A 72,089-nucleotide genomic window follows, 5' to 3' on the forward strand; every position below is an offset into this window, starting at 1 on the left:
CCCGATACGAGGAGAGTGGGCAGTGTGTAGGGGTGTGTTCATATCCCACCTGCGTCCACCTGCGCCCACAGTAAGGATGAGTACTGTAGAGTAGTGGCAGGTGGGGGAACTATGGGTATGCGATTATGGGGCTAAGGCGTGCAGGTGTTGGCTGGCAGACACATATTAGGACCACCCTGTGGGTGTATGTAATATTCTGATGTGGGTATAGCAGATGCCCATACCTCCCAAACTATAAGAGCACATCTACTGGACAGTTCGTAAACCATTGGGGGAATACATAGGGACCATATCATTGAACTGTCCCCGATTACCAGGGACGTCTGTGATTACGAATCAGAATCTTAACACAGTCTCAACTAAACCATCCTAGAACTAGTGATATTAGGAGGAAAGGTGGCGGAATACACATAATGAATAATAACAGCATGTAAGAGTCATAAACTGCATGCACCTCAGACAATGTGTATGAATACATATGTGCTCTGTATCCGTCAATGTGTCTGGTTAATAGCACCAACCTTCTAAATGTGTCCCTGAGGTCGTAATGTAGTGTCCTTGATTCAGTGTTTATTCTTCCCCATTCGTATGAGAGGTCTGATAGTGAGAGAAAGCGCATGTTTCGCCGACTACCTTAGAAGATTGATAGAATACAAGGTTTGGGGTTACCACCTGTCCACCTTTGTGAGGGACACTCCCCTGTGGGCAGTTGTGTCCTGCATAATAACTGTAATTAAGGCAAATGTCCTGTGATTTAGGGCAAAGACTACCTATATTGTCTGTAGTAGTAGCATAAAACAATTATGTTCCTCTGAAACACCTAAATGTTATAGGTAACAGTATACGCAACTATTATTCTATAAGATTAACCTTTTATTTATGCAAAACAGTGAAGTACACCCCTTTCTACTGGCTGTGGGTAGTCTGATGTCTGTACATACAGGTCCTATAGGGTTGCCATCTTTCCAAATGGCCAGAGTGGGACATATTCTGTAGAAATGTCAGACATTCCAGGACTAAACATACATACAGCCGTGCATAGTACAGGATTACACTTATTTGCCCAAATAAAAGCTTAATCTAGTTGTATTTGAATTGCTTATGCTACTTCACATAACATATAGAAGTGTCATATATAAAATAACTGGTTGTATGCAATTATTAATGAAATGTAGAATATAATAATGTCCTGTAATCTGGACATGTACTATGTCTTGATTATTTTCGCACTGTCCCTCGCAAAGTCAGACAGGTGGTAACCCTAAAGTCCTACCTTGGCTAATTGAGAAGGTGGCAAACCTATTATAGGTATGCGGTAGCATGACCCATCCAATGGATGTGGCTACCACAACCCAACTACTCGTTTGTAATGCAGGGTCTTGGTTCCCATGTATCAGCCAGATGGGAGCAGAGTGTATGCGGAACACACAAATATGATTAATTTACTGGACAGGCCACTGATTCCGTACAGTCAAACGCCATGTCGTCGCCTAATGGGCAGCCATTCCCAATACTGTAGTCGTGTAGTCCGATGTGATAGGCATTACAAGGTGGGAGCAGATTGTAAGAGGAACACACAATTATGAATGATTCACCAGACAGGCCACTGATTCCATACATTCGAATGCCATGCGGTCACCTAATGGGCAGCCATTCCCGATACTGTAGTCAGGAGTGGCCTTAGGTCAACTGGTGCCCTAGGCAGATGGCACAATGGCACCCCCCACCACACCACCCAGTACCCCCATCCTGGTCTACCTACACCAAATAAATACTGGTAAAGTGCACCCACTAAAGTGGTGCCCTAGGCGGACGCTTAGTTGGCCTATGCCTAAGGCCGGCTATGACTGTAGTCATGTAGTCCGATGTGATAGGCATCACAAGGTATGCCTAAGAGGAACACATGAATATGAATGATTTTCTGGACAGGCTGCTGATTCCGTACAGACGAACGTCATGCCGTCGCCTAATAGGCAGCTGTTTCTGATACTGTATTCATGTATTCTGATATAATAGGCATCACAAGGTGGGAGCACATTATATGAGGTACACACAAATATGATTGTGTCACTGGACAGGCCACAGATTCCATACAGCCGAACGTGATGCTGTCGCTTAATGGGTGGCCAGTCCCAATACTGGAGTCATATAGTATGATATAATAGGCATCACAAGGTAATATTGTGGTTCTCGCTTACACCCAGAGGTGTGAGTGACAGATACAAGCACCAATGCCGGTGCATTAGCAAGTGCGGGAACGAGCAGGTGTAAGCGTGTTTGGCTACCAGTATGCGAGTATTGCATTGGTTAAGCAATGTAGAGGCTAATCGAGCATAAGAGGCTGTAACCAGAGGATATCATACAGTGCGGTCATTCAACAGTATAGGAATGTATCCCATCATGTAGAAGTACATGTGAGTGTTTATGTCCAGCATATAGGTACATACATATATAGAAACAATAAAACGTAAAAGGCAGCTGTTGCAAGACAAAAGCAACGCTTGGTGGATAGTAATTTCTTTATAAGCAGAAAATTCCAAATCCAATAGTAATACAAACAATATTCATCCAAAATGAAGCAATACACAACAGTATTAAATACTGTTGTGTATTGCTTCATTTTGGATGAATATTGTTTGTATTACTATTGGATTTGGAGTTTTCTGCTTATAAAGGAATTACTATCCACCAAGCTTCACTTTTGTCTTGCAACAGCTGCCTTTTACCTTTTATTGTTTGTAAGATTTTATTTGTACATACATATATATAGAGATGTGTCAGGGACATGCCATGTGGCAACAAAGCATTACAAACAAATGAAACGGGAAACACCAGCGACGCCTGTATTATGTAGTGGTGTTGCTCTATGTGATCCCAAGACTCCCTCAGACAGACAATAGTTGTACATTGGCCGTATACATCACTCTGTGCATGTAATGTACATTAACACAACAGTACCTGTCCAATCATTATGTGTGAACAGCACTCCTGCAATGTGCTCTGTGCAACATCATCATCATGATAAAGGTAAATGAGGTAACCACAGAGGGACCGGTAGTGTTGTGTACAATGGAGTCGTCCTCCTCACATGTACCTGAACCGTGTAGGAGTGATATGCATACCAGGACCATGCACCTGAGGGTCAGTGGTGAGGATAACAGTAGTATGTTATGATGCATATTACAAGGGTTTCATGTGTCCAGTGGGCACATGTGTATAATGGACAGCTATGTATAGGGCAGATGGTGTCCTAGGAGCCAAACGACCTTATGTGTCTGTAGGTGAGGATCAGATGTTGGGGAAGGAGTGTAGGCATGGCCATGGAGGATAGGTAGGAGCACAGAAATGACAGCATACAGGGTTGGTATATGACACATGTGGGGGGGTGCACCCTAGATGGGGATGGGTCTTCAGCATTCAAAAGCCCATGGGAACAGTGGGATGGAGGTCTCCAGCCATGGGCAACTGCCACTGCACCTACACAGCTACAAAGGAGGCAGTGCTGGGGGCTGTCCAGGAGAGGCAGCATCACCCTGTAAATGTGACACTCCACCCTTAAACTGGCAGATCTGGCTTCATAACCTCTTAGGGAACCACCTACGAAACATGTTCGGGACCGCATGACAGCAGATATGTACCTGTCTGGTCCCACTCCCAAGGGGGACATACTCCATCCTCAGTGGTGGTACCACCAGAAGGTGGTGCAGAGCCAACAGAGGTTGATGTTAATGGCTGGGCCCCAGATGTGCTAGTGCCCGGTGCCATGGTCAGCTGAAGTGGGACAGGAGGATCTGCCGGGACATACCAACCCATTCGGCTTATGGTGTTGCATTTTAAACCCACATATGGCTTAGTGATAGACAACAGCATACAGGATTACCTATGACAGTATGCATATATATCACCAGAAACCCAGCAGATTGTATACATCTGCAGAGGGAGCACAACACATGCATATATACCACATGGCAACTGTACAATGTGTAGTAGACGTGTGACCGCAGCTATGAACAGTTGCCCATCATTGGCTTGTCACTGGGAATCCCACACAGTGTCAGTCATACCACTGTCTCATGTGACACATGTCCAGTCAGGGATGCAATGGCAGTAACACATCTCTATCATCATAGGTTCATAGGTTCATAGGTTTATACTAGGCTATCTGCCCTAAGGCATTTATAAGCCTAGCCCAAAGTTTTGTGGCTTACGCCACCCCTTATGTTAAAAAATATTGTGCCCATTAGTTTGTTGTGCCTCTGTCCAGCAGTGACACAGAGATGATTCCCGGGGTAAACCTATGATCTCCCATCCACCAGTCAAGATTTCTCTTGAACAGAGCCAGCGAGGTGCTCTGCCTCACATGGACCGGGATTTTATTCCACAGCATAGGGAGTCTCTGAGTGACAAATCTATCCCTCCAGCATGTCCTATTTATATCCGTGCTAAGGTTTAAGTCACTTGCTCTAGTGGATCTGGTTGATTTGGATTTTTTGAGGTGGAGCATGTCCATTAATTCCGGGTTGGACATGGCCTTGTATGTCAGGCACAGGTCACCTCTGAGCAGACGGTATGCGACTGAATAGAGCTGGAGTTTCTTCAGTCTGGCAGCATATGACAGATTTTGGAATCCCTTTATCCTTTTGGTGAGGAACTTTTGGGGTCTCTCCAATTGCTGCAGGTGTCGGGTGAGATACATCCCGAATGGGGCATTGTACTCGATCATTGGTCTGATAAGTGAAGAGTACAGGGGAACAATGACCTCACTTGATCTGGATGTGAACCCTTCATGATCAGGTGGGCAATGTAGAAGGTCTTTCTAACCACTTTAGCAATGTGAGTGTCAAAAGAAAGGCCACTGTCAACCTGGGTCCCCAGGTCCCTAATAACCTCTTCTGTGCTTAGTGGATTGCCACCTATATGGTAGCTTGGGGTTACCTTGTTTTTCCCGAAGGGTATGACTATACATTTTTTGGCATTTAACTTCAGGCCATGGCTCTGGCACCAGCTATCAGTTTCCGTGAGACCCCTCTGAAGGATATCTGTGTCCGATGTACTTTCCACTATGGCGCCCAATTTGCAGTCACCTGCAAACTTTGTCAGCCATAGTCCTCCTATGTTTGCCTGTACTTCTGAGAAGTAGATGCCGAACAACAAGGGGCCAAGGACTGAGCCCTGTGGGACACCACTTGTGACCGGCTTGGAGTCTGACATGGAGCCAGCAACTCTAACCCTGTGGGTTCTGTCCTTTAGCCAGTTTGCAACCCATCTTGTGACATATGGGTTTACATTTAAGCTGGTAAGTTTCTCTATAATACCCGAGTAGGGTATTGTGTCGAAAGCTTTTGCAAGGTCAAGGTAGGCTGTATGGACTGCCTTTCCCTCATCAATGGCCTTGGTGACTGTTTCAAGAAGTCAACCAAGTTCAAAAGGCATGATCTGCCCTGACAAAGCCAAACTGGGTCGGGTCCAATGTCTGCAAGTCCCCTATGTCTTTGTTTATGAGTTCCATTATGATCCTCTCCATAGCTTTGCAGACCAGGCTTGTTAAGCTTATGGGGCGGTAATTACCAGGGTCTGTAGAGGGACCGCTTTGTGGAGTGGGACCACAGTTGCCGTGACGCCACCCTTGGGCACGATCCTGTGGTAAGGCTAAGATTAAACAGCTGCCTTATGTGCGGTTTAGTTCCTCATTGAGTTCGTAGCACACAGCCGGGACACCATCCGTCCCATTGATGCTGTGTTTTTAGCTTTAGAGAGAGCAGCTTTCACCTGCGCATTTGAGATGTCTGGGAGGCTACACTCCGCTGGGATAGTTATCTCTCCTTCTGGGGAGAGGGTGAGTTTACACTGATCCTGTCTGCCAGTATGTTGGCAAGGTCTGTAGGTTCAGTGATTTTTGTATCATTTTGGACTAATTCTGAGCATATCTGGGAGATTCCACCCAGGTTTCTAACATAGCTGAAGAAGGCCTTATGATTGTCTTTTGAATCGATGGCAATTTTTCTCTCAAAGTTGGCCTTGGATGATTTTATGAGTGCGCGTATTTTTTTTACTAATAATGATCAAGGGTGTCTTCTCTTTTATGGATTTTGCTCTATCATGTAACAGCTTTCTCCTCTTATTGTAAAGTTTGTTTATGGCTGGGGTCCACCAGACTGGACGTTTGCCCTTGGTGGAAAGAGTCTTGGTTTTATTAGGGATTGCCTGATCCATGCAGTCCTGGAGGTGTTCGTAGAAGGCATTTGTAAGGGCTTCTGCAGCTTGGGCTGTGGTTTCCACTGGCTCGGGGGCCTTGAAGGATACCACACCAGTCTTGAGTAGTGTGAAGTTTGCTTTAGAGAAGTTCTTCACTGTGGTCTTTTTTGTTTGGGGTGGGAGCGGGATGTGGATTTCCAGTGAGCAATCCCCACACCATGCTTCTGCTGTGCACAGAAGTGTGTTCAGTGTGTAACACAGGAAACAAATGGTTCTACACACTGACCTGTTCACAGATTGCCCTATAGATGGGGTTCCCTCATGAACAGAGTACTGTCATGTCTGTATTTTAACATGAAGAATAGCCATTGCCACACACATGTTAAACAGGCAGTAGTCTCAATGCAGCATAGCTACACTTACATGCTGTAGTTGTGTGGCACATCACCCTCCTGTCATTAGGCTATTTCCCAGTGTTGAAAATGATTGAGGTACATCCAGATATCATCTGCGATGCCGTGTCAGAACAACACATCCAGGTACCACTCACAGTGACTGTCATGGCCAGATAATAACATGTTTCTCTAGATAGTGTAATGTGTTTATCATGTGGATGGCTATGGGAGCACCATCACAGCTGTACCACATGCAATCAGCTAAAGGAGGACTGCAATAGGTGCAGAGGCCATCACCTGACCATTTCCATCTGTTACAATACACATGCTGCTGCTGTGCAGTTGTACACCTTTACATCCACCAGAGTGTGTGTGTGCAGGACAGGCAATGTGCACCAGAGAAGGGCCTGTAGACTTCACCATAATCTGCCACATGCTGAATAGTACAGGGTCAAACCCCTGACTACTCATTACTATTACATGTGCATGACGTTACTACATGTGCCATAGAGGCGGCATGTTGCAGTGCTGTAAGAACATGTGTGTGTAGGTGAGTGAGTGCCATCTGCAATAGATATAGTAGACATACATTAGGTGTGGCACACATGTCAGTCCACGTGAATGGATGCCATTGTCACCACAACCACACTCTAATGGACACGCATTGACACCTTTTCCAGGGTGGCAAATACACAATGTAATTACTTAGTTTGCCACACCGCAGTAATACACAGCACCACATGCACCACAGGGGATATCTGGAGGTTCAATGGACTAGGCCATGTGAAAGTGCTTGACAACTGTTGGTATGCCAATGAGGTTTATACTGGGAGTGACTGTGGTTGGGAGCATCACAACCCGTATGCAGATACAGGGTGCCAGTACTGTCATGCAGGTATGCATTGCTCCATGGGTGTGTAGTGTTTGGCTGTGCAAGATGGCTGTACATGGCTGGGTGAGGGGTAATCCTTGCCATTGGCTCACCTGACAATGGTGTACAGTGCAGGGGTGTAGTGTCTGCAATGTCCCACACAGATGGGTACTGCAATATCTGGCCTGACATCTTGGTTACCAATGTGTAGGGTCATAGCTTTGCAATGCATGCCATGTCTGTGTTTGATAGTCTTTCACATGGACATTGCCTGGGATGTGCATGTCCCACAATACTGTACAGTGACATGTACAGGTGTACCTGGTTTGGCAGACACATGTAATGTACACAGCCTGTTATACCCTGATATGCCAATACTGGCCTGGTGTGGCAAAACCTGCTTACAGTGAGCAGGTCAGCCCTGCACCTGCATGTATAGAATGGACAGGTATTCTGTGGTGTCAGTGGCATGGGTCCATACAGGGCACATGTGTACAGCATTGTCTGGCCTTAGTGGGTCACATATGATGGCACCACATATGTTGCAGCCATTCAGTGTGGAGCATAGTGAAGGCACAATGTCCACATATATGTGCCTATTGTACCATTCTACAGGGTGCCATGTCCACTGCAGGCCACTGCAGTCACACCATGTGTACTATCTGTCCTCATTGTTCATGTTACTAGCAACATAGTGGGATATCCTAGGCAAGGTTGCATGTGCATGGTACATGGGTGCGGGACATATACCGGGTACTAGTAGGGCTGCATACTTAGTTCACCAGCCCTTTTGCCAGATGTATGAGTATGGCTTGCCAACACAGTGCCATGGCTGACTGACAGTTGTACTCCTCCTGAGGTGGCCAGTGTGTCATAAGATGGCTACTATATAGGAAAACTACAAAACCCACTCCCAAACATGTCCAATGATAAGACAATCACGGCCACCTCTACACAGGCTATGACAGAAAAACACACACTTGCCATGTCCTGTATACAACCCCCTACCGTATCACACTGCAGCAACACACATTTAGGGCACGCGCTACAGAGAATACTACAAAGCACTGTACTTGTCTCATGCAGGCAGACACACACACACACACAGGAAGTGTGGGACCAGAACACCGATCTAACTACTTTAGTACATTACAGCATTACGCAGTTACAGAACGCGCTACCAAGATTACTGGAACACAGCACTCCCAGAGATGTATTTGTAGATGGGTGACATCATCAGTCTTGCTAACGGTGGGTATAAGAAATATATGGAGTGTGAGCAGTATAAAGATATTACTCAGTCAAACGGGGAGACAAACACACACACACACACAGCAAGTGTGGGACTTGAACACCGAACTAACTACTTTATTACACTACAGCATTACGCAGCTACAGAACTCACTACCAAGCTTACTGGGACACAGCACTCCCAGAGGTGTATTTGTAGATGGGTGACATCATCGGCCTTGCTAGCGGTGGGTATAAGAAATGTATGGAGTGTGAGCAGTATAAAGGTATTATTCAGTCCTCAGGCAAACTGGTAGACACATACACACGGCAAGTGTGGGACTAGAACACCACCCTAACTATTTAATTACACTACAGCATTACGCAGTTACAGAACGTGCTACTGAGATTACTGGAACACAGCACTCCCAGAGGTGTATTTGTTGATGGGTGACATCATCGGCCTTGCTATCGGTGGGTATAAGAAATGTATGGAGTGTGAGAAGTATAAAGGTATTACTCAGTCCTCAGGCAAATGGGAAGACACACACACACACACACACACACACACACACACACACACACACACACACACACACACACACACACTATAACACCGTCCTAACTACTTTATTACACTACAGCATTACTCGGTTCCAGAACACGCTACCGAGATTACTGGGACACAACACTTCCAGAGGTGTATTTGAAGATGGGTGACATCATCGGCCTTCCTAATGGTGGGTATAAGAAATGTATGGAGTGTGAGCAGTATAAAGGTATTATTCAGTCCTCAAGCAAACAGGGAGACACACACACAGCAAGTGTGGGAGTAGAACACCGACCTAACTACTTTATTACACTACAGCATTACGCAGTTACAGAACGCGCTACCGAGATTACTGGGACATAGCCCTCTCAGAGGTGTATTTGTAGATGGTTGATATCATCGGCCTTGCTAACAGTGGGTATAATAAATGTATGGAGTGTGGCCAGTCTAAAAGCAATTTAGAGTCCACCGGCAAATGGGGACAGACATACACACACATGTCAGTGTCGGGTATGGAACACCTGCCTATTTACAGATTACTATTACAATACTACATATATACGAATTGCACCACACAGACTACACATGTCAAGGCTGTCATTATGACCATCTGGGAATGTGGACATCAACAGGGATGCTGGCAGTTAAGATGTACATACCTGTGAACCTGTGTGTTTAAAGTATGAATCCATCCTGATCTGGAGTATGCCCATCTGTGGAATGGATGACTACTACCACTATACAGGGTTACAATGGCCATGTCCATACACAGAGGCACATAACCAACACAAGGTGTCACTGGGCATGCTCACACACTTAGTAGCATAGGGCTGTTTGGAATGCACTATGTGTCCATCTACACAAGGATATACTAAGCATGCTCATACACTTAGTAGCACAGGGCTGTTCGGAATGCACTATGTGTCCATCTACACAAGGATATACTGGGCATGCTCATACACTTAGTATCACAGGGGGCATGCTCACACACTTAGTAGCACAGGGCTGGTTGGAATGCACTACTATGTGTCCATCTACACAAGGATATACTGGGCATTCTCATACTCCTAGTAGCACAGGGCTGACTGGGATGCACTCTGATGCTAAACACGGAGGGCCACAGTAGCCATGCTATTACAGGTAGACATAAAGAACATATTGTAATGGGCTCTGGTGTTAGTAGTTGTCATTGTTAGCGGGAATGCTGCTCTACATATATTTGACACTGGTCTTTTACAAATCAGCTGTCATTCTGGGATGACATGGCTGACAGTAGGCAGGCCTTTCTTACATATCACATGCATCCATGATACAAGGGAGTGTGGATATTACCCAAGTCGCATCCGCCCACGCAGTGCCATTCCAAGGCAAATGTCCTAAACACAGGTTAACTCCAATACACCTACAGGACAACTGCATTGTTTTCTTATGCTAACCAGTACTTGATGTGTAGTGTCCATATTCACAGCTGGCCATTGTAGATCCAACAATGGGGAGTACTGATATCTGTGCAGTGAGGAACACCTGGCTGATGTCTCTGTAGTGCACAATAGCACTACCACCATATATCTCAGAACCTAGCACTACCACCATATACCTCAGAACCAGAAATGTGGGCCATAACACAGGTATGGACTGCTCCAGGTGATGTACCCACATACATAAAGGCCACTCACATGTACTGACTGGTCCACCCATGAAAGGCATCACAGATGAGCCATGTGCAGGACACAGTGTCACATGCTGCATTCTAGGATGTAAACTGCAGACACCACCATGCCCTTGGACTACCACCACGCAGCCATACATGTTGTATGACAGACAAGTACACCACCATGTGACCCTTGACCTGTGTACTGTACTAAGCTCTACATCAACTGTAGACGGTGCACATGTACTGACACAGTTGCATCATGCATTATGCAATGCAATGATACCACTGTCTGTGACCAGGTCAGCTGTACACATACCAAGGGCCCTCAGTACTGTCCACCATTAGCAGATGTCTGTTGCTGTACACCAGTACATACCCTCATGTATGGATATGACATACATGTACCTGCCCTGGGTATGTACATGCCACACACACAATATACCTGTAAATAGCATAGCTGTTGTAGTCCTTTGTGCAAACAGGTGGCTAAAGCCATTACACACATGCACATGGAATGTAGGTCCATGGCTGCTGAATGCTAACAGTACATAAGGTGTGATATCAATGTTGACAGAGGCAACATCCCCTATGTACGGGTCACCCATCATATCATACAACAGTCCATGTGTCATGTATGTTATTACACATATCCACCAATTACAATGCCTACAAACATGACCAAATGTCAGGATTGTAGGACCTACACACCTGTACATATACTGTTGTGTGTTCAGATAACATGCATGTGCAGTTGCTGATGTATGCAGGTGGCGTGTATCCTAGTACATCATGCAGCTGCAATGCAGCCTCAACATAGCCAACTGTATATGGTGATATGCTGAATGTACAGAAAGATGTACCACAGGTATGGACAGATGTGTTGAAATAACTAAGTGGTGGGGCATCTTTGCAGATGGATGTTTGCTGTGGACAGCTCACAGGTATGTCACAAGCAGTTCTACAATACCCTGTGTAACCGGTAAGCAATGGTTTTGTTAATTGAAGGACATAACACACAACTTAGACAGCTATCAGGGTGACAGCGAAGGTAAATCACTTGACACCTGTTAATAGATATGACGTCCCTAGTTCATATATCAGCACTGTTGGCACAGGAAGTATCAGTACAGTTTGTAACGCATGCAATACTGCTGTATGTCTGACATACATAACATGAGCTTGGCAGGTCTGAGATTCACAGTACTGGCATGTGTGGTTGCATGTGTGTCCATACTTGTCACGTATTGTGGGGAATACATCTTAATTGTTACTCACTCTCCTGTACACTAGTGTACACATCTGTACAGACTGCAATGTAGAAAGCAGGACATAGGCAGGGGTGTGTATCTCACACATGTGAGGTATCTGTATGTGCATGACATAGGTGTATTAATTACTGAATGCCACAGTGTGTGTACGTAGGGCTGACTGGCCCCTGGGATGAGGATGTATGTTACTATACTGAACTGATAGAACCCCTCCCACCATCCAGGCGATGCATTCAACTATCCATGTTGATGTCCCAGATCTTAGGCCATACTGACTACCTGTACATGTGTATTCTCTGTGGCGCGTCATGTAGGTGCACAGTACTGTAATGATAATTTGCACATAGGCAGGGGTCCTCATCCCTCCAGTAGCAACTGTGTGCAAGTGTGTGTTAAAGAGTCGGTGACGCTGTGAGATTGTGTCTGTGTGTGTGTGTGTGTGTGTGTGTGTGTGTGTGTGTGTGTGTGTGTGTGTGTGTGTGTGTGTGTGTGTGTTACAGTGTCACTGAATACATGTGTGTCAATACCTGAGTGTGTGGGTGCAGTTGTGTGTTAGCATCCTGTCATGGGAACGTGTATTACTGATTCCCATTGAGGCATCACACTTCCCACTGGCCTCTACCCTTGTAATCAGCTAGACCACTCTCTTACCTCACCACTCCATGTAACTGTACCTGTGATGTCACCCTTTATGGATGTCACGTCTGTGGCCACAGTAGCTTAATACACAGCTATCATGCTCTTGGAATGGTAGACGTGTTTGTAATGTGGGGCATTCTCACTGGTATGTGGCAGCTACACGGTGCATGCTGGTATATTCATACATACCTGTGAGTAGTCCACATTGACATATGGGACACTTAACTGCAAACACTGACATCCACCGGCATGTGCAATTAGACCTGAGGAAGGACAGCAGAACATCATGACCAACATGCATTTTCTGTTGTTACACAAGACACATAGTGTTAACAGTATTGTACATCTGTACTACATAGTATATCTGCTGACTGTCAACAGTCCTCAACATTAGTAAACTACACATATCATCCTAGTCTGTTCACCCTGTGCATCAGACCATATGAGCATGTCCCTGTACCGATGGTGTGGATGTCAGGGATGTGGTACAGGCATCATCGTATGCACAGGGTGTTAATGTTTGCCAGAGGCCTAGGCTGCACCATTGGATGACATCATGTGTGTGGGTTTGGGCCTTTGATCTAATTGGGCGTGTGTGCATGTTATGCATGTGTGTGTTGCAGTGCCCTACATATGTGTCCAGTGTGTGCGTGTATGTCTGCACACAGTTCTCCCATGTGTCTAGCCTACACAGGTGTATTATTGACAGCTGCAGACTGTACAGGTGAAGTTTTACAGTTTACAGTGTCCAGCCACGGACATGTGACCTGTGCCTGCCAGGGGTTGCACGGGCACTACCAGACAGAGGTGCAGATTGGGTACTGTCTGATGTCACTAGTCCACTGGAACCGTGTCCCTGTTGGGACCATCCCAGGCCATATGCAAGTGGCCTGCTATGTCATGATGTGAACAGCACGGCACCAGATGCACTGCTGCTGCTACTGCCACTAGAGGAGCGGGCAAGTGAGGTAGCTCATACACGTAGACCTGACACAGGTGATGTAGCAGGCCTACGTCCACATGCCTGATGCCTCACTCCTACCAGATGTTCCAACACAGACAGCTCACGCTCACGGATTGTCAGGCCATGGTCAAGGACTCCAATCATGTTACCCAACCATCTATCCAAAGCATCAGCAATCTGCTGTTGAGCATTTATAATTGCCTGGATGCTGCTGTTTAAAGAATGGACAGCAGCCCTCTGTAGCCTCTGATCTTCTCTGTTGCACCATTCAGCACATGCATGTGCCTCCATTACAGCCTGAAACATGTGTCTGGTGACACCAGCTACTGTGCTCTGTCGTGCAGGAGCATGTTGGCTAGAGGTCCTCCTATGAGCAGCACTGGCCACATGCCTGTGTGGGGCACCACCAGTAGTTTGGCTGACACCATGGTGTACAGGCACCCCTTCCATAGCCCCCTCACTTTCCTGTTCCAAGCTACCACGCACCAACTGTCCTTCCTCTATGGCCACTGGTGATGGGGTATGTGCAGGTATGGGATCTGTGTGCGGGGATGAGGTGGATATAGATGGAATGGCAACCAATGGCACAGTTTCAGCCCCTGACAACTCTACCTGTGACCCAATCATACGTTCATCATCACTGCTAGAGTCTGTGGGGACACTAACATCTGATGTACCGCAGGAGGGCAATGCATCTACATCACCTGTGAGGGCAGACAAGAACTGTACATTACAATCTATACAATAGACACACACACACACACACACACACACACACACACACACACACACACACACATGTGATATGACAGAAGGCATGCAACATGCATGTGATACGGCAGATGGCATGCAGCGCAGACAATAATAGTGGTAGTTATCTTACATCCCTAGGTTGCACACAACAGCATGTATGTGTGATAGCAGACAGCATGCAAATTACACAGTCATAGTAGTGGTTAGCACACATCCCTGTGTTACACCATGTGGAACAGCACAGGTTAACAGTACACCTGCCTGATGTGTGGCATATGACCTTGATAATCACATGTAGCATGACATGTGATCTGCTGACGTGTGCAATGACATGCATACATGTTTAACACAATGGTGTCCTGTTGAATATACAGTGGGGCAATGATGTACCAATTCAGTGTTGTCTGTCCACCCTACAGATATACTGCAAATTTAGCTGATGTGCATGGCCATTGCAGGGAATCATGAGGCATCTATAGTGCTATATAATGTGAGTTACAGACAGGGTTCATAGCCATGACCGTGTTCAGATACAATACATATACACTGTGGAATGTAACCCACATCACTGAGGTGTATACACACTAAACCATGATGTGGAAGTTGTGACACAGGTCACTGATGGGTATACTGATGACACCCCTGCACATCTGCAACCATATTGCTGCAGCCTGGCAACTATGGGCAGACATGGCGAACACGTCTGTACACCATGTCCCACATGACATCTGTGTACCACACATGTACACACACACACACACACACACACACACACACACACACACACACACACACACACACACACACACACACACACACACACACACACACACACACACACACGAGGCACATGGCATTTATGTCCATCACCAGCAATAGGAATGTACTGTATCTGTGGCCTGATGTAGATACTGTACAGGTGACTGCTGTCATGTTGCAACACCCTTAAGATGTTCAACACATCTTATGTGGTGGATTAATGTTACACCTACACAAGATGTGCACAGGCCTGTAGGATGTCTAGTGTTCCACATCTACATTATGACCATTATACAAAGGCCATGGTCAAACCATGTGTAGCCATTGTATGATAGGGTGTACACACAAGCACAACACGTCTACTGTGTGTGTTGCACCATGTCTCTGGCCATCCTCCATGGCCATGTGTGTACATGTGTTATCCAAATTATTGTGATGGGCATCTATTTCACATGTCTGTGTTGTCCCATATGACATATATGCTCCACTGACAACAGGGTTATGCAGATAAAGGGTGGTATGTGGGATATGTTTTCAGGTTAGGTAGGCAGTATAGCAGCCAGGCCAATAGATGTCATGGACATGTCAAGATAGCACATCACATTGTGTGACATTCATAGCAGGGCTATGATCCACACCGGTGAAACCTTTGTGCTGGCCATACTCCAGCCCACTGTGTAGTACTGTTTGTATTCACCACATGTGTAGATCAGATCTGTTGTATGTTCCTAAAGTGAACAGCACCTCCACCATTGTATGCACAGCTGTCAACACATCTGGCAATAAAGTTTGTGAGGATTCATGTCGGTGAGAGGATTCACATAGTTTGCAAGTGTGGCACATGGATAGTCATTGTGAGGCATTGCAGGTCCGACCTGTATATTGTGACAGGACCATACATTATGTGTACATGTTGTAAATGGCCACATGGCAGATAGATTTGTGCATTACGGTTCCTGATAAATAATAACACTCTCACTTGCAACAGGCTGCTGTCGCAGCGGAACGCCAGAGGTACCTAAATAGAAGTAACACAGCAGCATGAGCATAATCCACTCCTTTATAAAGGCTACAGGGAGCAATGTGCATAACACATACACCAGTATATTAGACTATACTATGGTGTATGCACATGTGTGCATACACAGAGTAGCATACTATGGTATGCAGCATGTGTGTATACATGCCTTGCATATGATGTTACTTTACATATTGTACAGTGACACATGCAGCTATATGGAATATAATTGTTATAGGTGCAGTACTGACTTACCAGGCAACTCCAGGCTCAGTGGTTGAGAGACACCCACCTCCACAATATCGACTAAGGCTTGTGGATGTGGTTCTGCAGTTGTCCCCAGGTTGGCCAGTAGCTCCTCGGTGCATGTGAGTGGGGGCTAGGTTGGTGGTCCACCACCTGTTGCACCTTGTTCCCTGGCAATTGCATTTGCATGCTGTTTCACCCATCTAATGAGGTCTGTACAGTGTCTGTGCACCTGCTGGTATGTGAGGTTGTGGCCACCCACATCATTAACCCTCCTGCGAAATTCCATCCACAGGGCATCCCGCTACTGTGCATCCTGTGGCACATGGCTGAACAGAATGTCGTGATTATCGAGTAGGTATGGGATGAGGGCCTCATCCTCCAAGCGTGTAAAAGGAGGAAGCCTTGCACACGGCATACCTGGAAGACATAATGATGGAGACAGGTCACAGTACCTCAGAGACATACAGAGCTACAGCTGAACATACATGCGTATCGCATTAATTCAGTTTAAATAGTTGTATTTGCAAACCTACATGACACTGACGTGTTTGTGTCACACACATGTGACACTCAATGTTGAGTGGATATTATCACCATATATGTGGTGTGTTTCACCTGATTACATTGCTCATACTCCATGTGGTTGCTGTCTTGATGTGGGCATGTCTGTTTGCCTGTACTGGTGTTCCAATCTATCAGCACATGGCTGGATGTATCCACATTAATGCAGTCGACCTTGATGCAGTGTATATGTCACATATAAGGACTTACACTGCCTTAACAAACATGACCTGTGACCCTGCAGACATGCTCACATAAGGTTTTACATGTATGTGTTCTGCCATATACATCTACATGGCACTGTACAGTGATTCAACATACTGCCATGTATCACCTGTGTTGCACATGTGATACACATAGGACACTGGCTAGCCAGATGGTATTTGCAGGGATGGATATCAACTATGGCATGTACAGTCAAAGCCAACTAGTGGGCTATATGCCATGGGGCATGTATGCATCTAGGATGAAAGGTTACCTTACAGTAGCCGACAGGTGGGTCTGTGGGGCCAGGTGGAGCAGTGCCACATTACTGATCCACAGGGTTAATGATACATATACCATGCGTTACCATGTGGTCATCACACCATGTTTGAGAGGGGAGTGATGTGCAGCTTTGATGGACAGGAATTCATAGTATGGCAGGACTATGTCATGTGTATGGGATAAGGATCTGTCCAGCATGTGGTTGGTGGATGTCCATGAAGTATATGTTCGAGATCAGGATAAGTACGTGTAGCATGTCCAATATCACTGGGTTGGACATGGATTTATTCAGGGTATGCATCATGCTACATAGTGGAGATGGGGAATGGGAAGGCTGGTGTAGGCCATCTGCACATGGCCAATACCCCTTAAAGGAAATATGTGATCTGATGTGGGTCACTTGATTATTCTGTATGGCTGGACAATGATCTCTGTATTCATGAATGGCACCCTATTATTATTAGGGTTGACACATATGACTCCCTGACAGGTGTGGTGACATAGCTATCACAGGAAAGACAACTGCCCAGCTGCATTCCTCACACACAAGTGTCCATTATGATGACTGCTGCCTAGGTGGTAGTTCATGGGTACAGGGTAATTAACATAGGGGTGACAATGCGAGTCAGCTATTGCTTTTAAGTCATAATCATTTGCATACTTCAATAGGCAGATACCTTCTGTTTATCTGTGAGGTATGGACTACAATGAGGGGGAATAGAATTCATTAACCCTGACATACTGTAGCTGCCACTGGTGTGATGATCACGTATTATTCAGACACTTTCTGTAGTGTTGTTTCTGCCAGCAGTCCTGTTGCAAAACACTCCTGTGACATAGGAATGTACATCTGGTATACCGAGTGTAGGTGGTACACAGTATGGTTGATGATGTCCTATGACCTGGCAAGGTTATGATATGCAGTGTGACATCAACCATGCTTTCATCTACATCTGTACTGCTGACATCACTTAAGTAATCAAGGTTCATGGCCTTCCAGACCAGACTCAGCAGGGTAGTAGTGCAGTACTTCCCATTATCAGTGGTGTCTCCCCCTTTGTGGGTTGTGATACCTGTTGGTGTGCACCATTCAGTGTGTACACAACCTGACATGGAGCTATGTTTTACATGATGTGTACGTGGAGAGCATCTTGTTTTGCCATGTGTGTATGATACAACCTGTGATGTGGGCAGGTCCCATGCAGACTGAGTGCAGCTTGTACCTGCATAATTGTGGGTACAGGGGCCCTGTGGTGTACATGGATATATGTTTGTGTACCTGCTGGGGGGAGGGGGCCATGTTTTTATATTATCCAAGACCCTATCTGGATTGCTTATTCATGCTAAGCACTTGTTCAGGACTTGTAAAAACTATGTAAGCTAATAATTACTATAGCACTCGATCTTCCACATCACCTACAGGTAAGGGTGAACAGGTTTTGTACATACTTTTCTCACTTGCATAGAGTAATGTAGCTCTTGTACTCACTTTCCTCACTTATCTAGGTGAATGTAGTTCTATATTCAGGCATGTCCAGGAGTCAACTGCCAGTGTTCTCACCTGTCTATCTGATGAATCTGGACATATTGAGGTAATGTACACATTGCCTCGTACACAGATAAGCCTCTCCGCCTACCACCCAACACTACAACCTGTGAGAGATGCACTCATCTAGCCAAACTGGAGGTAAAGGTCTCTCCAACCAAGCCTGCCCCTGACTGTCATGTGGAGAAGGTACACAGTCGCATAACACCACACTCATCACATAAGCCTCACTGTATCTACCCCACCATTAACTGGGAAAACTACTCATGTACCAACACATTAGCTCAATGATTTCTGGAATTCATAAACACCAAGCCCTGACTCAACATATCCACACACCTACCAGGGGCAACAATATCCTAGACCTAGACCTAGTCATTACCAACATGAGTGACTGGTGCTCCACACGTGAAGCCAACTCCTCGTAAGACCATGTGCTGAACACTGTTGATATCCACATCCCGCACCTACCCCCCTTAAGGGAACCACAGTATAGTATGTCCATAAGGCCAACTACATGCTTCTTAAGGCAGATGTGGTGGACGTCATGACATCTATGCAGATGGACAGTACTGTTACAACTGCTGAATCCTACACAAATGCACTCTATAAGCACTTACAGGAGTGCATGGCTTGTGCTATCCTAAACAGAACCAGGACGCTATACTCATAATTAACTAAACCAATCTGGTGGTCCCCTGCCATAAACATATTGTACTACAGGACGAAGTTGCAAATGAGAGTACAATACCATGTGTGGAGCAGATCCCTGGCTAGCCTCAGTAAGAAGGTGAGATCCCTTATAAGATCCTTCAAAGCTAGCTGTGAAAACTATAACACAACTAATACCAACAACAGCAACCACAAAGCCTCAATGTCAACAACCAGATCTGCTCTGAGTTACAGCACAAAGGCACGAACATTACAGAAACAATTGATATTGGCAACATCCTGGCAGATCCCTCTCAAAGCTGCACACTCTAAAGGCAATATGACAGCATCCATGGGACCGGACAACATCCCAGGCTGTGTTTTACAGGAACTTCAGATCGTACTGTCTCCTCACCTACGCACCATGTTCAATAATAGCCTCACATCGGACATAGTGCCCCCTGAATGGCGCACAGCAGCAGTTATCCCACTCCACAAAGGTGGCACCACAACGGACCACGGGACCTATTTCCCTATAGGCCTGACTAGCCTGGTCTGCAAGGCTATGGTGCACATCATGGATCACTGTCACAGAGACATTGAGTACCTCCCAACCTTTGACCCTTCCCTGTTTGGCATTGTTAAGGCCGGACCATGCCTCCTAAACCTGGTGGACTTCTTAGAGACAGTTACCAAGGCATTAGATGAGGGTAAGGAAGTCCACACAGCCTACCTAGATCTCTCATAGGCTTTCAACACCATTCCTCCTTCTGGTATTATCAACATACCCATCCACCTGAACATTAACCCTATGTCATGTGATGGTTTGCAAAGTGGCTCACGGACAGAACACACACAGTGGAAGTTGCATACCCTAGGTCCGACTGTATACCTGTTACAATTGTCATCCCTCAGGGCTCAGTCCTAGGACACCTCATGTTCGGTATATACTTCTCTGACATACAGACAAGCGCAGGAGGGCTTTGGCTGAAAAGGTTTGCAGACGACTGCAAACTAGGAGACATAATTGTTTCCCCAGCTGTCACAGACACCCTTTGGAAGGGTCGCACTGAGACGGATACCTGGTGTTAATATCATGGCGTCAAGCTGAATGCCTAAAAGTGCATAGTCATCCCCTTTGGATATAACTAATTACCCATAGACTACCACATAGGTGCTAGTCCCCTACATACAAAAAAGGTAATATGGGATCCGGAAACACCAGTAGATAGCAATCTCTCCATTGATACCCATAATGACAAGGTGATTAGAATATCCTTCTACATGGCCCCCCAATCTCTAATGGGTTCGCATCCTGATCAGAGGGGCCACTGTGACTCTACACATGTCATATCAGACCCATTAAAGGATACACCACCCCATTTGAGATATACCTTACAAGACAACTGCAACAGCTTGGAAGACCACACCAGTACCACACCAAGAGGATTACTGACCTCAAACAGACAACCTATGCAGCCCAACCTATGAAACTCCAGCTGTTCTCAGTTGCATACCGCATACTCACAGGTGATCTCTGCTTGACATACAAGGCCCATGTCCAATCCTGTATTGTTGGATATGCTCCACCTAAACAGAAGCCCCTGAGAGCCACATGCTCTAGGGATATACACCTAACCACAACGATGAGTAGGACGTGCTAGATGGATAGCTTCCTGACCCGGACACTCCCAATGCTTTGGAACGTGATTCCAATGTACATCAGGCAGGGCCCCTCATGAGCACTCTTCAAGGGAAACCTTGACATGTGGATGGGAGACAGACATGTACCTGGGGATTACTGCAGTGGCTCTGCTGGACAGAGGCACAGGGAACTATTAGCTCTGCCGTTCAGAGGCACAGGGAACCAACCTATGGGGGTGGCGAAAGACAACACACGCTAACTAGGCTTATAGATACCCTTGGTAAGACAGCCTAGTACCTATCTTTGCACATATTACGTCTTATGTGCATGGATAATTAAATAGCTCTTCCATTTTACTTTGCTATCATGTTGATAAACTGTCGGCTCACTAAAAGACATATGTATCCTGTTATTTTGTATTGTAAATGCCAATTGACATAACTAATGTTTGCTTACCATTACAGTAATGCTATGTAGCTTGTAATACATATCTGCCTACAATACTGTACATTACACAGTTATTGGCACAATATCCCACAGTGCAAGACATACTTGCACAGTGGCCCAACCTTCCACATGTTATTCTCTGTATTACACCCATACATATGGCTACAGTTACAATATATCAACATATACTATCCCCTGTTATAGCACATACTTGTTGGACCAGCCCTGCCACTGACATCAGCTGGTGAGGAGTATTTCTGTTCAAAGCCCTTATATAGCATCCCTTGTGGTGTATGCGGTGTTTGCCTTGTGACCTACAGCAGTACACACAAATACTACAAGCGTTACTATGCTCAACAATACATCACTACAAGATAACTGTTCCACTATATGGATTGCGTGCTCTTTAAATACTACAGAATAGTACTACATACTGACTGTTCTACATACCTTATTAGTAACCCAAGGTATCGTTAACAGTTGATTCAATCCTTTACGGTTTGTGTCTCAATGTTCTTTGTAATGTTCCGTTGGTATATATGGATGGTTTGAATGTGTGATAACACAACCTTTTCTAGTTACATATCGGTAACATGTGGTATCCTGTCCACCAATTGCTGTTCCAAAGTAGTTAATTGGATGCACATCAGCTGTGCAGCTACTCCATTAGCCAATACAATGGCAACAGTGGTGTATAAGTGAGTACTCCTTTTGGGCATTGTCCGTTTGCCTTACGTTTGAGGGAGACGGCCTAGATGTGTTATTGCGATATATTTCAACAGCTATATGGAGACACACAGAGATATATTAGCTTCATAACTCCTGTGGACTGTGTGTAATGGCTAGATGATTTAGTTCTACATGTGTGTACAGCTGTTATATTTTGGAACAGTGCTACTTATGCAGGGTTTGTTTGTACATGATACTTCTGCAGATGTTTAAGTCTGGCTAAGATGTTTAGCCAGCTCAAGGCCATATGGCTATGCATGAACTGTTATGTGGTGTACAATGTGCTCACCAGACATCCTTGATTTGGTGTACAAGTGTAGCATACTGTGCTGTTACTCACTAATTGCTAACACATCCCGGTGTATGCACAACCCTCTGAAATGGGATTAGTGCAAACAAACATCAGCAGCTGCTCCATTGTATAACAGCTGCTATTTCACATAGGGCCATGTTAGTGTGTCTCTGACAAGGTATGTTAAGGCCTCTATAGATGTTGTACAGTGTGTGAATGATTTGTGATATTATTACAGTTTGTATTGTAACATGTTTGGGTGTGGGGGTGATGTTGGTGGGTGTGCTTAGCAAATGCAGGTGTGTAGGAACTGCTTTTATACATAATCGCTATGTGCGTGAGGGTTCCTTCCCTATTTGAACACCTATCCTTTTGTGGCATAATACAATGGTATTTTCAGGCTGATTCATTAAGGCACTGCTAGCTGGTGGTTCCTGTATAGCATGCAGGTGATGTTAGTCCTTGAATTCCTTCGCTAATACATCTGAATGTAATAACGTGTTGCTACATGATAGCTGTGTATTTCTGTCCTAGGTATTTGCAGTCATCGTAGTTGTGTTGGTGACTGACCCTCTTTGGCTAGGGTTGCTACCTTTTCATATGTCCATAGTGGGTCCTTTTTGGGACACACATCTGATTTTACAAGCCGAAACAAACCCACAGTCAGTACAAGGGATAGAACTTTCCTTTCTTGCCTAATTATAAGCTTATTCTTGTAGTAGTTTAGTAGCTTATGCTGTTTCCTGTAGCATGTAGGTACTTTAGATACAGAAATAACTATTGTATGCAACTATTACAGTACATATGAGACATAATTATGTCCTACAATCCCAGGACATTTGCCACGTTTAATATATCTGGTCAGGACACAACCGCCGAAAGAGGGAGTGTCTCTCACAAAGTGGAACAGGTGGTAACACTAGCATTGGCTCATGTCCATAGCACATATTTGTAATGGTGTATAGGCATATACTCTCCATATCCTTTGTTCATAAAGGTTGGTAGTGGCGGAATGTGTGATTGCTATGGTCTACGTTATACACATATGTGAACATTTCAACCGCTGTATAAGGGAGACCTACGGAATCCTGAAACCACAGTGTTCCAATGCACACAGTCCCGGGAACAGACTCCCATACCCCACATTACCAACATCGACAGTAACTCGCGAGGTAACATGAACATGGAACACACACATGCACACACAGGCACACTACTACCAAACACGTCTAAACAAACCATCCTATACTACGTATGAGCAGGTGGCCGAGCCCCCCTACACACCCCATGTAGGTGCCTGCCCCCCACACACACCACCCACTACTTTAATATTCTACATCCTAGGTCACGCAAACAGACATACAAAGCTAACCCACAACCACATATTACAGTCCCCCAAGAACACACACCACACACAGAACACACACTTACACACACTACAGCCCTAAGAAACACACGTACACACAGTAACCTTCCCAAACCGCAACACCAGAAGCACTGACTAACTGTCCATTAACATTGTGAGATTACATCTCGTGCATCTGGTGTTTCGGTACTGTGTTCTATCAAAACTTAAGCCTCGGGATTATGTGCGTCGGTATGTAAAGCAGTCAGTATGTGGTAGGGATATCATTTATATGTACCTCCATGGTTATGTAGATGTTGTTGTTAACCTATATATATATCTACATATATATGTATATCCCCATATATATATATATATATATATATATATATATATATATATATATATATATATATATAAAACATACACCTTTCATTGTGTACATGCCGCTTTGTCCTATTTCAACACATTCCTACCTTTTGTGTTTTATCCTGTCAGTATACACGACTGCCATTGGTACATCTCAGGTAGCTTAGTGGTACGTTATTGTGATGAATGTATACATGGTTGCATGTTTTAATCCTGGCAGTGATATCTTACCTCTCAGAGCAGGCACTGGTAGTGCAAGGGTGATGAATGCACATTTCAGCGGTTGTGTGTTCCACATGTTTATTATTCTGTGGAGAACTACCTATATATGCAAGCTGTCCTTAAAGTATACTATGTAACATGTACACATCTGTGAAGATTCCTGTCAGGGATACTCCCCATTATTTGGAACTACATCCATGATTACATTATACAAAACCCCTCACTGACACTCTGTGGAATCCTTGCAGAGTGGGTGGTGAATAATAGCTACACCCCAGGGATCCTGCAAGTGGCTCTGATCCACAGAGGGACAGTTAGTTGATCGATGGGGTGGCGACAGCTGACACGTTTTGCCTATGCTTATGAGTGGCCTTGGCGGTTGGGCATGTACCTACCTATGTATCTATGAACTTGTACATACAGTATGGACACATGATGATAGCTTAATATACTGTTCAGGTATTGACTTACCTTGTGCCAATGGCGGTTGTGTGTACAATAGCTGAGGGCTACCTATGTAGAATGCACACAGTAGACCACCTATACATGACAATTTACAGGTGGTTGTGTGTGTGTGCCATCCATGTTTGCTGTGTGTGCAGGTGGAAAAGGGTGTCAGTCCATGAGTGCCTACACTGTCAGTGCGTGTGCTATACTTTCCCTCTTTGCCAAGGCATGGGCATACAGGGCATGCCTCCATCTGCTTACTGGGACTAGCACAGGGTGTTCATGGTCTGAGTCCCCCTGTGCCTTTGGGTCCCTTGGCAATGGTGGTGGGCTGTGAGGGCCTTCACCATTCTGTCCCTGCTGCAGCTTTTTCTTCAGGATCATATTGTGTAACATGGCACATACTATGAAGATGTGGGCACACATTCCTGGAAAGTACTGCAAGGCTCCACCAGATATGTCCAAGCAATGGAACCATAGTTTCAGCATCCCAAACATGTGCTCTATGATGATTCTGGTTTCTGCATGTGCCTCATTATGGCATTCTTGCTTGGCTGTGTGTGCATTTCTGATATGGGATGTCCCCCCTGGCAAATACCTGATACAGCTGTGAGGCATGCCAGATGTGGGAGTTGTGATAGCTTCCAGGACTGCCAGCACACACATCCATGATAATGCCCTGGACATTGCACATGACCTGGCAGTTGATGGAGGGGAATCTCTTTTGGTTTATGTAGCGCCTACCCTGCTCACCGGGTGGTGACTTGATGTGTATGTGCATGCAGTCTATTGCACCCAGTACCTCTGGGTAGTCTGCCACATGGTGGAAGAGACACATATTGCTGGCCAACTCCTACTTCGTTTGGGGGAAGTGTATGTGCTTATTGGCATGTGGTAACATGGCATCCAAGAACTGGTGGAGTTCCCTGGATGCTGATGCCTGTGAGATTCCCATGATATCCCTAGCTGGCCTTTGGAAGGTACCTGTGGCTAGTATTCTCAAGCTTACACATACCTTCGTGTCCACTGGGATGGGTTCCCCTCTATTACTTCTGGCTCTGAGGCGTGGCTGGCACAGCTCAACAAGTTGCTGTATGATGTACCTGTCCTCCCTGTAACGCTCTACTATCTCCAGATCATGTAGCCCCTGGTAGGTTACCCTGGGTCTGAACACTCATCTCCTCCTCCGGTGCCTGAGATGGTTGTCAGCATCATCCTTCACACCACCGTCAGTCTCCAACACATGCTGGTGAATCAAAGCTATGGCAGCCCCTAACATATACATATTAAAAGTTCCCAGTCTGTATTCAACAATGGTGCAGAGTGTCTGGCAATACACAAGTGTGTGTGTGGGGCTTTCACATCTTATACTATTGTGCAATGGATGATGCTGGTGTAATTGGGTGTGTTTGTGCTATTCCAGCTGCAGGGTATCTTAATTATTGGTTTTACAGCAGGTACTGTTATTGTGGGGCCTTTGGTGTTGACTTACGCTTGTCTGCCTTGATTCATCTATTGCCCTTTACTACTATTTTCAACTCGATTCATCTCCCATTGTCAGGCATGCATCCAGCTTGTTTTGTGCTTCCACAACCCAGCATTGTGTTGGGAAATGTGTTATGTAGCTGATCTACAGCAAGTTTGCTTTGTTCTGCTGTGACAGTTCTCTTTTCTTTTCTGTACCACACCTCCCCTTTCCTGTTCTGCAGGTAGCTGCTAGCAGCCTTGTTACCTGTTGTCTATGGCCCACTGTGAGTTTCTAGGTGTTAATTCCTCATTTGTACTCCAATTACCATGCTGCAGCATTTCCTTATTGTCTTCCCGTATCCTTCCTGTTTCAGCTGTGGTGCGCGCCGCTCACATCCGTTTACCGGGATTCGTGCGCGTTTTTATCCACGTTCACATGAACTTTCGGTTAACTTGTGTGCTCTCAGCTAAGCAAAGCTATGGCTCCTTCCACACCCCTATCCTGTGGCTTTACTTAGCAACACACAACATGGATTAGCAATGATCCAATGTGCTTACAGATACGGTGGCGCGCCTCTTTCTTGATGTCATGTTTACCTTCAGGCCACTTTTTATTTTATTTATTTATTTAACATTTGTTGACCGGGAATGTCCGACTAGGTTCCACAGAGCCTGTTTTCAGCGCAGGCCCGAGGAGAAATGCTCCAGACTTCTCGGTGTTGTAACGCTATGCCGTGTGGTACATCCTTACGCTGGCGGAACGTTTGCGATTCAGTATTACTTGACTCATTTGCATGGCATTGACTGCTAATTCCTAGTTACCACACGGAACACTGTCACAGACCCTTAGCAACCCTTGCGCCATGGTTGTGGTGTAGCATACGTGCCATTGACTATTATGGGGATATCATGAATTGCATTACATTACAGTTTTATGACATCTAAATATATTTTCCTTATGATCCCATTTGTGCACCGATGCACTGCAGTTTTACTTTGCGTTGGTGTGGCCATTAAATTAAATGTTATTTTTTATATGTTGTGCATGTTGTTTTATGCCATTGGCTATATATTTAGCCACTGGCATATATTAACATTATAATACGTAAGTTTGGTCTGCTTTCATGGCTCCGATTTTATGTCTGACAACATGTAAACCGTGTTTTTTTGGTTTACATTTCTACATGCTTACGCTACGCCTGCACAACTTCATGAATCACTATATACCTTCATTTGCATGCTACACTGCTGCACATGGGGTAATTAGCATACATGTGCCGGGAGCTACGCAGCTCTGGTGTACGCTGGTAGTGCACGTGGAAACAGCTCTTACATGAATCGCTCGACGGCCATATTTGGTGCTAGATCGCCAACGCTACTCCGGCGCATGGCGCAAGCTTCATGAATCCTGGGGTATGTGTTAGTTTTCACACATAAATTATTACTTATTTGCTATGAATGGCATTAACAGGAGTTCAAATGACTATGTATGATGGTGGAGGCACATAACTTGGATGTTTTCAATACTTCTTGTTTATGTTAAATATTTTTTTAGAGTTACTGTAGTATTTAACAAGAAGTTGCGACTACATTCTCAGATTTATATTACTTACTAACCTTTCTTATCCTGCAAGCTTGTTCTTTATGCCTTAGCTCTCTAATATCCGGGTCCTCCTGTCTAACTATACCTGTGTCTGTATTCTTCCAAATGATATGCTGAATTTTTAGTGTGGACAACCACACCCTTTGATATCTATCCACACTTGCATTTGTGTTGTATTTTTGTACTGTTCTTTCTTCATTTGTCCTGGGCATTCTAATCTCACACATCTCTCTCCACAGAGTACCATTTCCCAACTCATTCAACTTTTCTTTATTTTATATATTCCTCTTTGTTACCTGTTTTCCAACATTTTAACCATTAGAAATCGACTCTACTTTCTTTTTATATAAATCCTATTATTTTGCAAGGTCAAAATTAATAAGATATAGGAAAGAAAAAAAGACAATACTTGATTTCCAGAAAAGTAAAGTATAGGAGCTAAGTAGATTTCTTATCAAATCTTGCAGATCTAACTGTGCATGCAGCTTTCAGTCACAAGTTGAAAAGAATAATACAGTATTCTATAATTGCATCAGAAAACTGAAAGAGAACATTGTGAATGCAGCATTTTACCTATAAACAATGACATGTTTAATCAGTAAGTCTGAAGTATTTGCTCTGTGCATCTCTAGTGCTACTTTACCTCCATTCTTAGGAGAAGACCGGCATCTTCCTAGTTGTTGCCACTTTGGTGTGAAATGCACTGTCCTCACTGCCCATGGACTCCCTTGCATTTCTCTTTCACCCCTAATCTTTATGCCGAGGCACAGACTTTTGCTACATGATTTTACCTTGCTGTAACACTTAAATTTGCTCAGTAATGTACATTAAGCTTCACTCCCATTTGCTTTAACAGTCTCATAAGATGGCCACATTCCTTGCTACACAGAGTAGTCAATGTCCACCAGTATCGGGCAATCTTTATGCTGGAGTTTCTGTGAAGCACTTGCTACCCTGAATATAATTTATTTATCATTATATGTCGAATATTTTCTGATTACAGCTTTTGGAGGCATGCTGGCTTGCAAGTCCTGAATTCAGATTGTGAGGTGCTCTGCTTGATAATAAATTTGAATGTGATTTCTGACTCTAACATTAATGAGAGACACTGCTGCAGGAATGCAAATATGTCTCTGCCTTGCAGTAATTCCAGAAGACCAAATAACCAGACATTGCTTTTTTACTGCTGTGTAAGTCATTTAGTTTCTGGAGTAGAATGATGTTTTCACTGAGAAGGATTTTTTTCTGCTGCTTGGCTTCAGCACCTTTTCTATCAGTGCTCAATATGTCTATCTCTAATAATCATATTTTAGCTACTAAATAGGTTGGCAGTCAAGTCCATATATTGTCATTTGCTGCATTTCTACTGCGGCTGCCAACTCTTGTTCCTAGATAATTTTGTGAGATAACCCCTCCTTAGGGTCTGTCCCTCAAATTCTGCTAAACTTCCGTGGTTTGGATTCTGATATGAACTTCAGCCAGATGGTCTGTACTCTTCATAGTAAACACTATGAAGCAGGAATTAAGTCATTTTGTATGTAACTCTGGGATGCTAGGTTTTATAAGTTACATTTTGCAATGGCAGATGTCTTTGTTGAGTGGTGAACCTAGTGATTTTAGGGGTACAACTTTTTAAAAATGTAAATGTTACCATCAGATGAATATATCTATTGCCGAGTAAACACATTGTTGTAAGTTTTCTTCTGTTGCAATATCCATTTACCTAAATACCAGGCTAGAGAATGTACACCCATGAAGGTTAACTATGGACTAATTTTGCTGCATTCTAGCCTTTGAGGAAAAAAGTCCCTTCATAACAAGCTAGGATTCAATTACTTTTAATTAGTTTTCTTATACTCTTTAAATATTCATAAAATACTACAAACAATATGTAAGTGCATGGGTAAGACAGACAAGTGAAACCTATTGACTAGGAAAATGAAAGAGGTTTTATAACTGTATGTCATCGAACAATAAAAACATTATGTAATTCTCATGTTTCTTATTTGCTGATGTGAATATGAAGAATGTTAAAATGAATAAACACAACTTTATTGTCTGTTTTTTTCTTTTTTTTTAGCTTATACTCTGCACCTCTAGTGAGGAAACCATGGCAGTGGTCAATGTGTATGAAAGGAAGGGTACCCAGAAAGTATGCTTGAAATCCCACTCATATGCCTCCTTAGAAAATTATATGCCAGTATACTGGATTCAGGAGGAACAATGTAGATTCTGTTCAGTGTTCAAGCACATTAGCCCTTATTACTCGAATGAGAGCTTGTGGAAGTTTGCTAATCCACTTTACAGCTGTTGTTTGGAGTAGGAGGAGGCATTGCCTGGCAGTTTGTCATACAGAATTAATGTTATGAGCTTTTAACAAATGTCATATATCTTTTCTGGGTTTGATTCCCTCAGTCTCCATTTGTCTTCTGTGTACCCCTCAGCTAGCCACTTAACTAGACAATGCTTCTAGCCCATCCCTGAAAATAAGCACTTCTGCCAATTCAACCCGTTCACTATGGACGTTTGGCTGCACCAATACTTGTTTGGCTCTACCAGCAGAGTGCATTGTAACCAGTTCTGGTTCTAATTCTTAGCTGCAAGATATCAAGATGAGCTGAAGTTGGGACGGTAACTACTCTGGAAACCTAGAGATTGGAGATTTGTTCCTTGCAGTTCACTGTGATGTCTGACACACCAGATCGATTCACTTTTTAGTGCAAAGGGCATGACAGTACTATCCATGACAGTGTTCTGACAGAGATATCTGTTACTTAGTCCAAGTATTAATTTTATTTTTACAAAGAATGCCAGATGTTGCTCAAGAAAACATGCTACTGAAGTTCACAAAGGTGTATGCACTGCCACTGTGTTATACCAGTACGCATACTGAAGCACTAATACATATTGTTTTTTTTACTTCTCCATGAGATCTCATCCAATGGCGTCTCTTCCTGCACTCAGTCATCTCATTCATTCTGTGGAGATGTGATATGGGCAGTTGAGGGCTAGGTGAGAGCCCTACAGCCCATCCATTCCTGCATGGGAAGCACTATCAGCCCACCCATGCTTTCTGGGGAAGCCCTAGCAGCGACACATTCCTGCAGTGGTAAGAGTTGGGTAATAGGTAGTGACCCAACTTATTGGTCCTGAGGAGCAGCCCACTCTGTCTCTTGGGGGAACACTCTCATTCTCTGTCACACTGAGCTGTAAAATGGATGCCTTTGGAGAAGCGTGCCTCCTCAGACAGCATCCCTTCAGCCTGTGTGTCTGCACCATGGCACATCCATTTCCTAGGCCATAATTACAGGTAAAATACTTAGTGCTCACAGTAAGTGTCAACAAAGTGGTGAGCCAGAGCTGCCTCCCTCCCATCAAGATGGCTGGGTTGGCAGCAGATTCTCACTCTTATTCTCCCCTGCTAGCACCTAGAAATGTCCAAGCTGCTAATGAAACTCAGGACATCTGCAGCATCATAAGAGCTTCATTGCTCTATATATTAAACCACAAAAAAAAAAAAAACACCAAAGCTTAGGCTACTGCCATCAAAATACTTTATTCGGTCTAGCTCACAAACACTCACAAAGCATCAAATATATATATAAATTCAGTAATAAATCAATAAAATAATCAAGTTACCTAATTAAGCAATCAATGCCTCCAATTAAATTCACTTTTCATTCCATAAGGATTCAAAGTGTTTTACTTAAAAATCAGTTCAGGTTCTTTCTTTAGTAATGTTCAGTGTTTTCTTTTTTCTTAATCCTTTTATACCCTGGAGCTGGTCAAACTAGGTAATTGTTAAACAGGTAGTTGAAGTCACCCCTGCTCATAGCCATACTGTCCTGAATGTACCCAATTTCATTTGATCTTGGAAGCTTTACAGAGTTGGTCATGGGTATTATTTGGATAGAAGACTGCTTAGGAATACCAGGTGCTGTATGTAGGCCTGGATATCATTATCAAATCCCACTGTGGTATTCAAGTTCTCCAGAAAGGTTTGGACTGTTTGGTTGGTGTGTTAATCATGTGCTTACTGTCAATTCCAAGAAATGTAGCATAGTTTTCTTTGGTAAATGTAACATTTTCACATACCTTAAAGAAAACATTCCGCTTAAATTTGACACAACCACCAGGGACATGTGTATCTGTGTTGTTAACACACTCTCATTTGATCACCATGTCTCTGTCTTAGCAAATCCTTTTATTCTGCAAAACTTGTTCTTTATGGCATCTTTAAGGTCCAGAGATGTCATAGTATAAGGCCTATCATTGAATATAATTCACCTTTTGGTATGTGCTTCACTAAACACTTAAATCAACTCAAGAAACCTCAGTATTTCCTCACCCCCCCAAACAAATCTCATGCCTCAATACCCTTAGCCACTCCAATAAACATAAAGTCTCCTCTCCCTGCTAATTATTGTATTAGTCTCTGCTTAGCCTTCCCTGATAGGAATGACCCATAACTTTTTATTTGAACTCCTTAACCTAAACAGAACCACTGGAAAAGAAAACACTTACCCTAAGGGCATAATTAATTAATTAATTGATTAATGGGAAAATCTGCTTAATGGTGGATATTGTTTGTCTTCCACCTGGACTGGCTGATGTGTCTGAGCTGACTGATGGTCCCTTTGGCCATGAGCTTAGTAAGAACCTATGAACCTGTGACATTTCATGCAGAAGTGTAGCTTTATTTGTGAGGGTATCTTCCAGTTCAGGCAGGTTCTGGGTACACATTTTATTACCAGGCTTTCTAATATTTGAGAGATGAAATACTAGATAGTAATTGTTTTCTGAGTTTGAACACCATAAGATGAAGTATAACAGATTATTTTAAGATGATGTACAATTCTCTACTAAAGAACAACATAAAATAAAGCCATATCTTCATATACAGATTTATATGGTATTTTTATACATTTGAATAGATTGTTTTTTCTGCATGCATAAAAAAACAGAAGGTAGATGAAATCACAGCTGGATATTGTTGAGCTAAGTGCCATGGTAATTTTATTCTTTTTCTTTAAAGCACCTTCTAAATATACTCCCTGGCTGGCTCCCAGGGGAGTTGTTTTGGGACAGACCAAGGACATGTTGGAAAGAATCTATTACTTTATAGCTAATAACAATCTGTGATCCTGCAGAATGAGCTGCTCTCCATTACGGGGGAAAGGGAGGTTTTGTCTGCTCTGCCTTGCTACTATGACCCGCACAAGAAGAAGTGAAAAAGAGGTAAAAGGGTAAGAAATTATGGGCATCGCCCTTTAAAGGTACTGATTACTTTCTAAAGATGAGAGCCATATTTGTTAGGGACGGCTCATATTAATTATGTTGCTTTGATAGAAACACATAATGATATTAGAGAAATTCTATTTTCTGACAAAATACCATTCAGTTCAAGGATCTGGATTGTGAATACTGGAGAAGAAGCTTCTCTACACCTGCTTGAGGTGAAATTGCTCGAGCATCACTAGCCTACAGAAAAAAAAAAGATGAATGGCATAACTACAAATGCTTTTTTCCATAGGAATTCATTGTTGGTGCAATTTCTAATTGTTTGCTAGCAATGACTCACTTTTTAGGAAGATATCTCCCTTCTCCAAGTTGTTGTGACCATGGAGTTGGTATGTATAAGTTTGAGGGGGTATGGGGTGCAGATGGGCTTGCCCTCTGCAAAAAAACATGAAAAAGGAGTTTTTCACCCTGTTGGTTTTCAGGCATTTTTTTTTTGTTCTTTTGAAACATTGACTTTCAGGAAGTCGTAGAACCCTGGAAAAACACACAATATATCATGGAATTTGGCATTTAAAGCTAGAATATTAATTTAAATTTCTTATATTTACTACTTGTGAAGCTGTCAATTTGCTTTAGTCAGTGTTATGTGCTTCAAATCTGTTTTAATTTTGTTTATAGACAGCAGCAGTTAATATGATAATGGAATTACAGTAATGACCAGAAATCAGACTTAACAATTATAGGTATAATTTCCAAAACTGCAACACATAGAATTAGAAATTCATTTTTTTATAATCCATAGTGTTAGTTGGACACTGGCCAATGCTTGTTGTCCCTTTTATTTTACTTGATGGTAGGAAGGCTAATGAATATGTCAGTGAAAACACTTTCACTGAGATTACCAGATGAATGTTGTCATCCACTGACAGTAAGTGGTACGTACCACTTATTATACTGACTTGGCATATGATAGTAATCAGTGGTTGCACTATTGTGAAAAGTCTCTTTCCTCCAAAGTTCAGTAACCTCAGAGTTGATTACAGTTGATAGGGGACTACAAGGAGCATAGTCGTCCCCCCCCCCCCCCCGCATGAGGGATGCATAGGCTCTGTGCTCCACAGAAAAGCTTGACTTTGTATTTTAGTGTGGTGGTACTAAGTTTGAGTGGGTGCTATGTGAGCATCTCTATGCTGTTATGGGTAACTTTAACCTACAGTAACATAAGGCTGGGGGGTTGACATAATACTTAAGGTGTTTACCTCACTTATACAAGATACAGAGTTTGGTTCTCACCTCTGAAAGAGAATTAGGTAAGCTTAAAATGGCCGCCATGTGCAGCTAACCTTGTATAAACTTATGAACCTTAAATAAGGGACTGAGCCTGCCCTTTGGTTATAATATACATTTGAATTTGAACATTTGGTGCTAACAATATTTTGTTTATGCTGTGCTGATGATGGTGTGTCAGCAGGACTGTTATCGGTAAGGGTGCTATTGATAGACTGTTATATCTTTACAGGCGACTTGCTGCATGGCACACCTCATTCATTTAAAGTATATGAGCCAATCAGAAGGAAGTAAACAAATGGTCCATCTTGTCAATCTATTTCAAAACACACAGATGGGACACACTTCATACATTTGTGTTACAAAGACCATCATTGTGAAGGTTATTTGGAATCAAGTGATACATGGATTAAAATGATCAATTCTTTTTTCTGTTTTTACTTTGTCATTGGATAAAGAATTACACTGTAATTCTGTTGCCTTCTGTTACAAATGGAGAGAAAGAATGCTAGGTAGTAAACCAAAGCAAATGGCATACAAGGTTAGGTCTGCCAGTAATCCTAAGTTAAATCACCTTTAGTAATTAGTTTTTAAAAGCCAGTTAAGTATTTCACCTTCTTCAGTGGTTGCTATTAGTGAAAGGTGCAAAATGATGAGAAAATGCTACCTTGACATTGAATCTCCGTGATTCAATTCTACTTTCCTATAAGTGTAACAAATATGAAAAAAAATGTAACATTTTATTCAGATCTTTGCATCTTGTTTGATATATATGAGAAGGATAAAAAATGAGAGAACAGCTGGTGTTGCAGTTACTAATTCATAAAATGTGCCCTGAGGGAGGATTAACAGATGCTAATACTGATATCAAAGTTCTGCTAATGTTCTTTTTTCAGTTTCTGTTTTTTCGAGAATAATTAGTGGCTTTTTCGGTAATTACCATCTGGACATGTGTTTCCTTTCTCATCTTTGCAAGGCAAACTGGGAGAAGTAGGTCTAAGGTGGGGGTGGGGAACTTCCACTGGAAAAATATACAATCAATGATATCCACAAGGTTTGTAGCATTGTAATGCAAATTACAGTTATGTGTTTAAAATATAAAACTTTAATATATGTATAATGCTCATCTTCAGGAACTAGTCCATTTTATGTACCCAGATATTACGTTTATATATTACGTTTAAATTTATAAAATTCTACTCTGGAATGGGCAAAGTATATTTGTTTTTTTTTGTTTTTGTTTTTTCCTGTGCACATTTAATAGGTAATTTATACTTGGTATTTAATGTGTATAGACTTGCAACGCTTATTACATTCATACTAAGGGATAAAAAGTGATGTAGTCTGACTCTTAATCTGTGACTAACCTTCACTGGCTAGCGTTGTTTAAACTGCAGTTAAGTCAGTCATGGAATATGCCTTTACCTCAAGATAATCTGAAACCTCAATGATTATGTTAAATACTGCAGTTCTAAAATTATAGTAAGTTATCATCTATCTATCATACAGACCTGCTGTAACTTTAGAAGTATACTCTAAAACTTAACTTACCATTTGAAGTGAGTAATTGCACTTATAGTCATCTGACACATCAAACTGGAAGCTTTTGTTCGTTAATCAGTGGATAACAAAATCTGGGATAAAGAGATATTAATGGGCAGAAAAAACAGAACACCTTTTAGTTACAGTGCTTGTATACTAGGGAAAGCTGAATAAATATGGGCCACAACTTTGTCACTATCTCTGTGGAGTTTATATGTTCTGCTCATAGCTGTAAGGGTTTCCTTCTGGTGCTTCATGATTTCATAGGTAGGTACTAGGCTATTGGCCCTAGGGCCTATATAAGCCTAGCCAAATGGTACCCTGGCTTTTGCCACCCAAGAAAATTATTTTCCTGTGCCCCTGTCGAGCAGAGCCACAGAAGTGATTCCTGGGGTGAATTTCCTATCTCCCATGCAGTCATCAAGATTTTTCTTGAAGAGTGCTAATGAGGAGCTTTGTTTGATATAGATAGGTAGTTTTTTCCAGATTATGGGAAGTCTCTGGGACTGGAATCTATCCCTCCAGCATGTTCTGTTTATTGTGGTGGCAAGGTTTAGGTCCCTAGAGCATGTAGCTCAGAGGGATTGAGATTTCTTTAAGTGGAGCATGTCCATCAGCTTTGGGTTTGACATAGCTTTGTATGTTAGGCAGAGTAGGTGATATGCGATGGAGTAAAGCTGGAGTTTTTTGAGACGGTCTGCATAGGGCATCTGTTTGAGGCCAGTAATCCTCTTTGTGAGGTATTTCTGTGGCCTTTCCAGTTGTTGTAGATGTCTTGTGAGGTACATACCAAAAGGAGCATTGTACTCTATAATGGGTCTAATGAGTGATGAGTAGAGGGGAACAATGACCTCTTTTCTCCTGGATGAGAAACCTTTTGTGATGAGGTGTGCCATGTAGAAGGATTTCCTGACTACTGTGGCGATGTGATTATCAAAGGAGAGACTACTGTCCACCTGTGTCCCAAGGACTCATCACACTTTTGGTGTTAAGTAGACTACCGCCTATGTGGTAGTTCATGGGTATAGAGTTTTTAGCAAAAGGGATGACAATGCACCTTTTGGCATTGAGCTTGAATCCATGGCTTTGACACCAGGCATCTGTCTCAGTGAGGCCCTTTTGTAGGATGTCCACATTGTTAGGAGTTTTGATTATGGCTCCTAGTTTGCAGTCATCTGCGAACTTCATTAACCAAAGACCTTCTGTGTTAGCCTGTACTTCAGAGAAGTAGATACCAAACCAGAGAGGACCCACGACTGAACCCTGTGGTTTTTCACTTGTCACTGGTCTGAAGTTGGATTTGGAGTCTGCTACTTTCACAGTGTGGGTTCTGTCAGTGAGCCAGTTGGCAACCCATTTTGTGACATAGGGATTTATACCTAGTTTAGTGAGTTTATCTATAATTTCAGAGTGGGGGATATTGTCGAAAGCCTTGGCGAGATATAGATAGGCTGTGTGAACCACCTTACCCTTATCTATGGCTTTGGTGACCACTTCAAAGAAGTCTATCAGGTTTAGAAGACATGATCTGCCTTTTAAAAGCCTAAACCTGAGTAGGGTGTAGAGTTTGGAGATTACCAGTGTCATTGTTTATAAGTTCCTTGATGATACGTTCCATAGCCTTGCAGACCAGGCTCATCAGGCTAATGGGGCAGTAGTTCCCGGGGTCCTTGGTGGCTCCCCCTTTGTGGAGTGGGATAACTGTTGCTGTGTGCTATTCAGTAGGCACAAAGCCTGAGTTGAGGCTATGATTGAACATGGTACTTAGGTGGGGTGCCAGTTTGTTCTGTAGTTCATGTAGAACACAGCCTGGGATGTTGTCAGGTCCCATGGATGCTTTTTTTTTTTTGGCTTTGGAGAGTGTGTTTTTTATCTGTGCAGATGTGATTACAGGAACTTTTCATTCTTCCAGTATAGAGATGGGCCCTTTAGGGGATGAGAGGGGGGTAAAGTTAGCACTGAACCTATATGCCAGGATGCTGGCAATATCAGTTGGTTCTGTATATTTAGTGCCATTGTGCTGTAACTCAGAGCATTTCTGAGTGCTGCCATTGAGATTCTTGACATAGCTATAGAATGCTTTGTAGTTGTCTTTAGAATCTGTGGCGATTTTGTTTTCGTAACTAGCTTTGGAGAATTTTATGAGGGATCTCAGCTTCTTACTGAGGCTGATCAGGGAGTTCCTCCAATCATGGGATTTTACTATTCTTTGCAACAGTTTCTTTCTTCTGTTGTAGAGTTTGTTTATGGCAGGGGACCACCAGATTGGCTTCCTTTTTTTGGAGGATAGTATCTTGGTTCTGTTAGGGATTGCATGATCCATGCACTCGTGTAAGTGCTTATAAAGTGCATTTGTGTAGGATTCAGCAGTTGCACCTCTATTGTCCTTCAGCATGGGTTTCGTGAAGTTTGCCACTTCTGTCTTACGAAGCGTGAATTCAGCTTTGGAGAAATTTTTTACAGTGGTTTCCATAATGGGGGTGGGGGTGGGATGTGGATTTCTAGGGTGATTATCTTGTGGTTGGATCTGACAGAGGAATTAACCTCTGGTGTGGAACTCAGGTTGCCCATGTTGGTAATGACCAGGTCTAGGATATTGCTGCCGCTGGTGGGGTTGTGGATAAGTTGATCCAAGGCATTGGAATTTATGAATTCCAGAGAACGTTGAGCACAAGACTTGGTACATGAGTAGTTTTCCAGTTAATGGTGGGGTAGCTGAAATCACCCATTATTAGGGTGTTAGGTTGCACCCTAATATTTTCCAGTGTATCAAGAAATGAGGAGTGTGAATCCTGGGGAATGGTGGGGGATCTGTAGCAAGCTACAATTTGGATTGTAGTCTTGCCCAGAGTTAGTTGCACTTGTATAATTTCAGATGCATTATGCTGAGCAATAAGCCTGGAGGTGTGGATATCCTTAATGAATATAGACATGCCTCTCCCTTTAGTTTTTTGGTCCAGGTTAGGTGGCCGAAAGGTGTGGTATGAATTATAGCCTGGTAATGCAGGTGTGCTCTCTGGAGCCTTGAACCAGGTCTCTGTCACTGCACAGATGTCAATGTTTTCCATTTTAAGGAGTGCCTCGAGTGAGTGCATTTTCAGGTTTAGACTTCTAGCACTGAGTAGCATTACCCTCAGATTTTGCTTGCTTGTACCTGTTACAGTGGTGAATTTGTCATTTGAACCTTGCCTAAACAAGGCACTATAGGGGTGGCAAGAGCCTTAGCCAGTATCCGGAATTCCAAGGGCGACAGGTGCAGGCCATCTCTGGCAAAGCATTGTGGTTTGTCGATCATGTCATCCCAGGCAGACAGATACTGGATCCCCTTAGAATGACACCAGAAGCTTAGCCAATTGTTGAAGTCAATCATTTTGTCCTTGTAATGTGGTATCATTCTGGGTGATGGCAGGATGCTATTCAGGGCTAGTGTCATACCTACCTTGGCTACAAGATCAGACAGCTCCTCCATGTCTCTATTCATGTAGTCCAGGGAGGTACATCTCAGGTCATTCACACCAACATGGACTATGACAGAGTCATATTTGTACTTGTTGTGGAGTGACCTTTGTGTGTGCATTATGTGGTGGATCCTGGCACCCGACAGGCAGCTGACAGTAACTTTCTCCTTGTTTAGCCTGGTGAGTGGAACATCAGTGTGCCTGATTATAGAGTCACCTATGACTAGAGTGTTGGGTATGTTGTTATGCCTTATGGGCTGTGGTTGAGTGGCACACTGAGTTTGTGAGCTATGTGTCATTTGGGTTGTGTTGAGGGCTGGAGGTTGCTTGCGTTTCTGCTTTGGAGGTCCCTGTTGCTTGGGTAGATTTTTATTGAGAGCCTCCGTGAATGTAGGTGTGTGTTTTGTGTTTCTATGTGTGTGTTTTGGTGGTGTAGGTTTTGAGGGACTATGTGATGAGTGTGGTGTGGTGCACGTGTTTACCTTCTCCTCTTGACTGCCTAGTCCAGTCTTGGGTGAAGAGAGCTTTGCTTCCAGTTTGGCTATATAAGTGCATCTTTCACAGGTTGTGGTGTTAGGTGGTAGGAGGAGTGGGTTGTCTGTGTACATGAGGCAATTGCTGCATTGCCCCAAGATGCCCAGATTCATCAGGTAGACAGGAGAAAACACCGAGAGCTGACCATTAGACATGCCTGGATTTTAAGTACTAAAAACTGTTTTCCTCTAGACAAGTGAGAAAAGTTGAGTGCTGAAGTAATTTGTAGCTTATTTAGTGCTTACAATGAGTTCTGAACAAGTGCTGAGCTCAAAGAAACACATTTGAGTGCTGAAACTAAAAAAAACTGGCTAGTTCTAAGAAACAAAATTAAGCTAAAAGGCTTCCTTCCAACACAGAAAGGATTGGGGGCTCAGAAGCTTCCAAACAGTCCTGGATACAGCAAATCTGTATCTGGCTAGACGACTTACAAGAAAGGCAGGAAACAAGCTTAGAATTTTTTTTGTAAAGTGGAAAGGGGAAAGGAGGAGTAGAAACTAAGTGGGTTGGCCTTCTGAAATGTTTTCCCTGGATTAGGTAGAATGAGGTAATGACACTAGACTGGGAGGAGTGTCTCAGATCAAATTTACAGTAGGGGTGAGCAACTGCAAAGCCACCAAATATAAGAACACGATACCAATAGGGAGGGTGGGAAACAATATGATACACTCCTTGGCAGGAAATCAAAACAAAAAACCCAAACAGATGCTTAATAAATGTAGACAATATCCAGTTAATACCTCACACACGGTGAAACTAGCTAGAAAAGTATGCAGCAGACAATAAAAGTACTATAAATAACTCATAAAAATAAGCAGAAAACAGGATACTTAATGTTATATATTACAGATCCGAGTTTTCTCAGTGCCCTTCCTCCGATTAGCTCAGTGTGAAATGGCAGAAACACTCACAAGTTAACTTCTTAGGTAACAGAAAGTTGAAACATGAAACAACTTTAAAAAAAAGCTCAAAAGAACCAATGATGTGCTTACTCCATGCCGTAGTCCAGGTAACCCTAATCAGCCAATGACCATAAACAATCCCCTCTCACTGAAATGCAGTATGGCTTTGGCTAAACTAAGATGGCCTTGAACATGTGCTTAGACACACAGCCTCCACAACAACTAGGCCAAAAACACAAGCTTGAATATGAACATTGCTACAAATACCAATACTACTTAGGTAGAAAAAAACTGCAGAAATGTCTATCACAGCAAAAAAGCAGTAGTGGGCCTTTAAATGAAAATTTTAAACAGATAAAGGAGCAAGGAGACTCTAGAAAGAGCTTTTAACTGCAAACAAGTTATATGATACACTCCTTGGCAGGAAATAAGAACAAAAAACCCAAACAGATGCTTAATAAATGTAGACAATATCCAGTTAATACCTCACACACAGTCTCCTCAACCTACTAAAAACACGTTGACTAATTGGCAATATTAAATTGTAACATCATTACCACTAGCCTTATAGCCAGAATCATGGCTGGAAAATGTCCTTGGACCCACCCACTTATCCCATAAATCAATCACTCAATAGAAATGGAACCCAAGGTCCTGAGTTTTCCACTTAAGCTGTACTCAGTTTACCTGCTAGCATAAGAATGGGTTAGAGCCTGTGACTTCATTAACTGATGGAACCCTCATTGAGCTAAACACATAGGGATGTTTAACAAGTACAGATTTGAGCTCACTTTTTGCAGCCCCCAAAAAGCTTACAAATGACATGGTGCTTAGCTTGATTCCTAACCAAAATGTGTAAAAGATATAGTGAAAGCTAATATTCTGCTGGTTTCTGGCACCCTTTTGGTGCCACTGATCTGGCCATAGATATGGAACTCATTTCCTCTTAATCAAAGGATGTAACCTCCCATTGTTGAGAAAAAATGGTATCCCATTATTAGAATGCAATTACTAGATCTTTTTTGTTCTATTACAGATAGAAATAATGATTGCTTTCCAGATTCTTTGTAACTGTTTAGAATAGACATAGGCCATTAGTTTATAAGGCAGTGAAATGTTTCTCGTTGTTTGTTAGTTCACCCACGGTCAGGAAGTTTACTTGCAAGAAAAAGGCATAGATTTCAGTGAATATTTTCACATTGGAGCTACCAGGAATGTTTGCATTATTTTGAAGGGCTTTCATAAGAAGTGGAAAAAGCTAATAGCTTGTTTATGAACTAATAGAAAACACAGTTTATAGCACATTCTTGTCTCCCCTACAGTCCGAGAAACCAGGTATATTATGCCTCTAAACAAATGAGCACCTTAAAATCTTGAGTTAAACTCTTCCACATCTGTACTGTCTTTCCTTTTCTGACAGAACTGGCACTTAGTTTTATCAATTACTTTATTCTTCAGAATGAATCTGCAGGGCCTACCATTTGGATGCATACTGCCGACATGTTTACAAAGTCTTTCTAATAGTATAGTTAAAAAGTTAAACACCAAATACTTAAGAGGTGATAGTCTCAGACTCATAAAGCTTGTTAAGTTAAATTCCTGTACTGCCTTTGAATAGACTTGCAGCCTTTATGAATAGCTCTTTAACTCTAATACTTCTTGTTTTTTCTCAAAACATGCTACAGTTCTGCTTGGGAATCTAGTGTCATGCAGCTACATTTTTGTTTCTGTTTGTTCATTTTAACCAAGGATTCTCAAGAAGATATTCCTCAGCAAAACAATAAAACATAATTAGTTATGGCCTTCCTGCTTAATATGAGAATTTATGGGCAAGTAATAGGTTCATAGGTTCATAGAAAAGTACTAGGCTAGCTGTCCTTTTGGGCCATTTTAACTCAAGCCAATTTCCGTTTTTGGTGCTTGAAGTAACCTATTCTATTTAGTGTTAGATTGGTCTTACGCATTCCTCCTAGTAAGAATAAGTGGGACTATGCCATAGATAATTTGAGGGGACCTATGCATGGGACAAAGCACTGAGGAGCTGTCTCTGCCCATTACTAGAACCGGGGGCAGTCCTGGGGGGAACTGTCTATTACCCATCCATAAATCCAAGTTGCATTTGAACATGGACTGGGATAAGCTTTATTTTACATATATGGGGAGTCTGTTCCAGAGCAGCGGTATTCTCTGAGAGATATACTTGTCTCACCAAACAGTTCTGTTGATGTTGCAGAAGAGGTATAGCTCCAGAGACCATGTATTTCTGATGTCTATTTGACTTGCTGATGTGCATAAGGTGAATTAGTATTGAGTCAGAGTATTACTTGCACATGAGACGCAGGTAACCTGTTAGCAGTCTGTTGGATTCTGAGTATAGTGACAGGACCACAGCAGTCATTGTTTGCTTCACAGATATCATTTAAAGAATACAACTGATAAAACATTCACAGGTGCAAATTTTATATACATTTCTAAGATATTACACTCTATAAACCATAAACTCCTCTTCTGCCAATTATCCATCCTTTCAGTATTGGACTATAATTAACTATCTCCAGAGCCTTCTGTCTGATACAGGACTATGTCTCTCTAAAGGACATATCTTCTGTTTGTTTATGACCTGGGAAAGATGCCCCTCAGGGGTTATTACTGACAACTTGTTATTTCCTTAGTATTTAGAAATGTATTGTAAAAAGACAGTCCAGAATTTGCCAATGACACTGTCACAGCCATGGAAGATAGAATAAAGATTATAATAATTGCTAAGCTTAACACAAATGTAGCTAGTACTTGACCGTCACTATATAAATAAAAAATGGATGTAAATAGGACTAAGACTAAAGTTACATTATTTAAAACCAGGCAAAGACTGGCTGTTTTTTTGCATTAACACTGTGTATCACAATTCCATGTGAAGTCTCAGTGGAAAGAATTTACCTTTATTTATTTATTTTTATTTATTTATTTATTTATTTTACATTTGTTGACCGGGCTAGTCTAACTGGATACATGTCCATTTTCAGTAGAGGCCCGGGGAGAAAAGCTTCAAGATTAAACTAGTATACATTAAAAAAAGTAAATGTAAAACATAAAATAGCACATGTTAATATCAGTAGTACAATAATGCATTAGGCTAACATAATAGGAATTAACATGAAAAAACAGTCTATGCACATCAAGCTAAAAAATGACTGAATAAAATATTGTTGTAGGCTTACACACCTACACACACATAATACATGAACGCACAACTCACACATATTTACATGCCCATACTAGTGTGGACTTGAGCATACAGGTGGATACAGGCAACGAAATAGAATGTAGCATCCAAAAGATGTTTGCAGATTGTGGCAATACGCTACATGTGGAAACAATTTGACTGAGGTATATAGGTTGAATTAAGTTCTATGGAGTGGTAGGGAAGAGATGAAAGACCCTAAATAATTATTTTGTTTGTAAAAAAAATTCACACACAAATAACAAAGATATCATATGTACAAGATTGTGGATGGTTGGGAAGGGAGAAAAAAAATTGTCAGTATGCTATACAGTTAGTGTTAATCAGGGTTAGTACAAGGGCATAGCCATTGTGCCTTAAGGACTAGTTTTAGTTGGTACTTAAAAAGTGGTAATGATGGAAGAAGTTGTAGGTTGGTAAGGAGTCTATTCCAAAACGTACCCATGGAATTAGAGAAAAGAGAGTCCCCTGCTTTATTATAGGATTTCTGGATGTTTACTTGTAATTTATTTGCAGAGCGAAGGATAGTGAGGTTTCTGTAAGGAGAGATTAGGCTTTTATGAATAGGAGTATTGTTACGATGAAAGAGTATCTTATGGGAGATTATAACTTATTGAAATAGAAGCTGGTTTTGGAGTTCTAGCCAACCTAGCTGTTTGAGATTTATACAGTGATGTGTTCTATATGGTGAACCTGTGGCAAATCTAGCAATGTTATTATAGGAAGTTGTGAGTTTGCTTAGGTTAGATTTGGAAAGATTAGTATAAATAGATGAAGCATAGAGGAGGGTAGAAATAAGGTGGGTGTGGGCGATGGTGGTTCTGGCTTCAGAGGTAAGGAAGGATTTAATCCTATAGAGTGAGCCAAGCTTTCTATTAACTGTTTTAATAGTGGTGTTAATGTGATTGTCAGAGCAAAGATGTTGGTCAATTGTTACGCCTAAAAGTTTGGTGGTCGGGTCAGGTACAATTACAGTACCATTGCTAGATTTAACAGCGAGATCAATAGGGGGAGACTTTAGTGAAGGAGGAAATAACAGTAATTTAGTTTTTTTAGCGTTAAGTAGGAGGCAACATTGCAAGAACCTTGTTTCAACTGAGTTACATACTGTCTGGGTAATGTTTGGAGCTCAGCAGATGAGGTGGCAGCACACACTAGTGTGGAATTGTCTGCATATTGTATGCAGGTGGCTTGAGGAATATTTCGTTTTAGATCATTGATGAATATAGAGAAAAGTAGAGGTCCCAGGATGAAGTCTTGTGGGATCCCAAGAGTAATAGGAAGAAAAGTGGAAAGGTTATTGTCCCAGAGGACAGCTTGTTTTCTGTTTTCTAGGTAGAACTTGAACCATCTTAAAGCATGAGAGTTAAGAGAGAGTTGTTTTAGTATGTCTAGTAGTAGTTGATGGTTTATCATATCAAAGGCTTTTGATAGGTCTAAGAAGAGTGCTGCAGAGAACCTGTTGCTGTTACAATGTATGTTGATGCAGTCAGTGAAGGATAGTAGGGCTGTAGTAGTACTATGGTGAGGCCTAAAGCCATGTTGACAATCTGATAGAAGGTTATTTTGGAGAAGGTGTTCAAGTAGTTGGAGGTGGATACATGTTTCCATTATTTTGGCTAGAGGGGAGAGTAGGGCTATGGGGCGAAAGTTAGATATTTTGGTGGAGTTACCACCCTTATGAAGTGGGATTATGTGAGACATTTTCCAGAGAGATGGAATAGAACCTTCAGTAATGGATATGTTGATTAGCATAGAAACAGGATAGGAGAGTACTTTAGATGTGATTTGCAGATATTCAGGTGGTAGGTGATCTGCTGATGGGGTACATGGTTTAAGTTTAGTCAGTAGGGTAAAGATGAGAGATGTAGGCACTGGATTTAGTTGAAAGTGGGGGGTTTGCTAGTCATGGGGAAAGTGAAGGTAGAGCTGACAGGGGGTAAGGAACTAGCAAGAGATTGTACAGTTTCAGTAAAGAAGGTGTTGAAGGTGTCAGCAATCTCCTTAGGATTAGTTAAGGAAAGGCCTGAGGGGGTTGGTGTCTTGGAGTGGCCTGGGTGTAAAAGTCTATTAACATTTGACCAGAAGATTTGTTGATGTTTGTCTTGGAGTTTAAGGAAGTAGTTTTTTTATCAAGGAGAATTATTTTATTTGTGGCATTTCTACAGTGTTTGTAGTTCTTGTGATCAGCTGGGTTTTTAGTGTTTCTCCATTTAGACCAGATCTTATGTCTTAATAGGATTCTGTTTCTTGTCTCTTTAGTTAGCCATGGAGCAGCTTTACTTCTGGTTCTAATGGACTGACTAGGGGCATGGTATTCTAGTATTTGTAAGAATTTGGAGTTAAAATAGTATACAGCTTCCTCAAGGGGGAGTTGTTTTAAGGGAGACCAGTCACAGGCTAGTAGCTCAGATTGTTTGGTTAGGGATGAAAGTTTTTTGCCTAATTGTATAGGTTAGGAAGTGGTCACTAATATCATCTGGAAGGGTGTCTGCTATATAAGTGAGGGAATGGTTTTTCACTAGGATTCAATCTAAGGTACTCTCTTTCCCACTGGGTTTATGGATTCTGGTAGGGGTGGTGATAATTTGAGAAAAGGCATACAGGTTTGTATGGCTGATGGTTTGTTGGAGGTACAGCAATTCCAGTCTATATTGAAGTCACCAAGTACTATGGTTTCTTGAGGGGAAGGAAGAAGACAGCCAGCAAAGAATATTTTCAAGGGAGTTGATGTTATTGCCTGGAGTAGGTAAGAACAGATTATGTAAATAGATTTGGTGGTATTAACCTGAAGTTTAGTGCAAAGGGGTTCTGCATTATTGTCTAAAGGTATTTGTAGGTCTACTACAGACAAGTTTAGCTCAGATTTATACAGTATTGCTACCCCTCCACCCTTTTTAGTTATACAGTCTAATCTTCTGATATTATAACCTGGGGGGATAACTTTATTGTCCTTTGTTCCTGGTTTGAGCCAGGTTTCTGTTAAACACAGAACATCAAAAGAATGTGTGTCAAATAGTGCATGGAGTTGGCTGATTTTGTTTTTTAAGCTTTGTATGTTAAGATGGGCTATAAGTAATGAGTTTGCAGTTTTAGTGAGGGTAATTGGGATGGCTGGATGGGGTTGAAGGGAATTTAGAAGGGTGCTATTATTAGGTCCTGGATTGGAATGAATATCACAGTGAAGTAAAGGGTGTTGCTGAAAAATAATTGAGAGCTTAAGGAGTTTGTAGAGAATATATTGTGATTTTCTGGCTTGTTGGGGAGTAATATGACTAGCCTGTGATACTTTGGGGAGAGGTAGGTTGAGGTAGTGGTGATATTAGCATGGTTGTGGGAAGTAGATTGGGTGAAAGATGATGTTTGTCTTAGTGGAGAGAGGGATGGAGTGAGGTGTAGGTTTTCATATACACTAAGCATATAAGGTATGAGTAGTAGGTGCGTTGTAGCAAGAAAGAGGAACATGTTTGTAGGTTTAGGCTGATGCAATGAGGCCATGGTAGGAAGGAGAAAAGAGAGAGGTGAGAGAAAGTGGTTGAGTTAAAGAGCTAGTTAGTAGAGAAATAGTATAGTAGGGCTAGTAGTGTGGAGAGTAGTGAGGGTATGGGCGAGTATCTGTTCTGTGGTATATAATGAGGTAATTATATAATTAGGGGAAGGGGAGTGGCCTGTGGTGTATAAGTGTATGAGCACTGGGGGTGGGATTTGGGGGTAGGGTAGGGGAGCAGAGTGAGCCCGTAGGGCAAACGGAGCGAGTAGAGCCAGGTAGTGGAAGAGAAGACAAGGAAAACAATCAGTAAGAGTGAGAAATTTGAAGGTAAGTAAGTAAGGATGTGGGGTAAAGTTTAGAAGCTTTCAGGGATGGACTTTGGATGTCCAAGGAGTGCAGAGTGAGATAGAATCTAGGGGGACAGTATTTGAGGAGAGCAAATGATAAGCAGAATTAAGGCTAGACACTCGTATCAGCAAAAGCAGGTAATGAGAGGGAAAGGAAAGAAAGGGTCCAGAAGTCTAAGAGTAAGGCTCCACCTAGTGGCCACACACTAATGGCAGGAGGAGAGACGCAAAAGAAAATTATCCCCGAGGGGGGATAACAGGCCAGGGTAGTGACTGGAGAGATCCTGGTTAGGTAATTAGTGGGGGAGGGCAAGGAGATAGGGCAACCTTAAGGCTGGAGGAGCTAGGGTTAAGTTAATGCTAGGAAAACAGGGGATGTGGCTGCTGGCTAACCTGGTGGGAAAGGTTGCTTAACCTAACAGAGGTACTCCAATATATGTAGTAATATTAAGCAAAAACACCATTACCGGACATACTTCATGGAAGTTCTTTCAGGGAAAAAAATTGGCTCTCAGAGAGCAGATAGGCTATGGTGGAATTTAGGACTATGGTTCTGTTTCATCCACGCAGGGCACTTCAGATAGACAAGTGCAGGGACAGGCAGGAACACAAAGTTTCATGGAAGTTCTTTCAGGGAAAAAATTGGCTCTCAGAGAGCAGATAGGCTATGGTGGAATTCAGGACTGTGGTTCTGTTTCATCCACGCAGGGCACTTCAGATAGACAAGTACAGGAACAGGCAGGAACACAAAGCATATTGCAAAATATTTAAGGATAAAGCTTTACGAAGGACTCTATTAGCAAAAACAGCCATGGAACGGCTTCCAAAGCACCATGTGCACAACGCTACAAGAACTGTAACTGTAAATATTCAGTACTTCAGTTACAGTTGGTTTAGCTTCTGAATTCCATTTTCTAGTAATTACATTTTTGGCAGCCAATAACAACATAGGCAATTCAGATCATGTGTCTCAGTTCAAAAGAATAATTTCCTTAGTTAACTTACACCATTTGTACTCCCAACATTTCTGACAATAGTACTCAAAGGGAATTTTTTAAATCTGCCATGTCATTGTACTCCCAAAAAACATGTTCCCAGTTACCCCTCTCTCTTTAATCTCACTTCCAGCATTTTATATCTACCTGAAGCAAAATTCTTTTGAGTCTGCCCGGGGATTAGAAATACCTACACAAACACTTCAAAGCAAACATCCTAACCTTTCTGGACTTTGTTGCATACTTAGGAGCCATACGTAGGTCCTCCCATTGTTCCTTTGTAAATTGCTTTTCCAATCTCACTTCCTAATCTTTTCTGACCTCCTTTGACTGTGTCTTATAGTTATCATGCAATATTTTATGTGCTCTACTAATTATCCTTTTTTAACAGCAGCATCGCTTCTGGGCTTGACTAAAAACTCTACAAGAGCAGGTCTTTTTCTTAAGACTTTCGTATCCCATTATCTTTGTCTATACTCTGAGATCAACACCTAATAGGTAAGGTGGTCTCTAACCTGCAATCCAAACTGCTTGGCATCAACCCAGTCTATTACCTTTCCTCTCTAGTTATTTGCTCCCAAAGCTTAAGACCATTGTTAGTACACTAACAGTTAACACAGTCAAGCTCTTGTTGAAAGAACTGCATGTTGGAAGGTGAGCTGGCAAATTCACCCAGTTTGCAGTCATCATCATCTTCATCAAACCTTTTTTTCTCATTTTCTACATTTGGTTTGGTGTTGTGTCAACTGCTGTCACCTCTCTTGATTCAATCCCAATCTCCTGCCTTCTTCAGCACTCATGCCTAACTGTCACAGGTCTTCTCTCACAGAGTTCATCCATCTCTTCGCTGGATGCCCTCAATTCTTCTTCCTGTCTGTCCAAATTCTTCTTCACCAGATTTTCTTCTGCTTTTCTGCACATGTGCCCAAATCACCATACTCTGTTCTCTTTTACCTTTTCTGTAATTGGAGCTATTTTGACTTCTGCTCTTATGTCTTCATTTCTTTGCCTGTTCTACAGTGTGCACTCTATCACCTGTCTCAGGCACTTTATCTCCTTCACCTCTAGCTTCCTCAGTGGTTCTGCATTTATTGCCCAGGTTTCTGTACTATATAGTAGTACTGGTCACACCACAGTTTTGTGCACCTTACTTTTCAGTTTCTTTGGCATCCTTCTGTTACATACTACACCTGACACTCTGTGCCAGTTGGCTGCAGACCCTCTGATTCTAGCTTTGACCTCCTCATTCAGACTTCCCTTCTACAAACCACTCCTCTCAGATATCTGAAGCTGTTAACTTGTTCCACTATTTTCCTTTCTATCTCAAGTTTCATCATCTTCTTATTTTCCCCATTTGCTGCCATTATAACTGTCTTATCTGTACTCTGTTTCATCCTGTCTGTCTTCAGTTTTTGCATTCCTTTCCCCTAACATTTAATGAAGTTTTTGTTCAGAGTCTGCCTGTAATGCAACATCATTTGCATTCAGAAGCTTTGTTGATCTATTCTCTCCAACTTGTTTGTTAATGTAGTCCATCACCAGTATGAACAGCAATGGGCCCTGGAACATTAAGCTGGATATCAGGGAAATGAATGCTAAACAGGATACTGATTAATACTAAGCCCTTTGGGACACATGAAACCATTTTTAAGGAGGAATCTCCTACAAATTATAGTCCGTGGGTTCTGTCACCCAATCAGTTATGAACAATGTAGGGATTTACATTAGGTTTAGCAAGTTTACAGTGATACTTGCATGGGGCAGGGGCAGCATTGTATCAAAGACATTAGCAAGATCAGGATAAGCAATATGGATGGACCGACCACTTGCCATGGCTTTAGTGAGCTTTTCAAAAAAGTTTGCATGGTTACGGTTGCAGTCTATGCCTGTGACAAAGTGAAAAATGATTCATCTGTATTGTCTATCATCATTTCAGCCACAATAGCAAGGGTTCATACAATACATAGACATTTTACTGTAGTCAAACAGCTTGTTTTTGGAAGTGGTTGTGGGAACCAGAATAAAACCCAACTAGACTAGGGGAGCTCATGCAAGTTTTGCGCAGAGAGTGACCAGAAGTCAGGATAGGACTCCACAGGCTAGAATTGTGAAGCACACTTCTGACTTCAAAGCTACCATGCTTTATCTGTTTATTTATTTATTTATAAACTGGTAGGTGAACTATTATTGTCTCTTTTCAATCACAACCCGGGCCACAAGGTCATGTGTTAATGGAGTATATATGGGCACTTTAAGGTAACCAGTTGACAAGCATACATTTAGCAAGAAACCTGCTCAAACACAGGGCAAACATACAAACTCCACAGAGATAGCAATCAGAGTGGAGATTCAAACCTTGGTATTAAAGCTGTGCGGTAGACATTTAGATACTGATCTACCAGCCAACCAGTGTGAGTTTAGAGGAGAAAACAAAGGTACCTAGAGAAAATCCATGTGGACATGAAAAAACATCCAAATTCCATGCAGGTGATGACCAGAGAGCATAATCAAAACCTGGATGGACTTTTTTTTTTTTACTTTTTTTGTTAGGTTGACCGAACTATCCCTAATATATGTCTTTAGCTTATGACCTAGAAACTGCTACATCTTTTTGATTCCAGAAACAGGACTAGGAGTTAACAGGGTTGTTGTGCTACTGGAAATACCATCATTTTATTGTGATGTGTATTTTCAGAGAAATATTTTGATCATTTCTGGAAGGTGTACTGTAACATTTTGTAAGTTTGTATTGCAAGTTTCCTTCAAAGAGATCCTGTCTATAAAAATCCAAGCTCTCGATTTCCTGTCACAAAGCAGAATGTGTCTATTTAAATATTCACATATAAACATTTGTATCAAAAGGTGTGCCGTTCTCACAAGAAGACACCTCAGAGGGATTCCCTGACATAATTAAGATGAGTTGAATTTTCTATAGTTTTTCTTAATGTGCAGCTCAGAGAATGGGATAGGTATTACTACATTTGTTCAGTGACCTACAGCAGTTTTCTTCATTAGGTAGTAGGTATATCCAGTGAGAATAAACTCCAAGGTTGGCCTTACATCTTACCTAAAGTAGGAATAAGTTGTATTAATTTCATATCAGGAGTATAATGACATCTGAAGCTGAATGAATAGGGCAAGCCATATTAAATTGACTGTTATTGTACAAAGCACCCTTGTTAAAAAAGTACTGGCATATAGTTAGCAGTGGGACTAACAGATTATTTACTGTTGTATTGCTGCTGTTATGGATTACTTTAGTACTCTGTATAAATTACTATTTCTGGGTGTCAGACTGGATTCAGTCTGAAAAATTCACTTTTGATCAACACTTCTATCCTGTGAACAAAGCAAAAATAAACATATTGAATGCATTTTTTTCAGAATAAAGATGTACAGTATTAGATATTGCACCGGAAAAAACACACACATTATTGTGGAAAGTACCTCAGTTTCTTTAGTTTACTCTGGGACACAAAAGAAAAACCCTTGCTGCATGCAGAACTTGTCAAGTTCAGTGTATCATTCACACTACAAACTATCCTAGTGACAGTCCATATATTCTGGCCATATATGGTAATACCAGAATGCAAAATATGAACTTCACTGGATACTACTAGAACATGTGGGATCAGTTCCACATAATATTAAAATATGAGGCCAGATTCCAAAACAGTGAATGCTGAGGACGAAGTCCTGACCCGTGCTTGTGATCAGAACTATGATGGGCACAGTTCTGACAGAAGCACTGCATGCTGTATATTGTATGCAAATTAGGACGTGCACAACCTTTTGTGGATTGGCACATTCTCAGTACCTGATTCCAAGGTGTACACTAAAGGGAACAATTGCCTAAGTAAAAACTGGCATACCATTCTTCAGCACTGAGGCAGACATTATAATATAGCACATATAGAGGGTGGGAGGCCCCACAATATAACCAAGGGTGAGAGTGTGTTGTCAGCAGTATCAAAAAGCAATGTTAAATAAGTTATAAAAGTAGTATTTTGTAATGTATGGTCTGATGTAATTTTATCCTTTAATTTATATTATAATGTAGTTTAGTGTTAATGGATCGTAGTTCTACTCTGTAGAGTAATGTTCAGCTGTTTTATTGAGAAAATATGAAACTTTTCACACAGCAAAAGAGATTTAAAAAACAATTCCTCATGTTCTCACAATCTCAAAGAATGTTACATTAAATGGGGTTTACTGAGAAAAATAAAACCCTAACACAGGGTCAGGAGGGTATAGAATCCTTTTAGGAATACTTCTTCTATGTCATAAACTACAGGTTTGGATATCCACTTCAAATATATAACCAATAAAACAAAATGTTCTTTTCTGTTGAATTGTTACATCCTTTATTGGCACTTTTGTTCCTCAGAAACATCACTGAAAGTGTATAAATTTATTTTCTCTTCAATAATAAATTACAATAAGCCCACTTTTCTTCTCAATATAATTCCTAACCATTCAATATTCTCAATTGTAGCTCCCCCTTAGGTATGAATAGATTATTTTATGTGTTTTTATGTCTTGTTCCTCATATCAGACCCTTTCCTTTAAAATGGCAATATGTTTCCAGCTCCTTAATGTAAGTTTCACCTTCAAGATGGAAAGGGTGAATCCTTGACCGCTATCAGTCCCCTACAACATCCCATATGCATTATTCTCATTGCAAGGATGGTAGTCTATTAATAGAAGACCGATATCATCCCACAAGATAATTCATCTTGATCAGACTACAGACATGTTTAATATACTTTGATTCCTGCCTTCTTTCCTTTTTTCTTTGTATGTTCATCCATAACTCAGAATGTTATTGGATTCATTAAGATTGCTGGTAAGAAAAAGAGATACTAAACAGCATTATTGTTCTGGTAGCCAAAGTCACTGACAGAAAAATGAGAGTAAGCTTGTTCATCGTCTTTTACTCTGCTTGCTACAAATGTAACAGGCAATTTGCTATAGTTAAATCACTACACACCAAGAATTTCAGCACTTCAGTCATGATTGCAAATGTAGTGTTGGCATTCATTTATGAACCCATGATATCCATGAAGCAACATTGGTACCCCTGTCCAGCACCATTGACACCTGCCGATTTTGCTCCCTAACAGTTTGCTCCCAGACAGCCTACCCATTTTGTCCTACCTTAGTTATGACTGTGTGCGGATGGGAGCATGGCCATATAGGGTGAAGGCATGACAAGTCCATACAGTGATGAGATTACCCATATCAGCTGCCCAGTGAGTTAGGATCTACTTAGATTATAGACAAAATGTGCAGTTTCCCTTAGCTAGACTTTGGCTGCTGGCCTGATCAGTATTAGGATCTGTCCTTGAATGCAGATGGTCCTAGTTTGGGGTGATTGAATCCAGACTTTCAGACTATTGGTATGAGTATTATACTGTATGACACAAGGGACCACAGGTCATAGGAGAAAGATGCAAATCAGGAAAGAGGAAAACCCAAAACACTCTTCATGCCTGACCATTATTTCAAGAATGAATCACAGATGGTACAGACTTATTCTGTTCAGAGTTGGTCACCCTGATGTGATATGGAGTGTTGGTTGGAAGTATAGAAGAGGCTATAAATGGGCAAACTTGTACAGCAGATTGATGATTAGCAGGCAAGAAGGACAAAAAATATAATGTAGAAAAATAAGCCTCTGAACAATCTTTTTCAGCAATCTGGATTCATGCAAATATAACTGCAGTTATATTACTTTTTAAATGCGTTATATTAATCATGGGTTTGGATGAAAGAATCATAGGTAATTTATATTTAGAATGTTTTTTTTAATGCAAAAATAGTTGGAATTTAAGGGGGCAGGAAGCTCATACACTACAAAAGGGTAATCTAAGACAATGCTAATCAGTCATAGACTATTGTTTACATCACCCATGACAGCAGCGATATTCAATTGTCTTGGATGAGGAAAGACAGACAGTTTATTATTCTTCAGAAAATGTATGCTGATACAAAAACCTGCCGTTCTATTAACTTTTTAACTGAACTAGAGCAACTTATAAGATGCTGGCCTGTCTGTGGGGGAATATGACTTAACTCTTTGTCCATGATTATGGCTTTGCACAATTAATGTGATTTTTATTTATTATCAGGAAAGTCTGACTTGGAATGAAGGCAATTTTCAGCAGAGACCTGGGCAGAAACACTCCAGATGCATGTCTTTGTAACATGGGAGGAAACCCACATGAATGCAAGAAGGACATGCAGACTCTGCACAGAAGGCATCCCAACCAAGAATCAAACCAGCGAACCTCTTGCTCTGAGGCAGCAATGCTACCACTGCACCACTGGACCATCCTAACTATGTTCAATTTGTGTAAAAGCAACTTGAAATAATGCACTATGTGGCTACTATCTGTATGGAGCAAAGCTGAAATACAGTATGGAGATTTTTTTTATCACAATCAGATGTCTGGAGTGTACACTGAAATGATAACTGCTGGATGGGGTTAAGCGCTGTCTGATGAAAGTAACTAACTCTTGTGTTTGCTCAGTTTAAACCGCCACTTTCTGGCTTTGCAGGACTAGTATGCATTTGTATGAAAGTGTGATGGACTAGTTTACTATGATTCCTGTATGTTTGTATTAGACAAATGTGAGGTACATTACTGTGACTGTTGTATTTACTTACTGTGGTTTGTTTGTTTATTTTATCACAATCAGATTTCTGAGGTGTACACAGTAAAGTCACTGCAATTGATGGGTATGGAGGCCACATGCAGATGAGTGACTTTCATCTGTTGTTGTTTGATCTCTGCTAATTAAGTCACTTATCTGGTGTGGCTGTGTGTGTGTGTGTGTGTGTGTGTGTGTGTGTGTGTGTGTGTGCGTGTGTAAAAATGACATCACTGATTTTTTTAAATCTGTGCACATAAATGGTTTTGTCAAGCGCATACATAACTTGCTTAAGTCTCCTGGGTAGAGTAAAAAACAGTTAAGAATCATCTTTCAAAAAAATAAGGCACAAGATGTATCACAGATCACTCAGACCCTGACAACTTCTGGGCATAGTATTCTCTACACCTCAGGATGAATACATGCATTTTGACACAGGCTAAGTATTAGGCTCTGGCCAGATTCCCACCCTGTCTAAAAGGAATCCTGTTCAGTACTGTACATAGAAGGTCGATGTTGCTTGTGTGAGGAGTTGAGGATGATACCAGCATTTCTTTAATTTCCCTCTTGAACTCAGAGGCGTGGAAAGGTTACTATAGCTAGTGTTGGACCTGTGGACAGTATGATCACTATTTCTTTAACTTTCCTCACAAACCTCAGAGGTGTGCAGCGAAGGTCACTACATCTTGCATAGGGGCAATGCATTATCTATGAGTAAAAACAGTAAAAATGTTAATGTGATCATTATATTTTTCCTTTCCTTACAAACATCAGACAACTATACAGCTGGCTGTCTTTTGGAGAGTGTAAAGAGGCATGCTGTTTAAGTATGTCTGAGAGCTACAGGTTGAAATATATTTTCTATTTTTATTTCAGTTTCATCCCAGTCTGTCATCACAGCGGTACACAGATGATGGTTGTCTTTTGGGAGTAGGGAGAAGAGGCATGTTGCATATATGTATGACTGCAGCATCTTGAAATATATGACTGTGACCATTTGTGCCTTCACTTTTATCTCAATATAGCACCAGTAGGATACACAGAAGGTGACTACCTTTTTGAGAGGGGCAGGTACTATTCCCGGGTCTATATTACAAAGTCGAACTCACAGGAGTACGAACGTTATAATATCAAACCCATATGTTCAAAATGTGAAAATAGTGAAGGCATGGAACACAGATTTTTTTCCCAGGGAAAAAAAATAAATCAGTGGGCCGTTTTTGCGGCTTTGTTATTTCCTCCACTGTGGTGTGATCTCGGAGTTGGTATATTTAAGTAGGGGGTGTGTGTGGGGGGGCAAAGCCCCTCATACTAGTTTAAGTTTAAAGTGTACGTGTTTTTTTTTTTTTTTTTTTTTGTACCGGAACAGCGATTTTTTTTCCCTGGGAAAAAATTGCCGTTCTGTGTTTTCGTACTTTTTGGTTTTCAAACTTCTTAGTTCAATATTACATTGTGCGAACTCCTGTAAGTTTGATGATGTAATATAGACCCACTATCCCCAGATATCCAGATAGGACGCATATATCCTCACAAACATTTTTTCAGTTTATTGTGAACTGCTGTTTTGTCAGCTTTGAACATTAAGTCTTGGATACAAGTTATTTTTCCTTGAAAAAATACTGAATTTCCTTCCCTACTTGTGATTTTTTTGTTTAGGCTATCATTGTATAAAATGGTTGTAAAATAACTCTAAAATGGACCATGGACCATCTATAATCCCTATTATTTCTTGAGGCCTAGTGGCCTACAAATTTCTAGTTTTATTTAGTTGTTACTCCACATTTATTACAATGAAGTCTTGGCCAGTGAAGATGCATTGAAAAGATGCGGGTTAAAGTAAATTGAAAGGTAAGAGAGAATTTCTTTCCTTAATTATGATTTTTGTTTGGGAAATATTGGATCAAAATGCTGTTTAAAAAATTTTTAAAGTGCACCTCAGAGCATCAAGAACCCCAGTGGTACAGCCCCAGACTCTTGGCCTGATTTGTTCATCACAGTTATTAGACCGTAGTGTTGCCTAGTTATGATGTGTTTAATGAAAGAATGCAGGGAAAAAAGCTTAAGAGTAAGACAGATTTTGAGAAAATGAAGAAAACAGCAGTACGAATGGTGTGACTATTATTGGGGAAAAGTAGGGAGGACTAGGTGATGTAAGAAGGATCAGTGAGCAGTGGTGGGAATGTCATGGAACCCTGCACCTAGGGTGCCATTTCACCGAGGGCTGGTCATGCTAGCAAAATAGTAGATTAATAAAGATGCAAAAAGTTTAAGATGCTATTAAGAAGTCTGATGAGAATATAGAATTGAGGAAGCAGCTTACCACACAACAGCGCTCAGTAAAACAGAACTACCTTTTCTTATACACCCATTTCTTTTTACAGTGCATGTGTACCCCTCAAGATGCTATGTATCAGCCTAAGAAATGCATTCTATCATGTAAACTCCCTTACAGAATCATTCATCCTCCCAGGGCAAGTGAAACAAAATATAAATATTATAAATAATTAACAGTCCCAAGTATTGAATGGCACACAATATGGTCAAAACAAAGGAAAGAAAACATCTAATGATTAGAAAATCACATTAATGCCAGTACATATTTATACTGCTATTGAAGTTGCTACTGGTTAAATGCAGTCGGATAAAACTTTAAAAACTTGTGTAGATTAATCAGACATGCTATCTGAAAAACACAGCAATCTACTCCAACCTTTTTAGTACTTCAAAAGCAAATAGAAAAAAATTAACCAAAGGGAACTACTGATTGCAGACTTAGCATGCATGAATACCCCTTAGACCAAATGCATCAGCTTGTTTTCATTAACATTACAAAAGTATCTAGTTACAGCATTAATTGATCACTAAAGCCACACAAAGCTAATAAGCAGATGTATTTATTTCTAAAGACGTGACACCTTTGGTATAACAAAATTAATACAATAAAGAGCATTAAACTTTAAAGGTAGTTTAACTATTTGTACATCCTCTTAGTCCTCCTGCTGCTGCATGCTGACCACCAACCCTTCATGATCAGTGAGACCATTCATTCTTCATAGTATGAGAGCCAGTCTTGGAGTTCACCACTCATGCAGCCATCAGGAGTTTTCCATGTGGGCCCCAACTCCAGCTCTTATTGGTTGATATGAATATATATGTCACTGTAAGGACATGATGTAGTCATCCCCTACGTGATACACACTCACATGCAAATGAGGGCTGCCATCACTAATTTGGTAAGCCAAGTCAATATCTCTTGTTGTGGTTGTTTTATTTACAAGATTCTGTATGTGCTGAAACAGATTTGTACCACCAGTCCTTCCCTCAGGGTTGGTGAGCTGGCATTTGCCACTCACTCCTACCCTCCACTGCTTGGCTGTTTCAGCTTCTGACGCCCTAATCAAAACTGTGTCATCTGTGTCATAGTGAAAGCTTTTCCCTTTTTGCCACATTACAGTTTCTTTTCTTTTCTTTTTTTCTTATTTCTTGATTATACAACTTAAACTGATTGAGTAAATTCAATCTATTTAAATATTTTCACATCATTTATAAAACGTTCATACCTTGACATATCTGTGAGCTACTAAAGAATAAACAGATACATAACAGAAAAAAAAATTGTTGTGACAATCCTGAATCCGCAAAAATAAATAATAAATTTAGTTAATAAGAGTTACTATAAAGTCACAGACTTTGCTATTACAAAGCCTGAAAATGTATAATTAAATCAAATAATTAATAGCTGGATTTGTTGAATTTCAATTAGGAGTAAATGGAAAAAAAACTTCTTATAGAGTAAGGTAGCTTCTTTAACAGTTTTCTGCTTGTTCTTTCTTTCTTTCTTTCTTTCTTTCTTTCTTTCTTTCTATCTTTTTTGTTTTTTGCTATGCAAGTGATAGTTTAATAGAAAATGGCATTTAAAAACAAAACCATTCATGATTAAATATTGGCAGAAGAGAAATAATTATTGACTTATATCCCTAAGGGAAATCCGGTAAAAAAAGTTAAGTTGGTGCAGAGTCCATGAAAATTTCTTATTGCTCTTTCCACTTTTAATAACATTAACAGTATCTTGAGCGTTCCAAGTGTTTATGTAGATTTGTCTTGATTTGTTAGTGATTTGTGATATTTCAAGTACAGTGTGCCTAGTTGGGTTTCTATTAGTTCGTCAAAACTTTAGTAGTTCGAACACCATATGTTCGAACTGTGAAGTTCGAAAACTAATTATCGCAAAGCCATGGAACACCAAATTCTTTCCCAGGGAAAGAATTCGGTGGGCCATTTCTGCGGCTTCACTATTCCCTCTGGTGTGGAGGTTACGGACCAGATTAAGGTAAGTGTGCGAACGGACCGGGTTAAGGTGAGTGTGCGATAGTTACGGACCTTAGGGTTAGGGAGCGGGCAAGGTGAGTGTGTGATAGTTACGGACCTTAGGGTTAGGGTTTGGGTTAAGGTAAGTGGATAGATAGTAGTGTATTTACGGTTTAGTGTAGGGTTAGTAGTAGGGTTTTGTGAAGTGTATATGTGTGGATTATTTATTTTGGTGTGCTTGTGTTGTGTGTGTGTTTTCTTGAAACAGCGATTTTTTTTTCCTGGGAAAAAAATTGCTGTTCTAAGCCTTCGATGGTTTTGCACTTCAAAGTTAGAAGTTTGAACATATGGTGTTCGAAATTCTGCCATTTCGTCGAAGTTATATAGACCCGACTAGTTACATAACTAAGGATCTACCTTGATTTCCATTGATCTAGCAGAGTAAGAATGATGTAATTTACTGCTTCAGTTGGATTACTCAGACCATTTCTTCAGGAAAACCTCTCAACAAAGGATTTGTTGGGCTGACTGTGAATCTAAAAGTTCAAACGTTTACCTTTGAGTAATCCAATGCTTTTTGGTGATTACACACTTTCAGTTCTTAGTATCTCATCTTGAGATGGTGACAGTATATTTGAGAGCTATCTCTCTTTTTCACGATATCAGACAGTGTAAAGTGGAGAGCTATTTTATAATAACTTCCTGTAGTGGGGTTAAAACCCCTTTTAGGTTTGAATTTCACATATTTATATTGGATATTGTCCTAGCAATTTTCTGAGTTTTCTCCTCCTTTTCACCTGGTTTTGTTCTTTTGAGGTGCACCTCTTTTTTCAGGGGTTGTCAAAACCAGCATTTTGTTTTATTTTTTTTTTGTCATCTGAATCTCCTTGATATCTTGGATTGTAAAATAAGTCACCCCAAAATCTTATAACATCAACAGAGGCTGAAGCATCCTTACAGAATTTTTTCAAAGGAACACAGCAGTTTGAATTAAAAAAAATGAGTAAAAAAAGCAGACTTAATGTGTTTACTTATTATGTACTTATTTATTTTACATTTATTTATATATTCATTCATTGCTTTTGTTGACCGGGGTAGTCTGACGGGACTGGGGTAGCCCCTTTTCAACACAGGGCTAAGAAGTAAAGCTCCAGTTACAGCACAGACAGTTTTATACAAGAGAGAATTCATCCTCAAGTTTTTGGAGAGTACCTTCACATGGTGGTTCCTGTTTTTAGAAAATCTCACCAAGACAACACTGATATATATTGTATTTTTGTATAGCAGATATCATGGAAACAGGTAGGTTAAAAAACAAACAAAAAAAAATAGATCAGTGTACAGGACTCAAGATGAAAAGTGTCTAATCCTGGTGTACACATTGATGCCATGACCAAAAAAATAGCACTGTAGAATTCTGAAGATACAGAAACATTCCTATAATGGGGTGAGGCCAGGCTCAGGGGGAAGATGGCCATTCTTTATAGAAGGAAGTAGTAGTCCACAAAAACTGACAGGCCAAAAAAGAGCCATAAATATAACAGAGTGGACTATTGAGGATAAGAAGGAAATTATGTATTGTTACTATTATGCAAGAAAGATTATGAGATAAATTAGGGGAAAGAAAAATACTTGAAAAAGAAAAACTGTAAAAAACTTCAAATGCAAGTTTGTGTCCATTAATAAAACAGAAATACTGTATGAAAAGTATTACATAGACAAAGAAACTTTGGGCTGCCTTGAAAAAGAAGTGACAGAGGAAGTGTGAAAGTATAAAGAACAAAATACAGATATTTTTCAAAAGTATAAAAAATTGGCATGTGAAAGAAAAAGAGATCTGATAGGGTACAATATTTATGTAAAGGAGAAAGCAATACTAATAAATACAAAAAGCAACACCAATGATATTTGAAGAGAAATACAGGCAAATGCCCTCAAATATGAATAATTTCACAATACAAAAAATGAGAAAAAGTTGAAAGTAGAAAAGAAGCTTAGTAATAGAGAAGTTAAAGAAATAGAAACTGAAGTTATGAATTACCTTTTACCTATGAATTGAAGGATTTAATGTAGAAAATACAATACAGGCAATGACACAGCATGACTGAACAATGAGTTCCCAAACTAAGGAAAAGCAGTTATAGAGGGAGGCATCTGAAGACTTGCCACATGATGCTTTGGAGCCTTCTGTAGGAAAGTGCTACAAACGTTTAGCTGAAGTTTCACAACAAGGGAAGGAACAGGAAGCAGTGGCAACTTAGATGCAGGCAATGTTCTGGAGTAATGGGCTGATGCCTGTATACTGAAAGGAACAATAATGTGACAAGACTGTTGCACTGCAGATTGTGCAACACAACAGTACAGAAGAGAGAGGCATTGGAAACATGAACCACAAAGCATTATATATAATGATGAAGTGTACATCACATGTGGTAACCCATTATCAACAGTTCAAAAAATAAATGCAAGAAAACCATTTATAGTAGTCAATGAAAAAAAGACAAAAGTAGCATTGATCATTGAAATTGCTACACCATGGATTACAGCATCTTATGTACAAAGAGCAAAAAAGTCAGGATATGTAGTCAGAAATGAGAGCAATCTGGAAGAAATATACCCAGACAGATCCAACTGTATTATGAGAAATAAAGAAAAATCTACAGTTGTACTTAGATATACTATGAATACATATAACTCCATATGCATTGCAGAGCGAGTCAGTACTGGGCACATTGTGGGTGCTGCAAAGAGCACTTTTAGCTGTCATCAAAGACTGAAACAATACTAGTTTTATGAACATTAATTAAACCCTGACTTAGGAATGGGGTTCATTCCAGTCAAGAAACCTAAAAGACTTGGAGAAATGAAATTGATAGAGGACAAAAGTAAAGCTTAAAGTTACAATATGGAAATATAATTGAAAGACAGCTATACTAGAGAAAATCTGCAATCAGTAAAATATGGAGTCATTACATATTAATATAAGACAAATTGGCATATACAGTGAGGTTTGAAATGTCAAATTGCAATTTTAGATTTATGGGTATGAGAAATAAGACTGTGGAGATGTGGGAGAAAGCAGAGAGAGAAGGTGATAAGAGCAGAAAGCAGAGACTAAGTGTGGGAAGGTCAATCGTGTCCATATTTGTTGGCAGACATACAGAGAAAAAGAAAAGTGTGATGATGTTGAAGTAGGTGTAGAAGGTAATGAGTACAAGCTGGAAGTCTGCTGGAGGGAAAAAACATATCAGGGGGTAAATAGAGACTGTAGAAGGGGCAGTAAGGGAAATGGCATAGAAGTCTATAAAAATTTATATTGAGAATTTGCTTTGTTGAGCTATATAGTGGAAATGCAGGTTTGTAAGAGCAAGGGAATAGCCTGGAGAGGTGCAAGAGCAGAGCCAAGTGTTTTTAAAGTGTCGTTTTAGCAAGTTTTTAAATCTGGATAAGTTTGTTTGCTGTCTGATGTTGTAGGAGTAGAATTCCAGATTTTGGAGACATAATTTGAGTATAAGGACAGTCCAGCAGAGATGTGGGTTTTAATTATGATTAATAAGGACTCTTCCGTGGAGAGTAATGATTGTGCAGAGTTGTAAAGTTCAACTAAGGCTTGGAGTACAGGACAATATTGAGGTTTGTATATTATATTAGGAAGTGTTTTTAACTGGGTGATAGGGAGATAGTGTGGAAGATCTAGCCAGCTTAACTGTTCTAAGGTAGGTAGTGGCGGGATTTAGCAGATTGGTTAGTGGTGAATTCAGCTATCTGATTATACTATTGTTCAGTATTTATTAGTAGAGATTCCTGAAGGTTGGTGCAGATGGGGGCATAGTATAATAATGAAGGCGGGAGATATACCGAGGTTATTTTTCTTTTGGGGGGGGGGGCATTGCTAGTTGAAAAAGTGTATGCTATGATCAGAAGAGCCTGCAGGATTTTTTTGCTGGGCGATGCAAACAGAGAGCCCCCCACTTAGCCCCCCTATGTAGTCCGTATGTAGCCCCCCCCACGCAGCCATTCCATTGTCCCATTATTTGGCTATTTCTCCCCAGTTGCCATAAACACTGTTCAAAGCTCTCAGTGTGCATACTGTTTTATGCTTTACTACTTCAATGATTACAGGTATTTGGGGATTTAATTTACAACTTTTATTTCAAATTTTATACCATAAACATTGATAGACATTTGCTAAACAAAGCAATAGTCTAACAATGAAAACAGACTTAGCATTAAAACTTCTTTACCTTTGAAACAGCATTGAAACCCACATTCAAAGAAATTGCATCTAGCCAGTGGTGGGTTAAGTTTACCTTTGAGTAAAACACCAAGTGCACTCGACTAGTAACACCAAAAATAGCAGAACCAGATCCTCAGACTCGAGACAGAGGAGACAAACCAAACGGTTAGAAAGCCAAAAGTTTATTCAACGATAAAAACTTGAATAAAATCAACACATGGAGCTCTAGTATACAGGGTTAAGCGCTTTCATCTGATACATCCCAGACTTATTCAGAACCAATTAGCTCCTTAATTACTTTACATTTATACCATTTTTGGCGCCAATAAATGTGTCCATTAAATTATGTTCATTAAATTACATATACATTATTGATCCTACAATATAGTTTCTGTACAAATTGTGTGTAATTATAACTAAATCAGTTCATTACAAATCTTCCCTTACTTCATGTATCAAAAATTCCAAAATAATTAAAAAATATGCTAAATGATTTATAAATATGAATGTAATACAATAATCAGACATCAATTTTCTAAAAAACTGGGGGCACTATACTAATGCATACCATATACCTAGTCCTTATATGAAAGAGGATGCTTGAAGCTACAAGTACTAAGGCTATACTAATGGCTGTTAAGGTTGGACCATAGTTGGCACTAAAGGGTAGTCATATCAACTGATAAACTATTAATTCAAAGCTAAAAAAGGTTTTAAACTAATACTATCGTTAATACCAGGTGGTGTCGTCGCATCCAAACATATTTGCCACTTACTTTCTACCCATGCCAAATAAGTTTTCCAATTTCCTCCTCTATCTTCCACCTCTACCTGATCAATAATTGCAAAGGTGAAAGTGTGATCCTTTCCCTTATCTATGATATGTTTACTTAATGCGTTCTTAGGATCTCCTTTCTTGATCCTGTACAAATGCTCATAGATACGTGTCTTAAATTTCCTCTCAGTTTTGCCTATGTAATAGGTGGAACATTTAGAGCAGGTAGCAATGTATACAATTCGTTGGGTATTACAATTCCCATTTCTACAATACACTATAGATCTTGTGACATTATCTATCTTAATTTTTAAATTACAATTAATATACTTGCATTGATTATATGTTCCACATTGGGTAGTACCCTTCTTTCTCTTGTTATGAATGCCCTTTTTTCCATACTCTAACATTCTTTTCAAATTACTTCCTGTTTTGTATACAATATTAGGATTCATTCCCACTATATGACCTATAGAACCAGAACTAGAAATCAACTCCCAATGTTTGTTCAATATTTCAATAACCACATTTGTATAAGGATTGAACGTTATTACACATACTTTCCTATCTCGTTCAATGTTGGTATTAGGGGTAATCACAATAAACAATGAAATACAACATATGAACCAATAATGAGAAACTGCCCAATTCAGAACATTTCAACCATAAAAGGCCAAACTTCTGTCATCACAATCCACCAGTATCAGTCAATATGCACAATCTCTGCAGAACTAAGAGTCATCTGAATAATTCCACATTAAAGAAATCTGAAACTAATAAAGAGGCATTTGCTAGAAAACAACTTTATATTTCAGTGTTTCATCTACAAATTCAGTGCCTGCTGCCCTTGAAGAATAAATTGCCTATGTTACATTAAAAAAGGGTAAGCTGGTATTTTACAATAGGGAATGTGTGGCAAGTTGAAAAACAGGTTCATAGTTACTAGGCATCTCATTCAAAGGAGGACATACTCAGGACTGCAGCACCCCATCCCCTTAAACTACAAATCTACTTGCTGTGGGAGTAGAACCTACAGCCCTCTACATCAAGATGCAAATATGCTACTTGCTGCGCTACTAGTACTTCTTTAAAGTTCTATACTACAATATTGATACCATTTGCTAAACAAAACAGTTGTACATTTTAAGCATACTTAGCATGAGCAACAGTAAACTTCTCTTCCTTTGAAGCTCACAGCTCCTTGAAAATGCACTTGAAAATAAATTCCACCTGCTAATTCTAACTAGGGCATTTCATTCTCTTTCTCACAGACATACACCTTAACCTCTTAGTGCAAGTAATCTGGACAAAGCCTTAAATAAATAGGGACAGATTATAAATATTACTCTCATGGACTTAAAAAATTGCTAGAATAACAGGATTTGTGTTAGTATGCATTTTTCTAAAGGATATGATGTCTAAAACTCAAATGTCTGTCATTTACAACTTTGATCCTTTTTAGGAGGAATATAGGGCAACAATCTGGACATTCTACAAAAAAACATGGACAGCTGAGGGGTATGCTACCACCCTCTTACACACATACACACACACACACACACACACACACACACACACACACACACACACACACACACACACTTACCCTCTTCTTACACACACCCCTACCTTTACCTACCTACTTCTAACATCCACATACCCCTACCTATTTCTCACACACATACATCTCTTAAAAACTTAAAGACACATACGCACACACCTACCTCTCACTTGTACATTCATCTGTAGTCCAAACATCTTCTGGAATTCAAATTCCACACGGGCGCTGAAGATGAAGACGTAAACCATCAGTCCCACAGATGCAGAAGCATCTGTGCGACTGATTGCAAAGGGCATTCTTAAAGAAGAATATGCTCCCCAGGCTAGTGAAAGCGGATAACATATGCATACAGAATCTAGAGCACTTGATAATAGTTTTCAATCTTACTCACAAACACTGGCTAATCTACAATGAATGTACTGTACCTGTGTACTATGTATGTATTCTACCTATGTTCCAAATTTCAGCTGTACACCACAAATCTATTAATTACCTTTATTTTTAAAATTAATATTTTTTTGTTTGTTCTCTCCACTGTAACTGTTTATGTGCCGCATACCACTGTAAAAACATGTCTCTTGTAAATTGTGTGTATACTGATCATGTCTAAATAACTAAATGTGTCTGTAATTTTTCTTTGTGGAGCTTTTCTCCCCGGGCCTCTGCTGAAAAAGGGCCTTTTTGGCTCAGTCAGACACCCCCGGTTAACAAATGTAAAATAAATAAAAAATAAATATACACACACACACACACATATATATATATATATATATATATATTATATATATATATATATATATATATATATATATATATATATATATTTTTTTAAATAAAAGCTCCCAGCCAGCCAATTTCAGCGGGGGTGCAAGTGCACCTTCTTGCACTTGCCTGTGGATGCCCTTGGCTATGATATAGCATCCCAATTATTATGCTGATTTTCTTGATAGCTTGTGGAATTTGAATAGCAAACTTTAGATTATTATCTGTAATGACACCAAGTAACATTATATGGAATACAGGTTTGATAGGAATGATGTTTGATAAGGTGATAGAGAAGTTACTTTTTGTATATGATACAGATTTCTGGAGTGAAAAGCAAAAACTTGATTTTCTTAGCATTCAACAGGAGGTGGGAAAATGAGCCAGGTTTCTATAGTATAGAAGAAACAGCTTTTTGTGTCTTTTCCTGAAAATTTTGGAGGGACCTTGTTGTGGTTGTGAGTGTAGCATCATCATAATAATGAATAACAGCTGTAATAGTTATGTTATTGATAACTCAGTGAAATGAAATATGATGTTAACATCATTTACCTATTAAATTACCACATGCAAAACAGCATCAGAGGTGATAACAGCAGAAGTTAATTTAATAATTAGTACTTTATCCCAATATAATAAAAAAAATTCAGATAAAATTCAAACAGCAATACTTAAACTAAATATATACAAGGTCTAAAATATCATATGGTAGGATTCAACCAACAAAACAGTATGGAAAATGTCGCTGGGTTAAATGAAAAGCAAATGCAATCAATACTTATCCTCTTGTGGTCAAGGACATTGAAACTATACTCAGTTATATTTCTTTATACATTTGGGGCTTAATTCAAAGACTTGCTCTTGGTGTCAGTGACTTTATCCAGTGTATGCCTGCTTTATAGATAGACCTTGCACGAGAGTAACTTAGTTACATTAGCAAGTATTTTGGTATGTGGCTCATAATTTTATCCTGCACAATTTACAAAAACTTAATTATTTTGTCAGTGATAGTATAGCATTCTTAAATATAATTTAAAAATAATAACTAGAAAACTAAAAATGGAAATGTGTAGCAAGTTAAAATGATCTTCATTTTATAATGCTGATTAATGCTTTAGTTTAGACATAGAGCTTTATCACCCTGTACCTTTAGTTGTCATTTAAATCAACATAAAGTTATGTCTGAAAATTAATGCCCCCCAGTGATATCACTGAAATTTTGTGACTGATACATACAAAAACTGTTGGTCTGTTGAACAGAAAAACAAAACAATCTGGTTCATGACTATAACCTGATATATTAAAATCCTTCCTGTATACCAAAACTGCTCTGAGATGCAGGCACTAAGTATTTATAAACACACACACACACACACACACACACACTCACACACACACACACACACACACACACACACACACACACACACACACACACACACACACACACACACACACACAAAATCAGTTACAGCTCAGCTATTTGTATGACTGCATACTTCAAATACCTGCTTGAGATCAAGTCAATTAATATATTCATTAATAATGGCCCATAAATGTATCTCAGCTGATTGCTGTCAGAACCATGCAGTGCAACCCAATGCAACTCCCTGCTGCTCTCTCACCTTCTTAGTTCAAGAATCACAGCCAAATACCCAGAATAAGGAACATATTTAAAATTGTCTCTTGTATGCTTAGAAAGATACTAGAATGACACAATTTGCATTATCAAGCATTTTCTGAAGAATGTAAAGTATGAAATTTACATGCCAGTCATTATTTTGTGATTACAATCCATCACAATTTACAAGAAAGCTGCAGACTTTAAAAGAAACAGACCAAAATACCTCTCAACTTCTTTGCTCAAGAATTCTGGACAAAGCCAAAAATAATGGGGGCAAATGCCCCCAAAGGGACAAATTTTAAATATTATTTTGGGACAATTTTAAATATTATTTTATCTACTTGTTAACCAAGTTAAACACACTGAACAAAGTGCCCCTTTTTTCATGGGTCACCCAGGAGCACAGTCTGGTTAAGTGACCTGCTCAAAGTCACACAGTAGGCAAATGAAGGTGGTAGGATTCAAATTCTGTGCTTGTGACAATAGGAAGCAGTTCATTAACAGCTCAGAACCTTAAGTGTCAGACTACTCTAAGTAACTTAAACTGTTAACAGAACAATAAGTGCTGCATGGCCATGCAAACTCAGAAAAATGAAAACTATGAAAGTCGAATCACTTGCATGACTGACTGACTGAATGTAATCTTCAGTGATTTACCAGAAAAATAACCAAATTAATGAAGGTCTGGCAGTTAGAGTGATTAATTTTCTAAACTCTTAATGAGCTATGCCTATAGTCAAAGTATGGAGTTTGACACTTACCCAGTTGACTACAGTGAAAATAGAATCCCTACCTATCTTATAATACAAACTATAGAACTCGGTTCTTTATGCAAGGGTCATGGCACACGTCTGACCTTTACATGGCTACAGGTGAACTTATGGCAGATGGCATCAACAAGCCATGTGGGGGACAACAAGTTGTGAGGCCTGCATAGGCACATAGATTCATAGGTTCATATGAGGCCAGTAGTCTAACTGTAGAGTGTGTCCTAGGTATGTAGATGCCTAGCTGTGTAAAAACACAAGTACCCCTATTGAGCATAGTTGGATGTTTGAGTTTATCAGAGCAAGGTTGTTAGCACCACCAACTGGCCCTGTCCTTGAGGGAGCACACAACATTATATGTTACACCTTGTAGTGTGGTTGACACATGTGTGCTAACACACTAAGCCCCAAGGGTTGTATTGCTTGGGGGTGGACAACACATGTATGTTCTGTGAATATATGATGTATACTGGGAATGTGTCCTGAAAAACTGATCATATGCACAGAAGATTAGCTGAATTTGAACTGTCACCTCCAGAGAGAGAAGTGACAACAATGTAATCATGTTATATAGCCAATTGGACTGAATCAAGTGTGTCAAGTAGACACATTTGCAACATGGAGAGTTATGTATGAGTTAATTTTTTTTGGGACAGATGCCTTTTTTTGGAGAAAGAGTGGAATGTTGGGGAAGAGACATAGGCAGCGGCTTCTTTTGCTTACTGTATAATCTAGTAATGACAGACGTGTGTCTGTCTAGGACAAGATAACAGTGTCCCACAGGCTGCTGTAAAAGACTTACAGACATTTCCAGCAAAAGCTCACACACACACACACACACACACACACACACACACACACACACACACACACACACACACATTGACTGCTGTCAGAACAGAACCCCTACCTATCTAAGTATACAGACTAAAGAACTCACTTCTTTATGCAAGTTCCATGACACAAGTCTGACTTTTACAAGACTGCAAGACAATTTATAGTGGATTACATCATCATTGGATATTTGAGAGCAGATGTTGGGAGGCCTGTCTGCAATGGATAGCTAGCCATGTACAACAGTTAAGATCTTAAAGATCTGCATGTTACCAGAATGATGAGTGTGCAAGGTGTAGTGTTTCCTGTTGTGTTTCCAACATGCAGGTATACTTTAAGAGACAACTTTACAAACTATATGCAAGCAGATGCGCACATTACTACAACTACTGGAAAATCTGATGTACATGGTATATAAAAAAGCATTAGTTATTTATTTATGTAGTGCAGTTGCTATATTTGTGAAGAAGTACTGAGAGACCAAGTCTGCAGTGCATGGGGGAAGTAGCAGATAACTGCAGTGTAAGTATGTGTTTTCTTAAAAAAGTGCCTTCTCTTTGTTTGTGTTTTTACATGTATTCTCATGGGATGAAGACTAAATGTACAATAAACATAAGCAATGCATGCCACTCTGCACTTTCCATAGCACACAGAGCAGCTGGGTTGTGTGATTGATGGCAAAGTGCATGTGAGATGCACATTTATGCTGCTTTCCCTGTTTGCTCATAGTTAAGTGCCAAGAAAATGTGAGTCACATTGATAAGATTCTGAGAGTTCTGAGTACTGAGTGAATGAAACACACCTGCTGCTTAGCTGACTCTGTGGCAGCAGCTGTAAATGCATTGACAGATGTATCTAATAGTTTTAAATAAGTATTTATAATGCAATAAAATAATTCTTTATTGTACATTCACTGTGTGTTACCTCTGCACAGCATGTTTAAGTGGCATTGCACAGAGGTGACCACACCAAGGAAGAGCCGTTGACTGTCACTTGGTATTGGTGCATGATGCCAAACCCCATGCAAACACAGAACCCAAAAAGTGAAGGGCTCCATTGCTTTTTTTAGCTTGTTTGTACTGCGTGTGATTCTATTTTTTGACCAGATTAAAGGTGTTTATTTATTGCTTTATTTATCTTTATTTTATATTTGTTTTCTCAAAGCATTCACAGTT

Source organism: Protopterus annectens, chromosome 2.part2 (assembly GCF_019279795.1).
Source record: "Protopterus annectens isolate FY-2018-M chromosome 2.part2, PAN1.0, whole genome shotgun sequence".
Classification (NCBI taxonomy): domain Eukaryota; kingdom Metazoa; phylum Chordata; order Ceratodontiformes; family Protopteridae; genus Protopterus; species Protopterus annectens.